Here is a 69,350-nt window from a genome sequence, read left to right as displayed (position 1 = left end):
TATATGTACCAAACGATCGCCAAAAATCGTCTTTTGCAACTACTGAAATATTTCAGAAGTTTTTTGTAATTCTGCGCCTATATATTACTGCCGCAATATATTACTGCTTATATATTACTGGCAATAATATTTAGGCAGTAGTATATTGCGGCAGTGGTACGAAATAAGTACAAGCATTCTGTGTAATTGCCAGTAATATTCTCAGTGATACCCTGTAATACTTCCTGTGATATCCAATAATTTTTTCTGTAATACCTAATAATATTCTTGTGTAATTGCCAGTAATATTTATAAGTAATCGGCAATAGTTCTTTTTCGTAAGAGTGTAAACTGAAGATAAGTTTGTAGAGTAACTATTTTCAAATCACTCACAAATTGAGAGAAATATAGTGCTTAATACATAAACTTACTACTTTACTGCCATAAATCCTAAATAAAAGTTACATTACAAACTTACTTTTACATTGCAAACTTTGACTTGAATTGTTATCTTCACAAAAATATCTTGCAACATCTTTTTTAATTTCTAGAAGAATCAAAAAACTGTTCGAATATAAACGCAATGAAATTGGAAATTTACTACTTTAATAGTGCTTACAATACTGTAAAAAAATTCTGGCAGATTACGAAAAATGTTAAACTACCTCTAGGATAACAAAGCCGTGCGACAACGTTCTTTCACTTATCGATAAAAAAAAAACTACCAGTTTTGCGTAAATCAGTTTTCATACATATAAATGTATGAAAAGCAATGCGTAAAGCAATTTTCATACATATAAATACTATATGCATATACCCACATAATGCGGTAGTATGATAAACCAAAAAAGATAAAAACTGCAACAAATGGCATGAATAGAATTTAGAGTAATTTTTTTGTAACTAACAACACAAATTATTCTACCATAATAAAGCTAATAATAATAAAGTTAATACATTTAAGCCTTATATTTCTAAGCGACAGAACAGAAAGCAAAAAAACTGTTCTATCATCTATATGCATATAAATAATTCCACGTAGATTTACTTTAAAATATTGAGTAGAAGCTGAGGAATCGTCGAAAAGTTACAAACAATTTTAGTTTACAAACATTTTTATTATAAATAAAACTTTTGATTTATACATATCTTTTTGTAATACGAACATAATAAATTGTAACTGGCTTATCATTTACCGTTTTCTAAATAAATAAAAAAATTTTACCATTGAGTAACATTCGTTATAAGTGATCCGTAATGATTAGTAAACCTTGGAGGGAATAACAAAAGGTAAAATTTTAAACCAAAACAATTTTTTTCACTTTTGGCTTAGACCATTATTTAAAGAAATTCTTGATTCCAAATTTCACTCTCTTTCATTTCTTTCAAGATTTACTAATCATCACCTTGTATAAAACTGTTTAATATAGAGTTTTCTTTTTCTTACATTTTATATTTTAATACCTATTACATATTGTGTTTTTCATATAGCGTATTTTATATATTCATTTATGCACAATTGGTTACTTAAATGTATACATAGTAGCAATCGTGTAAAATACACACAATACAGTACATTAGAATTATTTTATCTTATTAAAGACTTGACTTTATTTTATGATTACTTAGCGAATTATTAAATGTATTAAAATCCGTATATACCTATACCTTCGATTTTAAACATAATTAATAATCATAATTAATATTTGTTACTGAGAATAACAAATATGATCAAAACAAAAATATGATCATAACAGACTAAAACTGTAATCATAAAATAAGTTAGAGGCTACATATACAAAAGTAATTCCAATATTAAATGCAATACATGAATAATATTTTCTATTTAAATTAAATAGAAAAAATTACACTTATACGAAAAAACTCTTAAAGAGCGTAACATATATATTAGGGTTATTTAGTAATTTAGTAAATAATGAGGTACATCGCGAATGTTCATTTTTATGTCATTTACAAACATACGACGATTCTCAACTTTTTTCATAATGACGTTATTTATAACTTTTGCCTAAAAAAAATTACAAAATATAGTTACTATACCATCTTGTATTATATACCTTTGCACAAGTTTAAGATTGCTAGAGAATATATTTTTGTAAACCAACGAAAGTAATGCCAAAACAACACCAGTTTAAAAATTATAACTAAAATTTTGATTTAAACAAATAAAAACCAATGCAAAACTACAAGAAAAATATTTACAGAAATACTCTTTCTATATTTATAGAAAAAACTTTTACCTTCTCTATATTATATTTGTCGATCAGTTTTCCAAAAAGTGATACTACAGTCTTACGAATCTAAAAACATCGTGTGATAATAATGAATGTAATATTACTTGTAAAAAACACTTATTATTATGCATATTAGTTTATTATGCTAAACAAAGACTATATACAGAGTGTCCGTAAAATTTTGANACAGCCGAAGTATGAAGATAGATTGAGTCAAACTGAATAGAAAAGTTATTTGCCATTTTGCAAAATTTGCAATAGTTACTGAGATATAAAATAATAAATGTGCGCCAATGAGCGCGTGGAAAGCGTTAATTCAGACTGTGTAGGCGTGTGTGATTGTCACCTGATCGCGGAGAGCAGTAGCATCTTATCTTTATCCCTCGAGCGCTGATCGCTCCTTTGCGTACCGCCGAATATCGGCTGACCGCGAAACAGCCGAGTCAAACGCCGCGCTCGTTTGTTCACTCCGCCTCCGCCTCTCGTTGCTCTGAGGGCGATGTCCCATTGAGCGGAAATATATAGCGGAACGGAATGTGCGGAACCAGCTCGACCAATCATAGCCATTCCGTTTTCTTTCCTTCGCTTTTTCTGTGGTTACGATTGGTCGAGCNGGTTCCGCACATTCCGTTCCGCTATAGATTTCCGCTCAATGGGACATCGCCCTGACAGTCACACATCTACGCCAGAGTCAGGAACATCGCTTCTCACGCGCTCATTGGCACACATTTATTACTTTGTATCTCATTAACTATTGCAAATTTTGCACAAGGGCAAATAACTTTTCTATTCAGTTTGACTCAATTTATCTCCATACTTCGGCTATGTCAAAATTTTACAAACACCCTGTATATTACTAATAAAACTGTAATACATGCATGCATATTAATACATATTCATACAAAAACAATATGTGTTACATTTATAGTTATTACACGATTAAGTTTACACAATGTACCTTTTCAAAATCTTCTTCTAAATATATGTGATTAATACTAAAATTCACAACAGCAAGTAGGCTCATATATCTTTCAAATAAAACATACATACCAGATAATTAGTACAAAAACTTTCATAGTATGTGCAATAAATTTTTATACGACATGCTAAACACAATGTATATTAATTGAATAAACTTAATATAAATATATATCGACCATGTAAAATATATATGTACATAAAATATAGATTATATATAGTAATAATGTGTATAAAGTATAAAGATAAACAAGTGTATAAAAAAATCTGTTTACCTTGGTGAATATTTATGTTCTATTTCGTTTATTATAATATTCAGTGAAGAAACATCTTCTATATGTCTTGCAAGAATATCAAAAAGAATGGTAAAAGAATCACTTTTTGTTACATGCTTATATGTTGCAAAACACAAAGATTCCAAACTATAATTCAATCCGAGATTAAAACAAGGAAGAAGTTGAAAGAATTGTTCTAATTTCTCTTGTAACAAGTAAATATTATGTATTTTATGCCACAATATAAATTTAGTTGCAATTTTTAACTTCAGTCCTTGGCAATATATCCATCTCTGCCAACTTGGCAACAATCTGCAAATATTTACAAAAATATATAATTTTATTTACTCAATTACTCGAGCGTTTTACTTTTAGTATGATATTGTAATGATGTATTATCACTAATGTCACAGTTGCAATTACGTTTATAAGCGTACAAGCAAAACGTCTTTTGACGTCATATTCAAACAGCTGTATATGTAACTGTCTGTAATTATAATGTACAAATTTTTATATTTTATAGAAATAACTAACATTCTATTTAAAAACTAACTTACTCTTATTTTTTAGTATCCGTACAATATCATATTACTGCATCAAGATTCAGGTAACAGTTCTGTAACATTATTATACAATACATTAAAAGCAAAGTGACGTTATATCGACGTCACTTCGCTTTTAAAAACATAAAAAAACATACCTGTGTTGTATAGGATGTTCAAAATGCCACAGTAATATAGCATTAACATGATCTTTGCACTTTAAGCCACCAAGAATGCATGTCCATTTTAAAACTTCGTGATATACTTGATTACTGACAGTATTCTCGGAAACATTTTTATGTGATAAATCTTCCAGAAAACTATTCAATATTTCTAGGACTTTATCCTGTAAAAAAAGTGCAATATATATTAATTATTGTTTTATAAAGTTACTTTACTAGTTACTTTTGTAAATTACTTTATACTGTTTTTTTTGTCAGGTGATCAAAGACAACTGCAGAAGGAAACGTAACTTATAAACAGTATATTATAAAACTAGTTCAGTGAAAGTTTCTTTTATTTAATTGCTGATTAAGATTTTTTACTTTTGTTCCTTCTTAGTGCACTGGAAAAATATGTACCTTAATCTTTGCGCTTTCTGGTAATGGAAAAATCTTTGATATGTATTGAAGAGTTGTAAATATGGAATGCCACACTATGTACGAATTCTTTACGCGAACTACATTGCTTGCAAGATTGAAAAATATGTCTAAATTTTTACTATTTGCAGCAGGAGGTACAATATACTTTGTATTTTGTATTAAAAAATAAAACGCATCGTCAAGAATTTGTGCTAAAGTGACGTCAGATAAATTAGATGCATCCCCAATCTCAGATTTTTCACTTTTTAGGAAGAGAGCAATATTTTCCCAAGATTTACGATCATAGTTGACGCGATATCCTACAAATAAATGTTTGAATAAAAAAATTACAACTACAAAAAATTACGAAAAAGAAAAACAAGCAAAATAAAGCAAAAAAAGCATAAATGTTACGATGTTAAAAATTTCAAATATACTTTAGAGACTAAATACAACATTACAGTCATACTTTATATTGTATTACCATTTGGCTCCGTAATTATGATAAAATCATCTTCTTCAATATTCGCAAGAAATTTGCTTTTTCCGTCTGGTTTTAGGTACACATAATTAGTACTAAACGTTTTTCTTGATATTTTTACGTAGATTATAGGTATCCACCACTTGTATGCACACATGTTCTTTTGTTTAACCGTAACACAATCTTGAATCATAATTTCTAGAAATTGTGTATCATTTTCCCGTTTTACTTGTACTACAGGATAACCATATTGTGTTATCCATAAAGTTATCGCATTTGTTATATTTATATTCTTCAAATACATGTTGTTATATATGGTTGGCACAAACGTTATATTGTTCCATATACTATCAAGAGTAAACTGTTCCTTATATGTCTGACTTGATGTACTACTATTGATAACAACAAATACCAAACCAAAAATTTCACATCGATTTTAGTTGTCTTAAACGTAATGAATAATTGAAAAAATTTTCACGTTACGTAAAAAATCATGCTTGAACGCACAATTTTTTATCTCAATGAGTAATTTATAATATAACTCTAATACTCACGTGTTATACAAATGTATCGCTTTCTCAAAAATAAGGTCGTTTAGAACATTTTTGATACTGAATAAATTATTCACCATATAGAAAATAATAAATCCTATAACGTAAATACGATGTGTGAAAATTATCAAATTATAATCACAAAATTAATTCTTGTTAATGTTTATAAATGCATACAATGATACCTGGATAATTGTATTTGAGTTTTAAATAACAATTTTTCTTACCTCTCTGTTTCCACATTTTATCAAAAGTTTCGGTTTTGAGAAATGGATTATCTTGTATTAAATAATAATATTCAGTAAATGCTTGTGTATATTCAAAAACCATTCGTCGTGTCTGAACCACAATCGACATCAGTAAAGTCTCACTGTAAATCTACCAACAGTTTATATGATTACGCATATGTATAGTTTACCTTCGTTATTTCTTTTAAGGTGAACTTAGTAATACAAAGTTGTATTACTAAATTTTTGGTATCAAGTATAGAAATCCTTCTAGTATAAGCAAATTATTATTACTAACATTAGTCAAGAAGATTTGTGTATAATATAAACATTAAAAAAGCAATGTGACAATAACATCTTTCACCAAAATGTCTTATATCACTACATAATACATACTATTATTCTTCTCTCTCGGTTTGCAGTAAATATCTATGTGAAAATTATGTGATCATATAAGATTATATGTGAATCGGATACAATCTTGTATGATCGTGTGAACTTTTATATAAGTCAAATATGATTTTACATAAGGTGGATATGATTTTATGTAATCGTGTAAAATGAGATCCAAAGTTTGGCGCGATCTGATTTTATATGATCATATATAAATATAAGAAATCATATACTATCATACATAATTTTATGTATTTATATGATCATATAAAATCAGATCGCGCCAAATTTTGGTTCTGATTTTATGCGATCGCATAAAATCATATTTTACTTAAAAAAAAGAGTATACGATCATACAAAATTATATCCACTTTACATATAATCCTACATGTGATTACATGATTTTTCCTTTTTTTCTTGAGGTGTAAAAGCTACAAATTTACAAATGCAAGTATTACCTGATCGACTAGATAAACTCCGTAAAATGTCAAAAATCCTTCGATAAACCAAGAATCAGACTGTTTAAGTGTAAGTAACCAATTACTGAATGCTTCTTGTATCACACTGCGTGCAACCAAACATGTTACTTCTATTTTTTTTCTAAACGAATCACTTTCTTTATTGTATGCAATATCGGCGTCTCTAAAAATAGTAGTGTTTTTAATGCACTTCTGTCGTTCACACCATGTGGATATATTTGTTGTAAGCTAATTTTTTGAGTAATATATCTTACCTGAAAAGGACAAGTCCAGTAGTTACTATAGTTTCGTAGCTGTAGTTTGTTGAAAGTGCTATATACTGCACGTGTGAGATTGGTGTAACATCTCTTTTCTTGAGTTTACTAAAACTCGTAATATGACGCATAAGACGTCGTGCGTATGAAATGTCGTTTTCCACTTGAAATCTGCTGTGTATGGTAAGTGTATCTGACATGAAGGTAAAGTTGGTACATTCAGAAGGTACGACTACTGTTGCTACGGCACGAGTGGATATTAAAGGTGTACGGAATAAAGTATATGTATAAACTTGAGATTTTTCCACTTGTTTATCACGTATATTTGAAAGAGCTGTTTCACTACTGGTATGCTTGATTCGAATAGTAAATGTGGCCTTAGTTGCGAGATTTTCCCAACATGGAAATATCCATTCAGCGGAAATACGCGGTAATATCAAATGTCTATATAATGTAAAACGGTGATCTTAGTAATTTGTTCCTTAAAAACTTTATAACTCTTATTGCAACAGTACAAAAAAAGAAATAATTTCTGTATTAATGCACTTACTGTTTTCTTTGTTTTTTAGGTTCATCTATAAATGGATAAATTCTCATAACTTTATCTAAACTGCAAGTATATTTTGCAGATATCCACATTCCACGTTCTACATTTACTATTTGTTGTTGTATTTTAAAGTGTTCGATATTATGTTTAATGAAGCTGATGTTCAAGCTTTTGTATCGATTGTCCGACAAAAATGGCAAAACTGTTGTTTTCCAAAAAGATGGATAATTAGAAGAAATATCAGTCATGATGTTAATTTTCGGTTCTTCACAGTAACGTCCGAAATAAACTTTTATGTTTTGCAGTGGACACTGAACGTTCAATTTAACAAGAGAATCAACAATCAGAGAATTTTTTTGTACTTCCGCAGAAATATTCAGAATATATTCCCTCGGTTTTATGCAGTGCGGAGAAAAATTCTCATCAGCAGAAGAAGTAATTCCGTTGATACATAAGAGGCATATAGTTCCGAGAACTGTAAGCATCTGTGTAGTTAGTATCTATAAAATAATTTTGTACAATTATCTTATAAAGTTATTTTAAACAAGAAATACACATGTTATTAAAATCACAATTATAACACAAAAAGTATTATATAACAGAAAATTACTGATTGCTGTTTTAAATACATAAATGTCAAATATGATTGTATATAATTGTGTATTTTTCTTTTTGCGTATGTTTTTTAATACCAATTTTTAGAGTTCATAAAATATTACTTAAGCATAAAGGAGTGTGTTTATCAAAAGATATTCTACACCGTCTTTAGTTCTATTACATACACGAAATTATTTGTTATTGTTGTATGTTTTATCCGCCATAAGTAATTAAAAACAAGAGTATAGATTGTATTTTCGACAAATTCGATATTCTCCTAATAAAATCAATTTCGAGAAAATTGCTTGATTTTTTTGTAATGCATTTTAAATGAGATAAGGTAAATATTACGACACTGAAAAAAAATTATTACTACATCGTATATATCGATATATAACAAATATTATATGCTAATAACCAATTACTTTATACCAATTCCTGTATATATGCTAAAGAATGAACTGAATTAAAATTTCTCCTATATGCTAAAGATTTCTATATGCTAAAGTGATTTAAATTAAAATTTTTTAAATGTAATCTTTGTTTTAAATTACATGAACTATATAGATAAACTAAAGATTTCGAAATTTGTAGTCCACCGGTGATGTTTGGTGAAATGAAGATTTCATTCGTTTGTTGTCGCATACTCATGTTTGTATTGTTTGTGTGACTTTCCTTGACATGGCTGTTGACATGTACTCACTGTCTTTTGAGATTGTAATGTACGTTACATATTTCTATAACTGTTATCATATTTTTTGTGATTACTTTTATCTTTACTTTGTAAAGGTGGCTTTGCTTCATTTTGTTTATGTTTTAAAATTTTTAATATATTTGTATGCGTATTTTTCTCATGTTTTTTTTAAACGTTTGTAGATTTAGACACTGTTAACTTATATATTTCCTACTTTGCACATTATAGAATTGTCTGATGATGATAGCAAAAATAAAATTGATCGAAAAGTTCATATCGTTAATTTATAAGCACAAATCTTTCTTGTATCCACTACCATCTGTAAACTGCAGGCTTCGAAGTTCTTTCTCTTTCTCTCTTTTTCTTTTTCTTTCTCGTATTTTATCTATTACATTTACCTTTAAGCTTTTTTAACCACTTAATCATTAACAGTATAATATGCTTTGTTGAGATGATAGGTCTATGTTATTTCATTTTTTATGTCCTGGTTTGTGTTTGGTTAAATACAAAATTTATATTTTTCCTTAAAATATAAGTAGCAATTTTAATCCTACAAGAAATAGCATAATGACTTACCATCTTCTATATAGTGGTATTCAATGCATTGAAATAGAAATCTTGCAAAAGAAAGTGCAAACTGATAATCAAACAAGATTGAAAGCGTATCTCGTGAGCGTCTCTGTGCGTTCTCGCCTCTTCGAGAAATTCTGGATAACTAAAGAGCAGTCCTTTTTGTGAAATAATGAATACACACCACGATAGGTAAAGGTCACTGCACGTGAAAAAATTTTAACCATAACCGTAAGGTCGTAAGCAGTTCAAGCAAGTACGGACTGTTATTATCTTACATTAGATGAAATCCTGACCAGCAATTGGTCGATTTACTTACGATTTTCCGACTATGTTTAAACTTTTGCCACGTGCAATGCCTTAAGTTCTACGTGTCGTTCGCAACGCTCGTGAGCATTATGTATCTTTGTTTACTTTTTGATGAGAAATAAGGATAAAATGATTTCATGAGAGTTGCGAACGGCAAGTGGAATTTACTCGATGTAAACGTATGTGTGAAGATAGAGGCAGATGACTTTACGACTGTGTATCCTACATATATGGATGATAATAAACATATTGTATTTGACATATATCTTTTCACTGTTTTATGCACAACTATACTTTTATATACTGTGTAGTGTATATAAGATATTTCTTTTATATAGTAAATCTATGTTTCACACAGATCTGTGAAAAAAATCGGAAAAATTGTTTGAACTTTTAAGTGCGATATTGTTACTCCTGTGTAGATTTAAAAGATTTATTGGTAAGACAATGCGACGGAATAAACTACATTCGGAATCTTTGTCAAATTGTATTACAAACATATTCTTTTAGCTATAATCTAACTTTTTGGTCTATTTTCATTTAAAGAGAAAATTTTATCTTTTTGGTTAAATAAAACATGGGTGACTTTTCGTGAGTGGTCGATCGCGTGATTTTCGGTTTCACGGTAAAGGCAATGTTGATTATTGTGTTTTTTCGGCCGGCACGTGCATGCCATAGACTTCTATGATAAACGGTACATTTGTGTAAGAAGAGCTGAAGCTTCGGTAAAAAAGACAGAAATAGTCGTAGAGTAGTTCTCTTCTTTTTTAGCAGTGAGTTGATTGGTGGCCGCGGCAGGCCGAGTGAGTGATCGAGAGCATTGAAGATAGCCGTCCGAGAATCAGTTGAGAGAGAGTAATAGTGAGAAGTGTGTGATAGCATGCATGTAGCATGTAAAGACTTGGTGAGAGACTTGGCAGGCGCTAACAATTAACACTAACAATTCGTAAATTTTTTTATAATTTAATTTACTTCATACTTCTATAGAGTTTAATTTAATATATGTTTTAACTTAAATGTTCTCTAAAGTAAGTTATTTTTAAGTAACATCAATTGTTTATGCTTTAGTGTAACCAATTGTTGTTGTTTCTTTTTAAGAACATAAATAAACTAATAAGAAAAGTATATCCATACAAAACTCGAACCCTTTATAACCCCTCGAGCACACAAGTCAAAAGTAATGGTTTTTTAAGGGCCTTCTGCAATAAGATATTAGTAATAAATCAGAAGTGAAAAGCAAGAAATTGACTAATCAAAATCGATTATTCTTCTATGATGTGACTGTGATTGGTCAATTTCTTGCTTTTGACTTCTGATTTAGTACTAATATCTTATTGTAAAAGGCCCTTTACGTTTAAGCATAGACTTATATGTCTATGAAAGGTGATTGGTTTCCCCCCACTCTTATTGTAAAAGAGAAAGACAACTACTCCAGCAATGTTTTTGTCCTTTAATGTTGTCTTCAACTTCGTTATATAAATGTTCCGTCTATTATATATGTTACGTCCTGGGGACTCCACGGGCTTCTTTTTCTTGCAACGTGACTTCCTTTTTTTAAGAAACAATAAATGATACGAACGGACTCGGACTTCGACGCGATAGGCGCGCAAATAGAAATCGTGTCGTCGCCCGAAAACAATAAACCGAGCCTAGCAAAAAGCTGTCGCAGAAACTCTTATGGTCGTGGCGGCTCTCAGGCTTCTCTTTGATATAAATTTATGGCTCTGCCGCGCGCGCGTCGATTTGATATTTAAAGTATATCACGCGTTTCGATACACTCGAATTAGCGAGCAATCACGAAATAAGAGTAGGGAGATCGAACTTGAGAGCGCGCGAATGGAAAAACGATTGTGCGTGTTTAAGAAACAGAAACGTAAAACAAATAATGATGTAAAAACTATATGTATTGAAAACTGAAAAACACGATTGAAACAACAAGCAGCATCAGATGAAGTTTTTACTTTACAAATTAAAATGACCGATCTCAAGAAGGAGAATAGAACAGGATGGAGAATAAAAATTTGCAACTTTCCTCTGATAAGAAAACATTTACAAAATTATGTGACAAAATCTTGCACTAAAATTGTAATGTGCAATTATACAGATATAGTTTAGAAAATAGACGTAAATACATTGATCTTTTATAAAATACTTGTAGTTGTTTGCAAAATTACTCTTCAAATACTATTTTGGCAAAAGAATAACTATATGGCGAATCATCTTAGCAGTATATTTGCAAAATAATTTAAAAAAAAAAATTGTCCAATAAATGAGCAAAAATTTTACCTATGTGATCTTTACAATATGTGGAGAGAAATATAATTGCATATGAAGAAATCAACTTAATTCATGTACATACTTATGGAAATGCATAATGACTTTTTCGCAATTTTTGACAAATATTATTTACCAAATTTTATTTTGACAAAACTGTTGCGTTATTGCGAATTATCTTGCAATCATTGTCCTTATTCATGATGCCATTTTTGTGCAATATTTTTACAATTTGCCTATTAGGGCACACATCATACATGTGATTGATAAAAAAAACATTTTAGCAAGCAGCATCAGAATTTAAGGAGTATAGTCAAGTGTCATCTCTTTTTATATCATTATTTAATATTTTATGCGAGGGACAATTGTTTAAAAATAAAAAGTATTATTTTAGATATATTTTGGTAAATCTTTACAAAAACGGCCTTGATGACTTTGGCTTTGCCATATGTTGTTAAGGACATGTCCCTGAGTAACAATCGAAAAGTGTTAGTCCTCGCTCATTGTTCAAGGACATGTTCTTGACAACATATGTCACGCTCATTCAAATCGGAGGATGGTGATCTTTTGTAAATATTTACGTCCGTTATCCTTGAAAATACATATTCTTGACTAAATTCTAAGACAACGTTTTATTTGGCAAAAGGTTGTCTGACTTTTACTTTTCGAGTTATTAATAAAAATAGTTAACTTACCACAAGTTGGATACAAGAAATAGACAGGGCCAGCGCAACTCACCATCAGATGCGGACGATTACGTGTGGTGCCTGACGCGATCAGCTGATCGCTACACACTGTTTCTGTATGTTTCTCTGTGTTTCTCTCTTCCTCACTTTTTCTCTCACTTATTTATTTACTCATTCGTAATTTGTATCACTTGATTCGTGCATCACACGAATCACTGTTAATTCATTTCACGGTAAATTGCGCCGCCTATCTCTTGTATCCGACTCGTGGTAAGTCACCTATTTTTGTTAATAAAAACAATCAAAAAGTAAGCTTTCGACAACATTTTGTCAAATAAAAAGTTGTCTTAGTATTTATTCAAAAATATGCATTTTCAAGAATAACGGGTTGTTTTGAATCATGTATAGTAACAATAGCAAAATTAAGATAATATTTTTATTTCTGAGCACTAAATTATGAGCACCAGACAACTAGCAAAAAACATTTTACCTATATATAGTATTTGTTTTTTTGAATACTAATTTTTTACTTACATAGAAGAAAATAATCATATTTTGCATACACATATATATACATATATGCCAACGCACGTCAGTGAATCACGCGTTGATTGGCTTGATTTATTCACTAATTATTCTTTTATATATAATGGACAAAATTAATTCAGGACTTTTCGACTCAGGTTTCCTCCTTCTACCTGCCTACGAGAGATTTTGTCAGACACCCTGTATATATATGTATATATATGTATACAATGTATGTATATATGTTTTAATGTTATTGCTTTTAGAGATATTGCGCCTAATAAAAGAAATATGAACTTGATAAAAAGTAACAAAAGAATTTTATTTTGTAAATGCTCGTTTTATTATAGATAATAATTCTGTAATAATAATATTGTTTATCTTATAATACAACTCGATATAGTTTTATTTCTACATACAGTTTTAAATTACATATATTTTTTTATTGTGTTTTTTTGTATTTACCGAATGCTCTATTCAAGTACGTGCAGGTTGCTATACTTTAATATATCGTAATATCGTTATGTAATAGAAACTATTGTATTGAAAACTTGATTTTATTTTATGAACATATTGCTCGCATTATTAAATATATTAAAATCAGTACATTATTTGCGATTTTAATTATAATTAATAAGAATTTTTGTGTCATAAAATAAAATTACACTTTTTATATAAAAGTAACTCTAGTTTTAAACGCACTAAAATACTCTGTTTGTTTAAATAAAATTGCACTGTATTGTACAAAGTAATCTTAGTTTTCCTTGCTTTTGTACTTTAGTATATCGTAAACTTTTCGAAAACTGTTATGATGCTACATTGTACTTAAGAATTTCCGACGAGATTGAGCTTTTTTTATAATGACGTCCAGCAAGAATATTGCCTAAAAACAATTACAAAATTTATTTATCATGCTACATTTTGTATATTTTTGCATAAATGTTTAGAACATAAATTATATAAAGTAACAAACAAAACCAAAGTAACAGTTTTGTATAAACATATTTTAAATTTAAACAAAAAAACGACAAGCGTAAATACAAAACTAAATACTATTAAAATCATGAATAAACAAATCAAAATACTATTTCGCATATTTTACAAAATCAAAATATACCATGTCTTTAGTGTAATCGTGGTTTAGCAGATGTACAAGGAGCAATATGTTGTCGGTAATCTAAAAACATCGTATGATATTAATATTGAATGTAATGTGGAAAACTCATTATTACGCGTGATATTCTTTAAGTATATTACGCTATATGGATTACTAATATAATTATACTAATATCTCCATGCATATTACTACATATTCATAAAAAAGAGAAATATTTTATATTTATAGCAAAAGTAAACGATTATGTTCACACAACGTTACCTTTTCAAGACCTTCATCTGAATATATGTGATTAATACGAAAACTCATAACTGCAAGTATGCTTATGTTTCTTTCAAATGATGCATACATACTAAATAATTAGTACAAAAATATGTTAGTAAAATGACAATATTCTTACAAGATGACATGAAAAATAATGTATCAATTAAATACATGTAATATTGGAATGCTGATTATGTACAATAGATTATATGTAAATATACAACTCTAATTGGGAAATTGTAAAAATATTGCACAAAAATGGCATCATGAATAAGGACAATGATTGCAAGATAATTTGCAATAACGCAACAGTTTTGTCAAAATACAATTTTGTAACTAATTTTGTCAAAAATCAGAAAAAAGTCGTTATGCATTTTCATAAGTATATACAAGAATTAATTTGATTTCTTCATATGCAATTATATTTCTCTACATGACTTAAACATGACATAACTGAAATTTTTTTCTCAACGATTGGACAATTTCTTTTTGAAATTAATTTTGCAAATATACTGTTAAGATGATTCGCCATATCGTTATTGTTTTGCCCGAAACGTATTTAGAAATTAATTTTGCATACAGTTACAAATATTTTATACAAAATCAATATCTTTACATTTCTTTCTCACGATATATCTATATAACTGCAAATCAAAAGTTTCATGCAAAAGATTTTGTCACATAATAAATGTTTTCTTATCGGAGAATATGTATATATAAAACAAAAATATACAATTTTATATAGATAACTCTGTTTACCTTGAAAATTTATCTTGTGTTTTGCTTATTATAATATTAGGTAAACAACAATCTTCTACATGTCTTGCAACAATATCGAAAAATATGGTAACGGAATCACTTTCTTTTATTAAATTATGTTTTAGTGCAAAACGCAAAGATTCCAAACTATGATTGAGTCCAGAACAAGAGAAAAGATGAAAGAAGTGTTGGTGTTTCTCTTGTGACAAATAAATGTCCTGTATTTTATGCCACAACATCTTATCAGTTATAAGTTTTACCATCAATCCTTGGCAATACATCCAGTTCTGCCAACTTGGCAAAAGTCTGCAAATACTTACAAAAATGTATAATTCTACTCACACAATTGTCATTCAAGTTGTGTTACTTTTCTTATGATATCGTAACGACGTATCAACACTCATATCACAGTTGCAATATCGTACATTATATTCGTAGAAGCAAGACGTCCTTTCGACGTCTTATTCAAACATCTTTATATAAAAATATATGTAAGTTTAATGTATACATCTATATATTTTATATAAACAAATGTAACAATGATTAGAAAATAATTTACTCGCGAGTATCTAGTGTTGGTACACTATCATAATACTGTATCAAGTCTCAAGTAACAGTTCGGTAATATTATGTATAATATATTAACAGCAAAGTAACGTTATACACACGAGAAATAGAAAATCGTACCTGTATTGTACAGGATTTTCTAAATGCCACTGTGTACTATAGCATTAATATGTTCTTTGCACCGTAAGCCACCAAGAATGCATGTCCATTTTAAAACTTCGTAATATACTTGATTACTGACAGTATTCTCGGAAACATTTTTATGTGATATATCTTCCAGAAAACTATTCAATATTTCCAGAACTTTACTCTATAACAAAAAGTGTAAGGTGTATTAATGTATTTTGATAATTCCGTAACTCGTAAGTGTACTCAAAAGATGTGTATTTAAGAATCATTGCATATTAATTATTGTTTTATAAAGTTACTTTACTAGTTACTTTTGTAAATTACTTTATACTGTTTTTTCTGTCACGTGATCAAAGACAACTGCAGAAGGAAACGTAACTTATAAACTGTATATTATAAAACTAGTTGAATGAAAGTTTCTTTTATTTAGTTGCTGAGTAGGGGATTTTTTACTTTTGTTCTTTTTTAATGCACTGGAAAAATACGTACCTTGATCTTTGCGCTTTCCGGTATGGGAAAAATCTTTGATATGTATTGAAGAGTTGTAAATATGGAATGCCACACTATGTATGAATTCTTTCCGCGAACTACATTGCTTGCAAGATTGAAAAATATGTCTAACTTTTCACTATTTGCAGCAGGAGGTAAAGTATACTTTGTATTTTGTATTAAAAAATAAAACGCATCGTCAAGAAGTTGTGCTAAAGTGACGTCAGTTAAATTAGATGCATTCCAAATGTCAGATTTTTCACTTTTTAGAAAGAGAGCAATATTTTCCAAAGATTTACGATCATAGTTGACACGATATCCTAAAAATAAATGTTGGAATAAAAAAATTACAAATAAAAAAAATTAAGAAAAAGAAAAAAAAGAAAAATAAAGCAAAAAAAGCATAAATGTTACGATGTTAAAAATTTCAAATATACTTTAGAGACTAAATACAACATTACAGTCATACTTTCTTTATATTGTATTACCATTTGGCTCCGTGATTATGATAAAATCATCTTCTTCAATATTCGCAAGAAAAATACTTTTTCCGTCTGGTTTTACGTACGCATAATTAGTACTAAACGTTTTTCTTGATATTTTTACGTAGATTATAGGTATCCACCACTTGTATGCACACATGTTCTTTTGTGTAAGCGTAACACAATCTTGAATCATAATTTCTAGAAGTTGTGTATCCTTCCGTTTTACTTGTACTATAGGATAACCATATTGTGTTATCCATGAAGTTATCACATTTGTTATATTTATATTCTTCAAATAGATAGTGTTATATATGGTTGGCACAAACATTATATTGTTCCATATATTATCAAGAGTAAAATGTTCCTTATATGTCTGACTTGATGTACTACTATTGGTAACAACAGATACCAAACCAAAAATTTCACATTGATTTTAGTTGTCTTAAACGTATTGAATATTTGAAAAAGTTTTCACGTTACGTAAAAAATCATGCTTAAACGCACAATTTTTTATCTTAATGATCAATTTATAATATAATTCTAATACTCACGTGTTATACAAATTTATCGCTTTCTCAAAAATAAGGTCGTTTAGAACATTTTTAAAACTGAATAAATTATTCATCATATAGAAAATAATAAATCCTATAACGTAAATACGATGTGTGAAAATTATCAAATTATAATCACAAGATTAATTCTTGTTAATGTTTATAAATGCATACAATGATACCTGGATAATTGTATTTGAGTTTTAAATAACAATTTTTCTTACCTCTTTGTTTCCACATTTTATCAAAAGTTTCGGTTTTGAGAAATGGATTATCTTGTATTAAATAATAAAATTCAGTAAATGCTTGTGTATATTCAAAAATTATTCGTCGTGTCTGAACCACAAGTGACATTAGTAAAGTCTCATTGTAAATCTACCAAAAACTTATATGATTATACATATATCTAGTTTAGCTTTGTTAATTCTTTTTAGGTGAACTTAGTAATACAATTTGTATTACTAAATGTTTGGTATCAAGTATAAAAATCCTTCTACTGTAAGCAAATTATTATTACTAACAGTAATCAAGAAGTTTTGTGTATAAACTGTATGAAAGCAATTATTATTAAACTGAGAATCATCTCGGCCTCTTTAATTCTATTAAACTTAGTTGATGAATATATGTGAATACGGCCAATAAGAGCCATTCGCTGGATGTTTTCACGGAAATATTCGCGTATATATATGTACAAATATTGTATATACGCGTACACGTGTAAATCTTACACGTGAGTTTTGGATTGAAATTTCAATCCTAAAAATCATATAGGATGCTACTTTTGCATCTCATATATGAGAGACCCCGTATACCCCCCGATTAAATTTTAAATATTACGAAAAACACTTGTAAAAAAATTAAAAAAGCAATATGACAATCACATCTTTCACCAAAATATTTGAAAAATCACTACAAAATAAATACTATTATTCTTCTCTCTCGGTTTGCATTAAATATGTATGTTATATATATATCTCATATTAAAATACATTTTAGTACAAAACATATTTTAGTGTACCGAGAAAAAAAGAAAAATTTTGTGATCATATAGGATTATATGTAGATCGAATGCAATTTTGTATGATCGTGTAAACTTTTATATACTTAAGTCAATTATGATTTCACATAAGTTGGATATGATTTTATGTGGTCGTGTAAAATAAGATCCGAAGTTTGGCACAATCTGAGTTTATATGATCATATAAAAATATAAGAAATCATATACTTTTTCTTGTGATCGTACCTACTTTTATGTATTTATTTGTGATCATATAAAATTAGATCGCGCCAAATTTTGGATCTGATTTTACGCAATCACATAAAATCATATTTGACTTATTCTTAGATAAAAAATTATACAATCATACAAAATTACATCCGATTTACATATAATCCTACATGATAACATGATTTTTTCATTTTTTCTCGGTGTGTAAAAGTTTCAGACTTACAAACGCAAGTATTACCTGATCGACTACATAAACTCCGTAAAATGTCAAAAATCCTTCAATGAACCAAGAATCAGACTGTTTAATTGTAATTAACCAATTACTGAACGCTTCTTGTATCACACTGCGTGCAACCAAACATGTTACTTCTATTTTTTTTCTAAACGAATCACTTTCTTTATTGTATGCAATATCGGCGTCTCTAAAAATAGTAGTGTCTTTAATGCACTTCTGTCGTTCACAGCATGTGGATATATTTGTTGTAAGCTAATTGTTTGAGTAATATATCTTACCTGAAAAGAACAAGTCCAGTAGTTATTATAGTTTCGTAGCTGTAGTTTGTTGGAAGAGCTATATACTGCACATGTGAGATTGGTGTAACGTCCCTTTTCTTGAGTCTAAGAAAGATCGTAATATGACGTATAAGAAGTCGTGCGTATAAAATGTCGTTTTCCACTTGTAATCTGCTCTGTATGATAAGTGTATCTGATTTGAGAGTAAAGTTGGTACATTCAGAAGGTACGACTACTGTTGCTACAGCAAAAGTGGATATTAAAGGTGTACGGAATAAAGTATAAACTTGAGAATTTTCCACTGAGTTATTACGTATATTTGAAAAAGCTGTTTCACTACTGGTATGCTTGATTCGAATAGTAAATGCAGCCTTAGTTGCGAGATTTTTCCAACATAAGAATATCCATTCAGCGGGAATACGCGGTAATATCAAATATCTATAGAATGTAAAACGTTGTTGTTCTTAGTAATTTGTCCCTTAAAAACTTTATAACTTCTATTGCAACAGTACAAAAGAAGAAATAATTTCTGCATTAGTATTTAATGCACTTACTTTTCTATTTCAGTTTCATCAATAAATGGATAAATTCTCATAACTTTATCTAAACTGCAATTATATTTTGCAGATATCCACAGTCCACGTTGTACATTTACTATTCGTTGTTGTATTCTAAAGAGTTCCTTATTATGGTTAATGAAGCTGATGTTCAAGGTTTTAAATCGATCGTCCGGAAAAAATGGCAAAACTTTTGTTTCCCAAAATAAAGATGGATAATTAGAAGAAACATTAGTCATGATGTTAATTTTCGGTTCTTCACAGTAACGTCCAAAATAAACGTTTATGTTTTGCAGTGGACACTGAACGTTCAGTTTAACAAGAGAATCAACAATCAGAGAATTGTTTTGTACTTCCGCAGAAATATTTATAATATATTTCATCGGTTCTATGCAGTGCGGAGAAAACTTCTCATCAGCAAACGAAGTACTACCATTGACACATAAGAGGCATATAGTTCCGAGAACTGTAAGCATCTGTGTAGTTTGTATCTATAAAATAATTTTGTACAATTATCGTATAAAGTTATTTTAAACAAGAAATACACATGGTATTAAAATCACAAGTATAACACAAAAAATATTATATAAAAAAGAATTACTAATTGCTTTTTTAAATACAAAAATGTCAAATATGATTGTATGCAAGTATGTATCTTTCTTTTTGCGAATAGTTTTTACTGACAATTTTTGAAGTTTATAAAATATTAAGCATAAAAGTATGTGTTTCTCTAAAAATAGTCTACATCGTCTTTATTTCTATCACACACACGACATTATTTGTTACTGTGGTATGTTTTATCGAACATACATAATTAAAAACACAGGAGTACAGATTGTGTTTACGACAAATTCGATATTCACCTAATAAAATTAATTTCGAGAAAACTGTTTACTTTTATTATACTCCATTGTAAATGAGATAAGTTGAATATTACAACACTGAAGAAAAATTATTACTGCATCGTAACAATATATATCAAGTATTATATGCTAATAAGTAATTACTATATACAACTTACTATATGCTAAAGATATTTAAAATTGTTTAAGTATATATTTAGTTTTACTTTACATTAACTATATAGATAAATTAAAGATTTCGAATTCAATAGTCCACTGGTGATGCTTGGTGAAAGAAAGATTTCATTTGTTTGTTTTCGCACACTCATGTTTGTGTTTTTTGTGTGACTTTTCTTGACATGACTGTTGACATGTAATCAGTGTCTTTTAAAAATGTAATGTACGTTACACATTTCTATAAATGTTATCATATTTTTCGTGATTTTTTCGATCTTTACTTTGTAAAGTAGATTTTGCTTCACTTTGTTTATGGTTTAATAGGTTTAATATATTTATATGCGTACTTTTTTCATGTTTATTTTAAACGTTTAGAGATTTAGGCAAAGTAAACTTATATATTTCTTACTTTGCACATTGTAGAATTAGCTGATAATGATTGCAAAAATAAAATTGATCGAAAAGTTCATATCGTTAATTTTTTAACACAAAGTTTTCTTTTATTTACTACCACCTGTAGACTGCATCTTTGAAGTTCTTTCTTTTTTTCTTTCTGTTTATTTCCCGTATTTTATTTATTACATTTACCTTTAAGCTTTTTCAACCACTTAATCATTAACAGTATAATATGCTTTGTTGAGATAATAGATCTATGTTAATTCATTTTTTATGTTCTGTTTTGTATTTGGTTAAATACAAAATTTATAGTATTCTTTAAAATATAAGAAGCAATTTTTACTCTACAAAAAATAGCTTAATAACTTACCATCTTCTGTATAGTGATATTCAATGCAATGAAGTAAAAATCTTGCAAAAAAGTGCAAACTGGTAATCAAACAAGATCGAAAGCGTATCTCGTGATCGTATCTGTGCGTTCTCCGCTCTTCGAGAAATTTTGGATAACTAAAGAGCAGTCCGTTCTGTGGAATAATGAATACACACCATGATGGGTAAGTTCCACGTGCCGTTCGCAACGCTCGTGAGCGTTATCTATCTTTGTTTACTTTTCGATGAGAAATAAGGATAAAATGATTTCATGAGAGTTGCGAACGGCATGTGGAATTTGATGTAAATGTATGTGTGGAGATAGAGCATAGACTTATATAATAGACGGTTCATTTGTGTAAGAGGAGCTGAAGCTTCGTTAAAAGAGACAGAAATAGTCGTGGATAAGTTCTCTTCTTTTCTAGCAGTGAATTGATTGGTGACCGCGGCAGGCGGCCGAGGGAGGGGCCGAGAGCAACGAAGATAGACGTCTGACTGAGAGTGAGTTGAGAGAGGGAGTGATAGTGAGTGGTGATAGCATGCATGTAGCATGTGTAGACTTGTTGAGAGATTTGGCAGGCGCTAACAATTAACAGTAACAATTCATAGATTTTTTTATAATTTAATTTACTTTATACTTCTATAGAATGTAATTTAACATATTTTGTAATTTAAATTTTCTATAAATTAAGGTATTTTTTCTTAACAACAGTTGTTTATGCTTTAGTGTAACCAACTCTGTTGTTGTTTTTCTTTAAAAACATAAATAAAATAATAAAAATATTATATCCATACAAGACTCAAACCTTTATAACCACTCGAGCACACAAGTCAAATGTAATGGCCTTTTACGTCGAAGCATAGACTTATATGTCCTATGCGCTTAAGGTGATTGGTCCCTTACCGCTCTTATAGTGTAAGAAAGGGAGACAACTACTTCAGCACTATCTCTGTCCTTTAATGTCTTCAACTTCGTCATGTAAATGTTCCGTCTATTATATAAGTTTATGGAGGAGAGGCAGACGACTTTACGACTGAATTCTACATATACAGGGTGTCCCAGAATTGGTGTAACATCTCTCGTAGAAGAAGTAAAACTAAGTCGATAAGTCTTATACCATTTTGCTAGATTCGCAATAGTTACCGAACTTTTAATTAACAAAGATTCGCGAATAAGCGTGCATCGGGCTGTCTTACGCGCGTAGGACAGCCCGGCGAGCTTCGCACAATTACATTTTAATGTGTATATGTTATAGAGTATATACTATTATATTGGCTTCTTCTATATGCTGCTACGAGTAACACTGTAAACGCGCGAAGCGCATTGGGCTGTCTTCAGCGCGTAAGACGACCTGATACATGCTTATTCGCTGACATTTGTTAAGTAAGATCTCGGTAACTATTGCAAATCTAGCAAAATGGTATAAAACTTTTTGACTCAGGTTTACTCCTTCTATTTGTTTACGAGAAATGTTACACCAATTCTAGGACACCCTGTATAAATGATGATAGACATATTGTATTTGACATACAGGGTAATTCAGAACAACCTGTTATCCTTGAAAATACATATTCTTGACTAAATTTTAAGACAACTTTTTATTTGGCAAAATTTCATCAAGGATAACGGGTTGTTCTGAATCACCCTGTATGACTTTTCATTGTTTTATGTACAATAATGTTTTATGTACTATACTTTTATATACAGTGTATATAAGATATTTCTATTATGTAGTAAATCTATGTTTCAGATCTGTGAAAAAAATCGGAAACATAGTTTGAACTTTTAAGTGCGATATTGTTACTCCTGTGTAGATTTAAAAGATTTGTTGGTAAGAAAATGCGATAAAATAAACTACATTCGGAATCTTTGCAAAATGTATTACAAACACACTCTTTTAGCTGTAATTTAAATTTTTTTGTATTCTTTTTTAAAGAGAAAATTTTATCGTTTTGAGTAAATAAAACATGGGTGCCTTTACGTGATTGGTCGATCGCGTTACTTTCGGTTTCACGGTAAAGGCAATGTTGATTATTGTGTTCTTTCGGACGGCACGTGCATGCTCACTTCTTCGGGCTCGCTCGATATTCATAACTTGTTGATCACGCATCGGCGCGCGGTATACCATAATAAATCAAGAGGCACGGTAGTGCCTCGCGCCAAGTATATGCACAAACGAAGTGCGCGCGCGCTGCGCGAGGTACCCCGTGCCTCTTATACGCGAGATTTAGCTGAGAGGAGACTTTTCGAGATTTTCCGATCTCAACAACGGCTAAACCGATCGAGTTCGTAGTAGACTCAATCGAAAGTTGAGATCGAGGCACGAAAAAACTTAGTTCGCGGTTTTTTTTCCGTGCTTTTCCAACGGAGATATCTCGATACAAAGTCCGAAATGTCTAAAAACTAGGTTCTACGAATTCGTCCACGTCTTGGGACGATGCTTGAGCGTACTTCGCCTCTTGTCGCCGCCAGGTGACAACACTTTCGTGTAGATATAGACTACGTTCCGAGTTACACATATGCGCGCATTTATCTATAGTACACGTTACATATAGTATAGAGAAATACGTGATATGCGTAACTCGGAACGCATCCATAGTCTCGCGCTAAGTATAGCGGTAGAAAAAATATTAAACATTTTTTGTGTTTTATAAGAATATAATATAATAATATATAATAATACAATATAATAAAAAAAAATATATATTTTTTTTACTTTATTTTAATATTCTATATTTAACGATGCGTAATCTTTTTTTGTGTTTTATTATAATAATACAATATAATACAATAATATATATATAATACAAATATAAAAAAAATTAAAAAATATCGAGCGTACTCTCTTGTTATTAAATTTGTTAAATAAAAAATAAAAAATACTAAATATAAAACAGATATACCATCCTATGTTAATTCGGTGATTGGAGAGTTTCCGAAAACGCGGGGTTTTACAATAAAGTTTATGAATAACAAATATACACATTTGATTTATTCTACATTTAACGATACATAGTCTTTTTCGCAAATCGCGGATATCTCGAGAACCAGAACAGATAGCTTGAAACTAATTTTGCAGGTACCTTAAATCGGCTACTCTGCGATTTATGACAAAGAGTGAAAGTTAACAAATTGAATACTTCGAGAACGGTAAAAATTAGAGCAAAATGGTTTTTATATCTCAGTTCCTATTGGTTAGTTGCAAAATACCTTACGGTAAAAATTTAATAATTTCTATTATTTAAACAATTGATTGTTAATAACTAAAGTTAGAAAGTTCGAACTAGGCTGGTATTTTGCAGTTTGTTGCGCTAAGGATTATGACGCAAACTGTTTTCCTTTATCTCTTTTAGTTTAAAAGTTATTAATTTTGCAACTAACTGTGATGTTGCGTGGTAGCGACTTAATGGTGATAACTTATCGATCTTTGTGTAAGGTTTAATAATAAGCTTCAACAGGTTAAGCTTTAACAGTAAATTTTAATACGTGATATGTAAAAATGCATTTGGACTGCCGAGATGTTTCTTGTTAGACGTCAATCGAGAAAACATGTTCATGCGTAACAAGGATGGCCGTAATTTATTTGTTCTACACATTTAAGATTCGTTACATTGTCAAAGTAATAGTATTTCTCTAAGTTCTGTAATTTTATTGGAATCGTAGTTTTGTTTAGCCGCGAGCATGATGTTTGCGAAAAATTTTATTCTCGATTATGTGGAAAAAGAAAAATAGAATACACATTTAATAAATGTTAAAATTTCTTCAATGTGTAAAGTATGCGTGTGTTGTTATTCAAGAGATGTTTTTCTTATTTTGATATATATATATATATATGAATATATGAAAAGAATAATTAATCCTCAACGGATGGCGTGTTTTTTTTCGGTACCTTAATTCGCCGAACATGGGTCGTTTTCGTTATGGGCTTTTTAAAAATATTAAATATTTCTAAAAAAATCTGAAATAATGTGTATATATTCTTTAAACTGTCTTATTTAAGACACCATCATTAAATTTAGTGAAAAAAAAAGTTTTAATTCATAAGTTTTAGCAAATATGACAACAAAAAACTTACTTTTTTCAGAAAGTAATTTTGCTCCAGACGAAACCGACCCATGTCCGTCCGTTGAGGGTTAAAATTAAAATAAAAACAATTAAAAGTTATATATAATGCAGTAAAAACAGTGTTTGTCAAAACCATATTCTACAAAAATGTGTGATATCCGAACAAAATACCTTTTCAAAAAAAGATAAAAAAAAGCGCCAAGTACATGCGCACCTCGTATCTCTAGAAAAAGTATTACAATCAAAATAGAAAATATTCTACATCAATAAAAATTGAATCTGTAAAATAAAAATCTGTAAAATAAAAAATATTCTACATCAATAAAAAGTTTCAAATATTGTATGACCACTGCACTTTTTATATAAAACACTCATTGATGTAAGAAATGACTTAGCCTTGCGTGGAAAATTTTAAACTATGTCAAATCATACATATAGATTTCGATTTGTGTGAAATGTCAAAAACTCATGTGGAATGTTTCGAAATAAAAAATATTTAATGTAAAAAAACTTGGCGCGTCTGCAATTTGTCTTTAGTTTTTGGTGCAGCCGCGCCAAGTTTTTTTACATTAAATATTTTTTATTTCGAAACATTCCACATGAGTTTTTGACATTTCACACAAATCAAAATCTATATGTATAATTCGACATAGTTTAAAATTTCCACGCAAGGCGAAGTCATTCTTTACATCAATGAGTGCTTTATATAAAACGTGCAGTGGTCATACAATATTTGAAACTTTTTATTGATTTAGAATATTCTCTCTTATATTCTCTCTTATATTCTCTTATATTCTCTCTTTTACAATGTATAAACAACATACAAAATTTTATATATTTTATATATTATTAATCATCTTATTAAAAACTCGAATTTATTTTATGACCACTTTGCAAATTATTAAACTCCGTATCTTATAGATCTGAATTTTAACATAATTCATAAATACCTATTAGTGTCATAAAATACATTGAGGTTTCTTATACAAAAAAATAACTGTAGTCTTCAACGTAACACATGAATACTCTTTTGTAAATAATTAAAACAGTGGATACCTATACTAATAAATTTTATGTAGTCACAACTAACTAATTCGTGCGGTTAGTGGTAAGTGTTTATCAATTTCATTAAAACATTTTCAATTTATTTAGCATCTTACGACGACTCTTAACTTTCTCTCTAATTTTGATAAATATTGCCTACAAAAAACAAAATACAGTTACAATAACATTTAAAATCAAACTTTTGCATACGTCTGAGAACGTTAAAAAATACACTTTTGTAAAAGAAACAAAAATATAGTCAAAAAATCCAGTATATATATATAAGATAAACATAAATTTTAATTTACCCAAGTAGAAAGCAATGCACAAAGAAAAATTATTTAAACATTTATATTTCTATATTAAAAAAAAATCTTTTACCTTTTCCACATTAGATATGTTAGGCAGTTCTTCAAAATACAGGTCTATAATCTGAAAAACCTTAAGTTAGTAACATTGAATTTGATAACTGATATTACGCAAAATTCTTATACATTATATATATTTTTTTAATATGCTAAACACAATTAAAGGTATATAAAGAATTATTATACTTTTAATACACACGCATGCTTATACATATGTATACCTATATGATTTATGTTTTACATTTACAAATAACAACAAACAATTAAGTTCATATATCTTAAGTTCATATACCTTTTCAAGATTTTCTTCTGAATAAGTGTTGTTAATAATAAAAATGATCAATGCAAATAGATTGTCTGTGATAGATAGTCTACAAAAAAAGAACAAATAATAGATACTTAGTGAATGAAATTTTTATGTACATACAACATATTCTTACACATGATAATAAAACAATATATATCATGTGAATAATGATAAATAAATATGCAGACTACATAATATATATTTTATATTATTTATTTGTACAGAATAAATATAAACACTTTTATATACAGAACATTCTTTACCTTGCAACACGTCTTATTTTGTGTATTATACTTTTCAATAATGTAACATCTTTTGAATATTTTGCTATACTACTGAGTAGAATATTAATAGACGTCCTTTTGTTTTGTAGATTAACCAATCGTAAAGATTGCAAAATATTATGCCCAGAACAAGGTGACAATTCAAACATTTCTCCTAAGGTTTGCTGGGTTACATATATTTTCTCTATGTTTTGCCACAAATCAGACGTATAAGTACCATTTTCTAAAAGTAAACCTTGACAGTATATCCATTTCTGCCAACTTGGCAAAAGTCTGGAAATATTAACGAACATATATAATTCTACTCTTACACAAGTATCACTCGGATGATTTTAGTTTTTTTTTCTGATATCGTAATGATGTATTACAACTCATGTTACATTTTAAATTATGTTTATTAGAACCGTAGAAGCAAGGTGTCTTTTGACGTCATATTCAATTAAATTTTTATATAATTATATACTTATAATTTACAAATTTATGTGATTTCTAATATGTATTTACTATAAATTTATAGAATTTTAGTTAAAGAATACTTCATTTGCGAATGTTTATTGTCATTACAATATTATAATATCACCATTCAATTTACAGTTCTAACATACTATGTGCGATGCATAAAAAACACAGTAACGTTATAGTGACGTCACTTTGAAAGAATTATAAAAACATACCTGTAATGTACAGGATTTTTTAAATGCCACTGTAATATAGCAGTAACATGATCTTTGCACTTTAAGCCACCAAGAGTGCATGTCCATTTTACAACTTCGTAATATACTTGATTACTGACAGTATTTTCAAAATTATTTGTATGTGATGTAGTTACAAAAAAACTATATAATATTTCTAGGACTTTAGTCTATAGAAAAAGTGTACCGTGTATTAATATATTTTGATTAATTTGTAAATCCTTAGTAAATTGAAAAAATATTTATTTAAGAATCATCGCATATTAATTATTGTTTTGTAACGTTACTTTACTAGGTACTTTTGTAAATTATTTTATAGTATTTTTTCTGTTGTCAGTTGATCAAAGACGAATGCAGAAGAAAACGTAACTTATAAACTGTATATTATAAAACTAGTTCACTGAAAGTTTCTTTCATTTATTTGCTGATTAGAATTTTTTACTTTTGTTCTTTCGTAGTGCACTGAAAAAATATGTACCTTGATCTTTGCGTTTTCCGGTAATGGAAAACTCTTTGATATGTATTGAAGAGTTGTAAATATGGAATGCCACACTATGTACGAATTCTTTACGCGAACTACATTGCTTGCAAGATTGAAAAATATGTCTAAAGTTTCACTTTTTGCAGCACGAGGTACAGTATACTTTGTATTTTGTATTAAAAAATAAAACGCATCATCAAGAAGTTGTGCTAAAGTGACGTCAGTTAAATTAAATGCAACCCAAGTCTCAGATTTTTCACTTTTTAGGAAGAGAGCAATATTTTCCCAAGATTTACGATCATAGTTGACGCGATATCCTACAAATAAATGTTTGGATAAAAAAATTACAATTACAAAAAATTACGAAAAAGAAAAACAAGCGAAATAAAGCAAAAAAAGCATAAATGTTACAATGTTAAAAATTTCAAATATACTTTAGAGACTAAATACAACATTACAGTCATACTTTATATTGTATTACCATTTGGCTCCGTGATTATGATAAAATCATCTTCTTTCATATTCGCAAGAAATTTGCTTTTTCCGTATGGTTTTAGGTACAGATATGTAGTACTAAACGTTTTCCTTGATATTTTTACAAAGGTTATAGGTATCCACCACTTGTATGCACACATGTTCTTTTGTTTAACCGTAACACAATCTTGAATCATAATTTCTACAAGTTGTGTATTATTGTCCCGTTTTACTCGTACTACAGGATAACCATATTGTGTTATCCATGAAGTTATCACATGTTTTATATGTATATTCTTGAAATACATGTTGTTATATATGGTTGGCACAAGCATTATTTTGATCCATATATTATCAAGACTAAAATGTTTTTTATATGTCTGCTTTGATGTACTACTATTGATAACAACAAATAACAAACCAAAAAGTACATTGATTTTAGTAGTTTTAAACGTACTGAATATTTAAAGAAGTCTTCACGTTACGTCGAAAATCATGCTTAAATCCACAAACAATTTTTTATTTTAATGATCAATTTATAATAACTCTAATACTCACGTGTTATACACATTTATCGCTTTCTCAAAAATAAAGTCGTGCAGAACATTTTTGATACTGAATAAATTATTCATCATATAGAAAATATTAAATCCTATAACATAAATACGATGTGTGAAAATTATCAAATTATAATCACAAGATGTAGTTTTATTAATGATTTTAAATGCATACAATGATACCTGGATAATTGTATTTGAGGTTTAAATGACAATGTTTCTTACCTCTCTCTTTCCACATTTTATCAAAAGTTTCGTTTTTGAGAAATGGATTATTTTCTATTAAATAATAATAATCAATAAATGCCTGTGTATATTCAAACACCATTCGCCGTGTCTGAACCACAATCGACATCAAGAAAGTCTCACTGTAAATCTACCAAAAGTTTATATGATTACGCCTATGTATATTTTAGCTTCGTTATTTCTTCTAAGGTGAACTTAGTAATACAAAGTTGTATTACTAAAATTTTGGTATCAAGTATACAAATTCGTCTAGTATAGTCAAGAAGTTTTGAGTATAATATAAACATTAAAAAAACATTAAAAAAGCAATGTGACAATAACATCTTCCACCAAAATGTCTGAAATCACTACATAATACATACTATTATTTTTCTTTCTTGGTTTGCATTAAATATCTATGTGAAAAGTATGTAATTATATAAAAATATATGTGAATCGGATACAATCTTGTGTGATCGTGTGAACTTTTATATAAGCCAAATATGATTTTACCTAAGGTGGATATGATTTTATGTAATCGTGTAAAATGAGATCCGAAGTTTGGCACGATCTGATTTTACATGATCATATATAAATATAAGAAATCATATACTATCATACATAATTGTTTGTATTTATATGATCATAAAAAATCAAATTTCGCCAAATTTTGGATCTGATTTTACACGATTACATAAAATCATATCCAACTTATGTAAAATCATATTTGACTTAGATAAAAGATTATACGATCATACACAATTACATCCAATTTACATATAATCCTACATGTGATTACATGATTTTTTCTTTTTTCTCGGGATGTAAAAGCTACAGATTTACAAACGCAAGTATTACCTGATCGACTACATAAACTCCGTAAAATGTCAAAAATCCTTCGATGAACCAAGAATCAGACTGTTTAATTGTAATTACCCAATTACTGAACGCTTCTTGTATCACACTGCGTGCAACCAAACATGTTACTTCTATTTTTCTTCTAAACGAATCAATTTCTTCATTGTATGCAAGATCAGCGTCTCTAAAAATAGTAGTGTCTTGAATGCACTTCTGTCGTTCGCAGCATGTGGATATATTTATTGTAAGCTAATTTTTTGAGTAATATATCTTACCTGAAAAGGACAAGTCCACTAGTTACTATAGTTTCGTAGCTGTAGTTTGTTGAAAGTGCTATATACTGCACGTGTGAAATTGGTGTAACATCTCTTCTCTTGAGTTTAATAAAATTCGTAATATGACGTATAAGACGTCGTGCGTATGAAATGTCGTTTTCCACTTGTAATCTGCTGTGTATGATAAGTGTATCTGATTCGAAAGTAAAGTTGGTACATTCAGAAGGTACGACTACTGTTGCTACGGCACGAGTGGATATTAAAGGTGTACGGAATAAAGTATATGTATAAACTTGAGAGTTTTCCACTAGTTTATCACGTATATTTGAAAGAGCTGTTTCACTACTGATATGCTTGATTCGAATAGTAAATGTGGCCTTACTTGCGAGATTTTCCCAACATGGAAATATCCATTCAGCGGGAATACGCGGTAATATCAAATTTCTATAGAATGTAAAACGTTGTTCTTAGTAATTTGTTCTTTAAAATCTTTATACCTCCTATTGTAACAGTACAAAAGAAGAAATAATTTCTGTATTAGTATTTTATGCACTTACTTTTCTATTTTAGTTTCATCAATAAATGGATAAATTCTCATAACTTTATCTAAACTGCAATTATATTTTGCAGATATCCACAATCTACGTTTATTTACTATTTGTTGTTGTATTCTAAAGTGTTCTCTATTATGGTTAATGAAGCTGATGTTCAAGGTTTTGAATCGATCGTCCGAAAAAAATGGCAAAACTTTTGTTTCCCAAGATAAAGTTGGAAAAGTAGAAGAAACATTAGTTATGATGTTAATTTTTGGTTGTTCGCAGTAACGTCCGAAATACAATTTTATGTTTTGCAGTGGACACTTAACGTGCAGTTTAACAAGAGAATCAACAATAAGAGAATTTTTTTGTACTTCCGCAGAAATATTCGTACTATATTTCATCGGTTCTATGCAGTGCGGAGAAAAATGTACATCAGCAAAAGAAGTAATTCCATTGACACATAAGAAGCATATAGTTCCGAGAACTGTAAGCATCTGTGTAGTTAGTATCTATAAAATAAATTTGTACAATTATCTTATAAAGGTATTTTAAACAAGAAGTACACATGTTATTAAAATCACAAGTATAACACAAAATGTATTATATAAAAAGGAATTATTAATTGCTGTTTTAAATACATAAATGTCAAATATAATTGTATGTAATTGTATCTTCCTTTTTGAGAATAGTTTTCACTAACACTTTTTAAAGTTCATAAAATATTAAGCATAGAGGTATGTGTTTCTCAAAAAATATTCTACAGCGTCTTTATTTTTATCGCACACACGACATTATTTGTTATTGTTGTATGTTTTATCCGACATACATAATTAAAAAAGACAGAAGTACAGATTATGGTTACAACAAATTCCATAATCACCTAATAAAGTCACTTACGAGAAAACTGTTTAATTTTTTTATAATCCATTTTAAATGAGATAAGTTGAATATTACGACACTGAAGAAAAATTGATACTGCATTGTAACAATATATACCACTTATTATATGCTAAAGATATACAAAATTATTTAATTATATACCTAATTTTAATGTACATTAACTATATAGAAAAAGTAACGATTTCGAAGTCTGTAGTCCATCGGTAATGATTGGTGAAAGAAAGCTTTCATTTGTATGTTTTCGCATACTCATGTTTGTGTTGTTTGTGTGACTTTTCTTAACATGGCTGTTGACATGTACTCTGTGTCTTTTGAGATTGTAATGTATCTTACACATTTCCATAATTGTTATCATATATTTTGTGATTACTTCTATTTTAACTTTGGAAACTTAGCTTTGCTTCATTTTGTTTATGTTTTAATAGTTTTTATATATTTATATGCGTATTTTTTTCATGTTTCTTTGAAACGTTTGTAGATTCTAAACAAACTTATATATTTCCTACTTTGCACATTATAGAATTGGCTGATGATGATTGCAAAAATAAAATTGATCAAAAAGGTCTTATCGTTAATTAATAAACACAAATTTTTCTTTTATCTACTATCACCTGTAGACTGCAGGTTTAAAGATTTTTTTTCTCTGTTTCTCTATGTTTCTCGTATTTTATCTATTACATTTACCTTTAAGCTTTTTCACCCACTTAATCATTAACAGTATAATATGCTTTGTTGAGATAATAGGTCTATGTTATTTCATTTTCTATGTTCTGTTTTGTGTTTGGTTAAATACAAAATTTATAGTATTCTGTAAACTATAAGAAGCAATTTTTATTCAACAAAAAATAGTTTAATGACTTACCATTTTCTGTATAGTGATATTCAATGCATTGAAGTATAAATCTTGCAAAAAAATTGCCAACTGGTAATCAAACAAGATCGAAAGCTTATCTCGTGATAGTATCTGTGCGTTCTTGCCTCTTCGAGAATTTTTGGGTAACTAAAGAGCAGTCCTTTCTGTGAAATAATGAATACACACCACGATGGGTAAGTTCTACCTGCCGTTCGCAACGCTCGTGAGCGTTATCTATCTTTGTTTACTTTTCGATGAGAAATAAGGATAAATTGTTTTCATGAGAGTTGCAAACGGCAAGTGGAATTTACTTGATGTAAACGTATGTGTAGAAATAAAGCATAGACTTATACAAGGTGTCCGACAATCACTTTAACATTTTTCGTAGGCAGATAGAAGTAAAAGTAAGTCGAAAAGTCCTGAACCATTTGTTTCTATTACATATACTAAAAGAGTAATTATTGAATACATCAAGCCAATCAGCGCCGACCTTTAGCCGAACGCACGTCAGTGAACCACACGTATGGTGTGCGTGAGCGCTCGCGTGGCTCACTGACGTGAGCCCAGCTAAAGGTCGGCGCTGATTGGCTTGATTTATTCAATAATTACTCTTTTAGTATATGTAATAGAAAAAAATGGTTCAGGACTTTTCGACTCAGTTTTCCTCCTTCTACCTGCCTACAAGAGATGTTAAAGTAATTGTCGGACACCTTGTATACTAAACGGTACATTTGAGTAAGGGAAACTGAAGCTTCGTTAAAAGAGACAGAAATAGTCGTGGAGTCGTTCTCTTCTTTTCTAGCAGTGAGTTGATTGGTGGCCGCGACAGACCGAGAAAGTGGCCGAGAGCAACGAAGATAGACGTCTGACTGAGAGTGAGTTGAGAGAGAGGGATAGTGAGAGGTGATAGCATGCATGTAGCAGGTATAGACTTGTTGAGAGACTTGGCAGCGCTAACAATTAACACTAACAATTCATAGATTTTTTATAATTTAATTTACTTTATACTTCTATAGAATTTAATTTAACATATTTTTTAACGTAAATTTTCTATAAATTAAGCTATCTTTAAATAACAACAGTTGTTTATGCTTTAGTGTAACCAACTGTTGTTTCTCTTTAAAAACATAAATAAAATAATACAAAAATTATATCCATACAAGACTCGAACCTTTATAACCACTCGAGCAAACAAGTCAAAAGTAATGGCCTTTTATGTCTAAAGCCTGGTTTATGCGGATAATAACTGTTAACTTATGCCGGAACTGATAGAGTTTAACTATAGGATTTCAATGCTTCTGTTAATACAAAAAATTGCCGAATCCGTATAAATATAAGTATTGAAATCCTATAGTTAAACTCTATCAGTTCCGGCATAAGTTAACAGTTATTGCTCGCATAAACCAGGCCTAACTACTCTATGGTTAAATAAAACATGTGTGACTATTTCTGATTGGTCGATCGCGATTGACTTTCGGTTTCACTGTAAAAGCAATGTTGATTATTGTGTCCTTTTGGACGACTCGTGCATGCTCACGTCTACGGGCTCGTTCGGTCTTCATAACTTGTTGATTACGCATCGGCGCGCAATATACACTAATTATTATTTACTTTAGATTCGACAAGTGTCAATGGAACAAAAGAGTAAAATGTACGTGCTCGTAAGAATATTCTTCACCAGATAGATCCGACTTTTATATTGCTGAAATTACTTGGATGTGTAACATCAATACTAAAAGCTATGTAAATTAGAATAAAATTATGACTTTCTGAGAAAACATAGAAATTATGATCATAGACGATTATATGTAAAAGATCAAATAGCCCAAAATTTTGGATCTAATTTTATATGATCATACACGATTTTCTCTATTTATAAACGATCATATAAAATCAGATCAAGCCAAATTTTGAATCTGATTTTTCACGATCACACAAAATCATATCCAACTTATATAAAATCATATTCGAATTATATAGAAGTGTATACAATCATACAAAATTGCATCTGATCCACATATAATTCTATATGATTACATGAGGTTCCATTTTTTCTATAGTTTGTATCTATAAATATATGAAGTATTTTAAACAAAAAATTTAAGTGCAAATTAAGCCGCAAGTATAACAAGAAGTTATTATACAAAAAGTAAACACTTTTTGCTTATTTTAATATATAAATGGCAATCATAAATGTATGTGATCGGTATGCGTATATTTTTTTATATAACAATTGAAAAAGCTCTTGATATATACCTCAGCATATGGATGCATGTTTATGTCATTAATCTACAATGTCTGTATTTTTACGATACATATTCTGTGTCGATTTATTTAGATTTAAGCAAATCTATACAGATTTGAAATAATCTACTTGTCCGTATATCTATAGTAGATCTAAGTAAATTTAAAGTAGATCTACTAATAAATAAAAGTGTAAATTTACATACATTTAGTTATATTTATATAAATCTAATTTATATCTATTTAGATGTACTTTGTATCTATTTAGATGTAAGTTATATTTAGTTGGATTTAATTTGGATTTAATCTAAACAATTTAGATCTAATTCAATTTTTCACGAGTAAGATTGTAAGCAATTCTTCTTCAAATTTTACGATTCCGACTAAAATTGTGTCACGTGCAATGGCCTTAGATGCAAAAGCATACATTGAGTAGTATTTACTCTTTTATCGCAAATCTCTATTATTTAAAATGTTATTGCAAATAGTTTGGTTAGTCGGAAAAAAAATATATTGCATACAAATCTTTCTTATAGCTTTACTTGAAAATATTGCGTATTCCTACAAAGTACGACATTTTTAAAAACTAACAAACAAACTTTGGTTTGCAAATACAATTTTTATTATAAGTAAATATGTAAATAATATTTCTTTGGAAACACACATATCAATTAATAAAAAGAAAAAAATAAATTATTACATTAAATTAAAACTAAATTATCATTTACAGTTCTTTAAATACATAAAAAAAATACTAATTGTTTGACTAAGTAACATCCCGAAAAAAATTGGAAAATCATGTGATCATAGAGAATTATATGTGGATCAAATGTAATTTTGTATGATCGTAAATATTTATATAAGTCAAATATGATTTTACATAAGTTAAATATGATTATATGTGATTGTGTAAAATCAGATCCGAAATTTGACGCAATCTGATATCATTTATATAATCATCAAGAGGCACTGTAGTGCCTCGCGCCAAGTTTACGCGAAACGACGTTGCACACTAACTGCACGAGCACGCTGGTATATAAATATATAAAATTATGTACGATAGTATATGATTTTTTATATTTATATATGACTATATAAAATCAGATCGCGCCAGACTTCAGATCTCATTTTTCATCACACTATCACATAAAATCATATCCAACTTATATAAAATCATATTCGACTTATATAAAAGTTTACACGATTATACAAAAGTGCATTCGATCCACATATAATCTTATATGATCACATGATTTTCTATTTTTTCTCGGGATAACTCGATATACTACCATGATCAAAAAATATCCGGAATTTATTCATAAAAAGAAAAGTACATGTTTATTCTTCAAAATTCAAGTTGTCCCCTTCAAAGTAGTCCCCGTCGGCTGCGATGCACTTGTGCCAGCGTTTGATCCACCCCTCGAAGCTTTTCTGGAAGTCGGTTTTTGGTATAGCCATTAGTGCCTGCAGCGATTTTAGCTTTATTGCCTCCACACTCTCAAAACGAGTTTCTCGTAGTGGTTTTTTGAGTCGATCGAATAGAAAGAAGTCACATGGTGCCAGATCAGGTGAATTGGGCGGTTGTTGAATGGTATTGGTGTTGTTTTTGACGAGAAATTCACGAGAATTATTGCACGAAATTCACTTCTTTTGGCACCAATCTCGCAGTGACTCGCCTCAGACCCAAATCCTCACGCAAAATGCTCTGAACGGATCCGAATAATATGTTGGTGGTCTCAGCTATCTGCCTTATCGTCAATTTGCGATTTTCGATCAACAATTGTCGGATTTCATCGACGTTTTCATCAGTTTTCGATGGCCTCCCAGGACGAGCATCGTCCTCAACAGCCTCACGATTACTTTTAAAGCGTTCATACCACTGGTACACCTGTGTTTTCGATAGAGTATCGTCACCATAACACTTTTGTAACATTTAATTTCATTTTTATAGCAAAATTTAATGCAAGAACGTTGTTCAAGTTTTGAATCAATTGTAAAAATCGTCGCGACGTAAAAACTTTATGTAAAGAAATCACTGTCATAAAGGTAAATGAACAGCTGATAAGCAGAAGCTTGGCATGGGTGCAGAGATGCCAGATTCTGAACACTTGGTAGCATGCGGTAGCAGCGGTAGCATGGAGGGGATGCGCACACAATCTCAGATCGTGTACGTGTGCGATCGCGCCCGAAGCTCGAGCGCACACGTACACGATCTGAGATTGTGTGCGCATCCCCTCCATGCTACCGCATGCTACCAAGTGTTCAGAATCTGGCATCTCTGCATGGGTGTCCGTAACAGTGCTGCTAACGTGACACAAACAACGGAATTCTAAACCGATAAGCCCGCGAGGTTTAAATTAAAAATTTTGGTTATTTTTTGATCATGGTAGTACATACATAACACTGTTTGATACAGAGTATTGTCTTCTTTCCTTTCCATTTTACAGTTTTATACCTTAATATCGTGTTTTTCATAAAGCGTATGCTAAGTATTCATGTCTGCGCAGGTGGTTATATTTAAAGTTATACATAGTAACAATTGTGTAAGATAAATATCAGTATATTATTATTCATCTTATTAAAGACTCGAATTTATTTTATGACCACTTTGCAAATTATTAAAATCCGTATTTTATAGATCTGATTTTTAACATAATTCACAAATACCTATTAGAGTCATAAAATAAATTGACGTTTCTTATACAAAACACACACACACACTAACTCTAGTATTCAACGTAACACATGAATACTCTTTTGTATTTAATTAAAACAGTAGACTATTATACTAAAAAATTTTATGTAGTCATAGAACTAAATAATTCGTGCGGTTAGTGGTAAATGTTTATCAGTTTCTTTACAACATTTTCATTCTATTTAACATCCTACGACGACTCTTAACTTTCTCTCTAATTTTGACGAGTATTGTCTACAAAAAAACAAAAATACAGTTACAATAACATCTTGTATCATACTGTTGCGAAAGTCTGAGAACGTTACAAAATACACTTTTGTAAACCAAACAAAAATATAGCCAAAAGACCCAGTTTATATATAAGTTAAACAAAAATTTTGATTTAAACAAGTAGAAAGCAATGCACGAAGAAAAATTATTTAAAAATTTATATTTCTATATTTAAAAAAAACCTTTTACCTTTTCCATAATGATAAACATGTTACTCAGTTCTTCAAAATACAGGTCTATAATCTGAAAAAACTTAAGTTAGTAACATTGAATTTGATAACTGATATTATGATAGAAAATTCTTATACACTACATATATTTTTTATAAATGCTAAACAAAATTACAGATATATAAAGTACTATAATACTTTTAATACGCACGCATGCTTAGACATATGTATACATATATGATTTATGTTTTACATTTATAATAACAAAAAACAATTACGTTCATATATCATACCTTTTCAAGATTTTCTTCTGAATAAGTGTTGTTAATAATAAAAGTGATCAATGCAAATAGATTGTCTATGATAGATTGTCTACAAAAAAAGAACAAATAATAGATACTTAGTGAATGAAATTTTTATGTACATACAACATATTCTTACACATGATAATAAAACAATATATATCATGTGAATAATGATAAATAAATATACAGACTACATAAAATATATTTTATATTATTTATTTGTACAGTATAAATATAAACATTTTTATATACAGAATATTCTTTACCTTGCAATACGTCTTATTTTGTGTATTATACTTTTCAATAATGTAACATCTTTTGAATATTTTGCTATACTATCGAGTAAAATATTAATAGACGTCCTTTTGTTTTGTAAATTAACCAAACGTAAAGATTGCAAAATATTATGCCCAGAACAAGATGACAATTCAAACATTTCTCCTAAGTTTCGCTGGGTCACATATATTTTCTCTATGTTTTGCCATAAATCAGACGTATAAGTACCATTTTCTAAAATTAAACCTTGACAGTATATCCATTTCTGCCAACTTGGCAAAAGTCTGGAAATATTAACAAACATATATAATTCTACTCTTACACAAGTATCACTAGATTGATTTTAGTTTTTTCTTCTTATATCGTAATGATGTATTACAACTCATGTCACATTTTAAATTATGTTTATTATACCCGTAGAAGCAAGGTGTCTTTTGACGTCATATTCATTTAAATTTTTATATAATTATATACTTATAATTTACAAATCTATGTATTTTCTAATATGTATTTACTATAAATTTATGGAATTATAGTTACAGAATAATTCATTCGCGAATGTCTATTGTCATTACAATATTATATTATCAACACTCAATTTACAGTTCTATAATAGTATGTGCGATGTATAAAAAACACAGTAACGTTATAGTGACGTCACTTTGAGAGAAAAACATACCTGTGATGTACAGGATTTTCTAAATGCCACTGTAATATAGCATTAACATAATCTTTGCACTTTAAGCCACCAAGAGTGCATGTCCATTTTAAAACTTCGTAATATACTTGATTACTGACAGTATTCTCGGAAACATTTTTATACGATATATCTTCCAGAAAACTATTCAATATTTCTAGAACTTTAGTCTACAAAAAAAGTGTAATGTGTATTAATATATTTTGATTAATCTGTAAATCCTTAAACTATTTAAAAAATGTTTATTTAAGAATCATCGCATATTAATTATTGTTTTGTAAAGTAACTTTATTAGGTACTTTTGTAACTTATTTTATAGTATTGTTTCTGTTGTCAGTTGATCAAAGACGACTGCAGAAGAAAACGTAACGTATAAACTGTAAATACTAAACCCAGTTTAGTGATATTTTCTTTCATTTAGTTATGTGATTTTAATTTTTGTTCTTTCTTAATGCACTGTAATAACATTTACCTTGATCTTTGCGTTTTTCAAAAATGGAAAACTCTTTGATATGTATTGAAGAGTTGTAAATATGGAATGCCACACTATGTACGAATTCTCTACGCGAACTACATTGCTTGCAAGATTGAAAAATATGTCTAAATTTTCACTATTTGCAGCACACGATACAGTATATTTTGTATTTTGTATTAAAAAATAAAACGCATCGTCAAGAATTTGTGCTAAAGTGACGTCAGATAAATTAGATGCATCCCCAATCTCAGATTTTTCACTTTTTAGGAAGAGAGCAATATTTTCCAAAGATTTACGATCATAGTTGACACGATATCCTACAAATAAATGTTTGAATAAAAAAATTACAAATAAAAAAAATTAAGAAAAAGAAAAACAAGAAAAATAAAGCAAAAAAAGCATAAATGTTACAATGTTAAAAATTTCAAATATACTTTAGAGACTAAATACAACATTACAGTCATACTTTCTTTATATTGTATTACCATTTGGCTCCGTGATTATGATATAATCATCTTCTTCAATATTCGCAAGAAAATTGCTTTTTCCGTCTGGTTTTAGGTACAGATATGTAGTACTAAACGTTTTCCTTGATATTTTTACATAGGTTATAGGTATCCACCACTTGTATGCACACATGTTCTTTTGTTTAACCGTAACACAATCTTGAATCATAATTTCTAGAAGTTGTGTATTATTGTCCCGTTTTACTCGTACTACAGGATAACCATATTGTGTTATCCATGAAGTTATCACATGTTTTATATGTATATTCTTGAAATACATGTTGTTATATATAATTGGTACAAACGTTATATTGTTCCATAAACTATCAAGAGTAAAATGTTCCTTATATGTCTGCTTTGATGTACTACTATTGGTACCAACAAATAACAAACCAAAAATTACATTGATTTTAGTTGTTTCAAACGTACTGAATATTTAAAGAAGTCTTCACGTTACGTCGAAACTCTTGCTTAAACCCACAATTTTTTATTTTAATGATCAATTTATAATATAACTCTAATACTCACGTGTTATACAAATGTATCGCTTTCTCAAAAATAAAGTCGTTTAGAACATTTTTGATACTGAATAAATTATTCATCATATAGAAAATATTAAATCCTATAACATAAATACGATGTGTGAAAATTATCAAATTATAATCACAACATTAATTCTTGTTAATGTTTATAAATGTATACTATGATACCTGGATAATTGTATTTGAGTTTTAAATAACAATTTTTCTTACCTCTTTCTTTCCACATTTTATCAAAAGTTTCGATTTTGAAAAATGGATTATCTTGTATTAAATAATAATATTCAGTAAATGCTTGTGTATATTCAAAAACCATTCGTCGTGTCTGAACCACAATCGACATCAGTAAAGTCTCACTGTAAATCTACCAAAAGTGTATATGATTACGCATATGTATATTTTAGCTTTGTTATTTCTTTTTACGTGAACTTAGTAATACAAAGTTGTATTACTAAATTTTTGGTATCAAGTATAGAAATCCTTTTAGTATAGTCAAGAAGTTTTGTGTATAATATAAACATTAAAAAAGCAATGTGACAATAACATCTTCCACCAAAATGTCTGAAATCACTACATAATACACATACTATTATTCTTCTTTTTCGGTTTGCATTAAATATTTATGTGAAAAGTATGTGATCATAAAGAATTATATGTGAATCGGATACAATCTTGTATGATCGTGTGAACTTTTATATAAGTGAAATATGATTTCACGTGTAAAATGAGATCCGAAGTTTGGCACAATCTGATTTTATATGTTCATATATAAATATAAGAAATCATATACTATCATACATAATTTTTTGTATTTATATGATCATATAAAATCAGATCGCGCCAAATTTTGGATCTGATTTTACGCGATCGCATAAAATCATATTTGACTTAGATTAAAGATTATACGATCATACACAATTACATCCAATTTACATATAATCTTACATGTGATTACATGATTTTTTATTCTTTCTGGGGATGTAAAAGCTACAGATTTACCAATGCAAGTATTACCTGATCGACTAAATAAACTCCGTAAAATGTCAAAAATCCTTCGATGAACCAAGAATCAGACTGTTTAAGTGTAAGTAACCAATTACTAAATGCTTCTTGTATCACACTGCGTGCAACCAAACATGTTACTTCTAGTTTTTTTCTAAACGAATCACTTTCTTTATTGTATGCAATATCAGCGTCTCTAAAAATAGTAGTGTCTTTAATGCACTTCTGTCGTTCACAGCATGTGGATATATTTGTTGTAAACTAATTGTTCGAGTAATATATCTTACCTAAAAAGGACAAGTCCAGTAGTTACTATAGTTTCGTAGCTGTAGTTTGTTGAAAGTGCTATATACTGCACGTGTGAGATTGGTGTAACATCCTTTCTTTTGAGTTTAATAAATCTCGTAATATGACTTATAAGACGTCGTGCGTATGAAATTTCGTTTTTCACTTGTAATCTGCTGTGTATGATAAGTGTATCTGATTTGAGAGTAAAGTTGGTACATTCAGAAGGTACGACTACTGTTGCTACGACATGAGTGGATATTAAAGGTGTACGGAATAAAGTATATGTATAAACTTGAGATTTTTCCACTTGTTTATCACGTATATTTGAAAGAGCTGTTTCACTACTGGTATGCTTGATTCGAATAGTAAATGCGGCCTTAATTGCAAGATTGTCCCAACATGGAAATATCCATTCAGCGGGAATACGCGGTAATATCAAATATCTATAATGTAAAACGGTCTTACTAATTTGTTCCTTAAAAACTTTATAACTCCTATTGCAACAATACAAAAGAAGAAATAATTTCTGCATTAGTATCTACTGCACTTACTTTTTTCTTTTTTTTTTAGTTTCTTTAATAAATGGATACATTTTCATAACTTTATTTAAAGTGCAATTATAATTTGCAGATATCCACAATCCACGTTCTACATTTACTATTCGTTGTTGTATTTTAAAGTGTTCGCTATTATGTTTAATGAAGCTGATGTTCAAGCTTTTGAATCGATCTTCCGAAAAAAATGGCAAAACTTTTGTTTCCCAAAATAAAGATGAAAAATGAGAACAAACATTAGTCATGATGTTAATTTTCGGTTCTTCACAGTAACGTCCGAAATAAACTTTTATGGTTTGCAGTGGACACTGAACGTTCAGTTTAACAAGAGAATCAACAATAAGAGAATTTTTTTGTACTTCCGCAGAAATATTCAGAATATATTCTATCGGTTCTATGCAGTTTGGAGAAACATTTTCATCTGCAGAAGAAGTAATTCCATTGACACATAAGAGGCATATAGTTCCGAGAACTGTAAGCATCTGTGTAGTTAGTATCTATAAAATAATTTTGTACAATTATCTTATAAAGTTTTTTGTATCTAAAGAAATACAAATGTTTTTAAAATCACAACTACAACACAAAAAATATTATATAAAAAAGAATTACTGGTTCCTGTTTTAAATACATAAATGTCAAACATGAATGTATGTAATTGTGTATCTTTCTTTTTGCGTATGGTTTTTAATATCAATTTTTAGAGTTCATAAAATATTACTTAAGCATAAAGGAGTGTGTTTATCAAAAGATATTCTACAGCGTCTTTATTTCTATTACACACACGAAATTATTTGTTATTGTTGTATGTTTTATCTGACATACATAATTAAAAACAAGAGTATAGATTGTGTTTTTGACAAATTCTATATTCACCTAATAAAATCAATTTCGAGAGACTTGTTTAATTTTTTTGTACTGCATTTTAAATGAGATAAGTTAAATATTACGACACTAAAGAAAAATTGTTACTACATTGTATATATCAATATATACCAATTATTATATGCTAATAACCAATTACTCTATACCAATTCTTAAATGCTAAAGATTGAACCGAATTACAATTTTTTTTATATGCCAAAGATTTCTATATGCTAAAGAGTGATTTAAATTTAAAGGTTTTAATTCAAAATTTTTTATTTATATTTTTAGTTTTAATTTACATTAAATATATAGATAAACTAAAGATTTCGAAGTCTGTAGTCCATTGGTGATGGTTGGTGAAAGAAAGCTTTCATTTGTTTGTTTTCGCATACTCATGTTTGTGTTGTTTTTGTGTGACTTTTCTTGACATGGCTGTTGACATGTACTCTGTGTCTTTTGAGATTGTAATGTACCTTACACATTTCCATAATTGTTATCATATATTTTGTGATTACTTCTATCTTTACTTTGTAAAGTTGGTTTTGCTTTATTTCGTTTATGTTTAAATATTTTTAATATATTTGTATGCGTATTTTTCTCATGTTTCTTTTAAACGTTTGTAGATTTAGACAACAAAAGCTTATATATTTTTTACTTTGCACATTGTAGAATTAGCTGATGATGATTGCAAAAATAAAAGTGATCGAAAAGTTCAAATCGTTTATTTAGGCTGCGTTCCGAGTTACGCATATGCGCGCATTTATCTATATTATACGTGACGTGTACTATAGATAAATGCGCCTATATGCGTAACTTGGAACGCAGTCTTAGAAGCACAAATCTTTCTTTTATTTACTACCACCTGTGGACTGCAGGCTTTGAAGTTATTTTTTTCTCACTTTCTCTCTTTTTTTCGTATTTTATGTATTACATTTATCTTTAAGCTTTTTCAACCACTTAATCATTAACAATATAATATGCTTTGTTGAGATAATAGGGCTACGTTATTTCATTTTCTATGTTCTGTTTTGTGTTTGGTTAAATACAAAATTTATAGTTTTCTTTAAAATATAAGTAGCAATTTTAATTCTACAAAAAATAGCTTAATGACTTACCATTTTCTGTATAGTTATATTCAATGCATTGAAGTATAAATCTTGCAAAAGAAAGTGCAAACTGGTAATCAAACAATATTGAAAGCGTATGTCGTGAGCGTGTCTGTGTGTTCTCGCCTCTTCGAGAAATTCTGGATAACTAAAGAGCAGTCCTTTCTGTGAAATAATAAATATACACGATGGGTAAGTTCCACGTTTCGTTCGCTACGCTCGCGAGCGTTATCTTTGTTTATTTTTCGATGAGAAATAAGGATAAAATGATTCCATGAGAGTTGCGAACGGCAAGTGGAATTTACTGGATGTAAACGTTTGTGTGGGGGTAAAGGCAGACGACTTTTCGACTGTATCCTACCTGTATATATAGATGATGATAGACACAATATATTTGACATATGTTTTTTCACTGTTTTATGTACAACTATACTTTTATATACAGTGTAGTGTATATAAAATATTTCTTGTATATAGTAAATTTATGTTTCAGATCTGTGAAAAAAATCGGAAAATTTGTTTGTACTTTTAAGTGGGATATTGGGTGCGTTTAGACAACTCATCAGTTAAGAGATCATCACTTATGATAGAACTATTCTTCAAAATCTGATGTGGTTCCAAAAGTACGATCCAATCAAAAGTGATTATCTCTCAACCGTTGTGCAACTGTTGAGTTGTCTGAACGCACTTATTGTTACTCCCGTGTAGATTTAAAAGATTTGTTGGTAAGAAAATGCGACGGAATAAACTACACACGGAATCTTTGTCAAAATGTCTTACAAACACACTCTTTTGGCTATAATGTAGAGTTGTGTTTTATTCTCTTAAAATTTTATCTTCTTGATTAAATAAAACATAGGTGACTCTTTGTGATTGGTCGATCGCGATTGACTTTCCGTTTCACGGTAAAGGCAATGTTGATTATTGTGTCCTTTCGGACGACTCGTGCATGCTCACTTTTTTGGGCTCGTTCGGTATTCATAACTTGTTGATTACGCATCGGCGCGCGGTATACAATAATTATTATTAACTTCAGATTCGACAAGTGTCACAGCGCAATGAAACCAAAAATAAAATGTACGTGCTTGTAAGAATATTTTTCACTAAATAGATTTTTATAGTGCTAAAATTATTTGAATATGTAAAACCAATACTAAAAGTTATGTAAATTATGACTTTTTGAGAAAAAATGGATATTATGATCATATACGATTATATGTAAGTGATAATCAAATTGCGCAAAAGTTCGGATTTAAGTTTATATGATCATACACAATTTTCTATATTTATATAGGATCATATAAAATCAGATTGCGCCAAATTTCGAATTTGAGTTTACACGATCACATAAAATCACATCTGACTTATAAAAACCTATATGATCATATCAAGAAGCACCAGTAGTGCCTTGCGCCAAGTTGACGCGCAATGAAGTGACTCTCGACACTGTGCTTCTTATACGCGAAATTTAGGCAATGAGAAAGATATATCGAAATTTTTGCGGACACTTTTTTTCAGTAACGACTGAACCGAACATTTTCGTGTTTTTTTTGGGTTTAAACTACTACTAAAAGAACGCAAATTACAAAAAAAGACTGTTAAAAACATTTGCAAAGTATGCAGAAATCATTCTCGTCGATGTCAAAAATACATGGTGTAAACGTTATTCCTTACAATGAAGAAACCAAACAACTGACAAGTCGTGACGGTGTGTGACAATAAATATACAAGAAAATAAAGATAGAACAAAACCGTCGTATAAAATATATTATACTGAATTATCAACCAATGGTAAGTAAACTTTGTCTAAGTTTTCTGTATCGCTCTGTAAATTAAGACCTTGGTTTTGGTTCTTGATGTGCAAGGTTTCTAAGATCAAGTGTTTATAGTAAGATCTCTCAGTATCTAAAATCTTAACACACTCTCATTCAAATTCATGTTGCTAATCTTTTCGATGATCAGTAATCTCAGATCTCTAGATTGTATTTCTATTAATATGATTTTTATGTTCTTTAATTCTCACAGGTGTCGGTGGATAAAAATGTTCTTAAGTCATTATTTTTAAAAAAATTGCGTTAGAATATTAATTTTGACATGGGGTTCTTAATATCCTAATTGACAATAATTATCCTCTTGATTTTATTTATAACATTTTTAAACAAAGATTTAAACCCAATTTTTTTTTAAATAATGACTTAAGAACGTTTAAATTTTTAAATAATTGGAGCTTATCTGCACACTTTAAAATTATTTGTTACACAGGTTTTAGAGAGAAAAATAGAAATAGAAGTTTTTGTTGTATTAAATCAATTTTTAATTTATTCGTTTTTAATTTTTTACTTCATAAATTTAAAGTATTTGTAGTTATTTTGTGCCAAGTTTCAAAACAGGTGATTAAGAAACCTTATACCGGAAGTTTTGCCGGCGCGGAAAAAATGTTTTTATCCGTTTTTTAAATTAATTTTTTATCATAAATTGAAAGTTTATAATTTGTAGGTATAGCACTAACATCGAAAATACATCCAAAAATGAACGAGCGCGTAGTGTAAGGACAATATCTCTTCTTTGTTGTGCGTGAACCGAGAGTTTGTCAGGATTTTCTTCCTTCATCTGGAATAACTCGATCGATCACAGTTACTTTTATCGTTGCTGTTTAACACCGTGATTTTTGAATTATTAGTGACTTTTATGATATTTTTCTGTTCAGGCCATTTTTGCGATCTTCATCTTATTGCATAAACGCGTGCGCGTTCAATAGAAAGCTATACAGAAATGTGTAAAAATATGTAAAACTGTTCGAAATTAAATAATAACATGTTCATAATAAAATATTTGTAATTATAAATGTTTCTTCCAAGTTCTGAAGTCCTTCTTTGACTTATCCGCCTATAAAAAGACGTGAAAAAAGAGTTAGAATACAGAGCGTGTAAAATATCCGAACGGAATAAGGAACTTTTTGAGAGTTCTGTGTATTACACGACGCTGCACAGATTTGCATTGGCGTTTGAACGACCTCTCAGGACCTAGCCACTCTACCTTGTCCGAATCAATTTAACATTATTGCAGAAGTAGAAGCCATTTATGAGCTTTTGAACCCACCAGGTTAAAAATTTTGAGCTCGTTTTGCGGAATTCCAAGTTTTTGATGAGGGGCTGAGTTTCTTTGGACTGCGCCTCTCCACCACTTAAAACTGCAGATATTGAACTGCTTTTTGGACCAGAATTATGAGCTATTTATGAGCTCTTAACTAACCTTGCTTTAGATTTTTGAGCTGCAACCCCTAGCACGCAAAACTACCCCGAAAATATTTTTGCAAGAGAGAACTTACTCTTTCTTATACACAAAAGAAAAACTAGCAACGGAAATATAACAAGAACATTAACAAATAAAAACATACACACATTACGACCTATACACATCGACTCCGGAGAAAGTATTCCACTTTTTTTACTTCAAATTACAAGAGAGAAGTACTCTAAAACTAAGACAAACGGATTAGTTCTTTACTAAATGTTGTTCCTTCCTATAGAAGATTCCAAAATATGCAGTTTGCGATTTTTGAAATCTACCCCCGGAGTAGAAATTGCACTTTTCACCCCATTGTACAAGAGAGAAGTACTCGAAAAATAAACCAACCAGCGTAATTCATTAAGAAACCGCATTCTCTGATTTATGAGCTCGCAAAATACGCAGTTTGCGAGTTTCGAGCTCTATGTGGTAAAAGTACATTTTTTACCTCAAATATATAGTACGTAAACTGTCGTTTTAATATATGAAAAGAGGAATTATTATTTGCACAGCTCTCAATAGTTCGATAAAGTTTTAGTATCATTTTACAATAAAAAGCACAGTTTTATAGTGTTGTTTAAATAAGTTTAGAATATGGTTATAATAATTGTTTGTAAAAATGTATATAATAATTCTGTAAATATATATACAATAGTAATACTAATGTAAAATTAATATATTAATATTACATAATATTTAAAAAATTGACTAGTTGTCGTAAAAATAGAGTAGTAATATGTGTTAAGATAGTGAGCTTTGAAAATATAATCTACAAGATTGCTGCTGTTCAGCAGTAAAATCGTATAGAGAACAAATTAGTTTATTGATTGATTTATTTAGTTGTTTATTTTTTTTTAGGTTTATTTATTTATGTGTACAGTTATGTAACAATTATGTGCATTAAATCTGGAATACAAAAATACTATTGTTCTAAAGAAGACAAAGACCGCTTAGTTTTAAAAATCAAATTACGTAATGAATCATAGAGCAAATGAAACATTCACGTATGAGTTGCTACATTTAGTGAACTTACGATTATTATAAGTAATGAAACAAAGAACATCATACTTTTAAAAAAACTTGAAATATGAAAAATTATAACATTAATATCTATCTATCTCCACCACTGTAGGTGAGTTAGACCACTGTATATAAAAAATAGATAGATCTTTACTTAAATACAAGTTACAATTTTTTAACAATTGTTTTAACAAACATATTATTATACTTAATTGTAGGTGTACTTTACGCTGTTTAACAAAAACGCACTGTTTTTTTAGTTGTACTTTACAATTTTCTTCTATTCATTTCTTCTTTTTAAATAACATCTTTCATTGTTCTTTGGTCCGCTTGCTTCTTTCCTATGCATATTTGCGGTTATTTTGTTGGCATACTGAAAACGTCAATAAAATTAGTAGTCCCCTCGATTATCTCCTATTCCTAGTGTCCATCCATCCCTAAAAATAGGATAAATGGACACTACAGTGCAAGTTTTTACACAAGAAAGTATTTGACAATTCTTACACAGAAAGTCTTTAACAATGTTTCAAATTGATAGAATATGTCCAAAAACTTAAGTAAATATGTATCTAATTAAACGTTTTACAAACAAAAATTGGTGAGCTAGAATTTTTCACACCTACCTTTGAAATAAAAGATACAAAATATTCATCTGGTATGCAAATGCGATTTACATAAATACTTTTCTGCTTGTAAGTACACATTTAACAATAACTTCAATAAATACACATCTAACAAATAGTTTAGGAAATGTGCGTGTGGTCCGTCTCATCCACATGGTCTATCTTCTTCCGACTTACTCTATATATTTGAATTTTAATACAAATAAATTTTTTATCTAAAGTTTTTTGAACTACATGTTAGAATAACAGAATTATCTACCTATAGCTTCGGTTTTCTTTATATTGAACATTTTGTACTATAAGTTTATATTTATAATTTATGTAGTAAAGTAAGCAATAAGAAACTACTTTTGTACGCAAAAAAGTTAAAGATATATTTATGTGTGACACAGGTCCAGACAAGGTCCTGAGGGATGTTTGGACACTATCCACGAAGGTTTGCGGTATGTAGTGTATTGTGAAGTAACCTGAGTATTTCGCAGAAAATTGCAAAATACGAAGAGTGACGACATTTGTCGATTCTTCATTCGTCTAAACGCATCCGTTCGATCTGGTGAACATCGCATTCATCTTCAGTCGAGAAAGAGACATTATATAAGAGACATATTTTTTAACATTGTTTTATGTCAGTCTCATGCATATAAATACGTGAATGCGTTGATGAGAGAATGAGAGATACTTATTAAGTAATAAATAAAGCAATGTTGAAGTACAAAGATATATATTTACCACGAGCAGGATCATGCGATAAACGTCTGTTACATGAAATTGGAGAGTTAAAGAGAATCGATATTACAAAAACGTTATAAATTGAATCTCTAGCATACGCAACAATTGGAAATTCCATGTTCGTGTTGATCGGCCTCAGAAGAAGATGGGACTGAAGCTTTGTCTGGAAGTACGCACGACAGGCAGCTTGTTAAGTGAACGCACGTCAGCGAAGAATAAGGAAATGGAAAGAAACGCAAAAATGTATAACTACGCAAAGTTTTAATATTATCCGATGTGACAAATTAACATGTCGTGACATAAAATTGTTATTGATGGGAGCGATATTGTAGACCAGTTTTTCCACCTATGATGTGTATCATGTGTTATAAGTTATAATCTTGCAATTTATACAAACAAAGATCGCGTGGATTAACAACAACACAGAACGCAAATAATCGGGGTAATGAGGTCATCGTTAGAATTACATCTTATTCGAATAATCTTCTATTTCACGCTTCAAATTGGCAATAATACAATCAAATTTTATTAATCCTGGCTGCGAGATAGTTTCGCATGTGTACATGCATATATTGAACATTTAAATGTCTCACATGTACGACTTTCTATCGGTGTGAGTTACGGATTTGTACAGAGAGAAAGAAAAAATGTCTTGCTGCACACACACATACACACGTTTCTAAAGTAATATTTATTACTTTATATAGCAAGAATCAAGAAAAAAAAAAGAACAAATAGGAGAAACTTTAATTTATGACTTGATACAATTATCACATATAGACGCAATAAAGATACACTTACTTTGTTTCTCTGTCGTAAGTTGAAAATGCCGTAGACGATGGGATTCATACTCGAATTGGTGCACGCGAAAAAGAAGAGAGCCCTCTGAATGCGCTCGTCGATTTCTCGAGCTGACGATGGATCGATCCAGTACCTGTTTGCATACGCAAATCGACAATTGTAATGCGACAGTTTAGTTTTGTGCGATTTAGTTGAACTCGGATACGCGGGCTAGTTTGTTTTTTTTTTGTATATCTCGAGTAGAAATTGGATCCGGCAAACCTAACGTATTATATGGTCCTGATCAGGGAGCATTCCGGTATGTCCTATTTAGGAATCCCTGATGCTGGCCTGATCAGAGACAACTCAGGCATACCTTAATAAGATATGCCCGACTTGCGCCTGCTCAGGGAATGCGCAGGCACGCCCTACTAAGGTACGCTTGACTTGTGCCCTACTAAGGAATGTCTGAATTTCGCCTTATTAAGGAAAGTCCGACTTGCATCTGATCAGGGAACGCGCAGGCACGCCCTACTAAGGAATACCTGACTTGTGCCCTACTAAGGAATGCCTGAATTTCACTTAGTATGGAAAGCTCGATTTGTGCCTGAGCAGGGAATGCGCATCACGCAAGCCCTACTAAAGAATGCCAGATTTGCGCCAGATCAGGCTAGATTAAGACTTTATGTGCTTATGATTCATTTGTATTACTCTTTTTTAATAAAATTAAATTAATCAATAAATTGTCTTATTAATTACATTTTTTTCTTTGTGTGATACAAATATGTTACATGCAAAGATAAAAATATTTAATTAAAACATAACCGAAAAACTTACCAAGTGATACGATTCAAGTCAAAATAATGCGCTCGATGTTGTGTAGAATAAATATATGTATATACAAATACATATTTATATATTTGTTTTACAAGTGTACATTTTTTTTACACTTGATTGTTTGAATTAAAATTTCAATTTGTAAATTTATATAGGATATGATATACTTATTGCATCACATATACAAAAATATCTATTTTCCTTTCCCAACTAATTTATTTTTTTTTTCAATAAATTGCGAAAAAAAATTCGGTGGCCGAATTGGAAAGGCGATCGCATAGAAAGCGAAAGAATCCAGGTTCGATTCCTGGCTGAGATGTTTTTTTGCAATATTTCTAAATTAGTTGGGAAAGGAAAAAATTAATATTTTCATATATGTGATGCAAGTATATATAGCATTCTATATAAATTTATAAATTTCTACACTTCTACACTTCTTTTAAAAAGAAATATAAAAATATATATTAATATATATAGGATGTCCGATAATTGGTGTAACATCTCTCGTAGGCAGGTAGAAGGAGTAAAACTGAGTCGAAAAGTTCTGAATCATTTTTTTCTGTTACATATAATAAAGGAGTAATTATTGAGTAAATCAGGCCAATCAGCGCCGATCTTTAGCCAGGCGCACGTCAGTGAGTCGCGCACCTAGTGTGCGTGAGCGCTCCGCGTAAAGGTCGGCGCTGATTGGCCTACGACCGGCCCAGTGGTCTCGCGGCCTGAGTGCAGGGACTGTGAACCCGGAGGTCCCGAGTTCGAATCCGCTCACCACCTGAGGATTTTTTCCGGGCCGGTCCCTTTCAACCAAGTTTATTGGTTGATCGGCGAACTTAATCGGACCTCCAATAATTAATTCGGGTGTATTCCCGAATTAATTCCCCTCCCACAAGGCGATCTCAGTCTTAACATCTAGAGCACGAGCCCGACACAGATGGGCACGCCCACTGTGAGAAGACGGCCGTGTATCGCGTGGTTGTAGTTCCCACTGCACATCCCCCCCCCCTCATATTCGTTCAGAGGAAAATAACCAAAGACTGGCCATGCCTAAAACCCTTATAGGGGGCGAGTGCCATAATGACGAAGAAGAACGTAACTAGTAATAATAATAAATCGGAGACTGGCGTATGCTCCTTTTTCACCGGGGCAAGAGCCATTACAGCAAAGAAGAAGAAGAAGCTGATTGGCCTGATTTATTCATCATCACGGAAGCACTATTCATTTGTTAATTTCTTATTTTGTTCCGCTAAAAACAACGTTTGTTCTCGAACAAAACGAGCAAAACATTTTCAGTCAAGTTTGACTTTCTTCTTGAGAAGATATATATAAGGTTATATACTTTATTAGTGATGGAAAGCAGAAAAAGAAAACAAGAACTGATACGGCGAAGAGTAGATAGACATCGTAAAGTTCGCCGCCAAATTGATGATGAAAAATCTCTTGATACTGCAGGTATGCAATAAAAATGTAATTTTATTCTATTTAAAGTTATTTAAAATCGCGTAAATAAAAATCAGAATTCTTCTATTAATATTCTTTATACAGGGTGTCTCATAACGAACGAATCAGCCGAAGTGTGTAGGTAGATCGGGTCAATCCGAACAGAAAAGTTATTTACCATTTTGCAAAATGTGCAATAGTTATTAAGATATGAATTAATAAATGTGAGCCAATGAGCGCGCGGGGGGCAATGATCGGACTCTAGGGGTACCCCTCGCTCGCCGCTGTTCGCGGCGTACCGCCTAATATCGCCCGATCGCAAGAAGCTGAGTCGCGCCGCGCTTGTTTGTTTCTCCGCCTCTCATTGCTATGACATTGCATGAAAGAAGCCATTTTTCTTTACAGCTGATAATCGTGCACGCCTATAGAGTCCGATCATTGCCCCCCGCGCGCTCATTGGCTCACATTTATTAATTCATATCTTAATAACTATTGCACATTTTGCAAAATGGTAAATAACTTTTCTGTTCGGATTGACCCGATCTACCTACACACTTCGGCTGATTCGTTCGTTATGAGACACCCTGTATACATATATGTATATACATGTATAGATAGATAGATATCATATATCGTCACTCCCTACGTATAATTACATAAGTGTCACATATGGGATTTTCAGTTTATTGCATAATGACACTTAGAAAGTCATGTTCTTTATGGTCACCAAATATTTAAAAAAAATATTCATAAATAAGGTACAAATTTAAAACCGAAAGATCCCTAACTATAGGGAAACATATGAAGCTTTATACTTTTAAACTGCTCTTCTCTAAAATTTGCGTTTTGGAGTTACGGGATTATACGTAGGGAGTGACGATATGTAACGCTACTATGGCTGCGTTCGTTTTTTACTAGCAGTACTGAAAATCTACAGATTCATGTCACGTATAGATTTTTCAGTACTGCCAGTAACAACCGAAGGAAATAACAGGGCCTATATTGATAGCAAAGATGAAACGCCGCCGGAAACATTACGGGACAGATGATATGTATACGAATTCGCATAAGACTTCACAATTCATTCACTTTGACGCAAATACGCATGAGTGTGTTGAGCCAGCTTAATCTAGTAAAATCGTGTACGCATTCATGAAATTTACGTGTAGAATAAAAAGACACATTTGTCAATTTTTCTATTATTTATATATTTTTTCTTATTATAATATTAATTTAGTAAATTTTAATATTAAATCCAAACTTTTTATATTAACCTCTATTGCCTGTCAGTGCGTATGCGCATACGTTCAAAGTATACCTTTTTACATCTACATATACATATATATCGCATTTTCTATCTCGCTTTTTCAGCATTGGAAAGGTACATGATTAGCAATATAGTAGTATTACATATATGATAGATATATTGTTTAGCAAGTTTTAATTATATATTTCTGTTTGAGATTGAAAACCAATTATTTATACGGCAAACACTCATTTATACACAGAGAGAAAGGTTTCTTTAAATTTAATAATCCGATTTGTTTGACTCATATTTGTTGCAATCATTTGGTTTAATTAAGCATTATTTAATAAAACAACATTTTTTAAATATAATAGTATAAGTGTAGGTTAAATATTTCATTTAACTTTAACAAAATACTTTGTTAAAAAAACAAACAATCAACAAACATTTGGATTGTTTGACTTTCAAACAAAATATTTTATTAAGTTAAATAAACTATTGTTAAGTTACGTAATCTACACTATTATATTTAAGAAATTTGTTTTCTTAGATAATATGTTTAATGAAACCAAATAAAATATTATTTCATTGAAATAAATTATTTTAAAAATTTATTTATTTATTTGGTGAGTCACTTTTTGCGTATTACAATTGAATTTATATATGTATATGGTGTACCCGAAAGAACGCCTACTAAGCACATAGCGTTATTCCTTATTAAAAACTGTCGAATCAAAAAGTACTCAACCAGTTTTTTATTACATATAATAAAAGAATAATTATTGAGTAGATCAGGCCACTCAGCGTCAACCTTTAGCCGGGCGCACGTCAGTGAGCCGCGCAAAGCGCTCACGCACACTAGGCGCATGATTCACTGCACCCAGCTAAAGGTCGGCGCTGATTGGCCTGATTTACTCATTAATTACTCTTTTATTACATGTAATAGAACAAACTAGTTTAAAACTTTTCGACTCAGTTTTTAATAAAGAATAACGCTATGTAATTAGTGAGCATCTTTTAGTTACACCCTGTATATTTATATTGTGAGAAATTTTTTTTTACAATATACATATATACAATATATATTTTAATCAAAATAAATTTATGTACAATGTTAACTTAACTTTTGTAAATTCATAAATAATAAATGAATAAATAAGTCTTAAGGAGCCGTTTTGCAGGATGTTGTGCGGAAAATATGTCTTATATGTGTGTACACATTATAAGTAAATTCATTTATAAGTAAATTCACGTTTTCACGTGTGTTTTTCGAATCGAAATTTTAATTCTTAAATTCATATAGGATGCTAGTTTTGCATTTCTCGTCTATATGATAAACCCCGAATACCCTTCCTAATTAATTTAAAATATTGCAAAAAAAACTACTCAGCCAGGAGTCGAACCTGGAATTTCCGGCTTTCCGGGCACTTGGAGTTTGTCTCGCAATACTTCGTACATCTATTAAGATGTTGACTGATACTGTATTAACCGCTTATTTCGACAGCGTAGATTTAGTAGTATTGCGAGACAAACTCCAAGTGCTTCGGTAGCCTAACAGGGAAGGCGACGGCCCAGAAAGCCGGAGATTCCAGGTTCGACTCCTGGCTGAGGAGTTTTTTTCGCAATATTTTAAATTAGAGAGTGCATTCGGGGTCTATCATATATGAGATGCAAAACTAGCATCCTATATGAATTTAAGAATTGAAATTGCATTTCGAAAAACACGTAAAAACGTGAATTTACTTATATATGTGTACACACATATAAGACATATTTTCCGCACAACATCCTGCGAAACGGCTCCTTAAGACTTATTTATTCATTTATTAAGTTTGATAAACTTCATGAGCCAGAGGAAGATTCTCAGTTTAATATTCATAAATAATGTCTAAATAATTTTTATTACTTACTAATGAATTTTCCCTATAACTGGATTTTCACTAACACTAAAAATGTTTTTTTTTAAATGATACAATCAAAGTAAAATTAATTACGTAAAATTAAATAAATAAATAAAAATTAAATAAATAATTAAATAAATTAATTAAATAAATAAAATTAAATAAAAATGTACAATCAAAGTAAAATTAATTACGTAAAATTAAGTAAATAAATAAAAATTAAATAAATAATTAAATAAATTAATTAAATAAATACAATTAAATAAAAATAAATAAATTTTAATTATTTTTAATAAATAATTCATCAATTTTTTACTGCACATAAATATATTACAAAAACTTACGATAAAGCGATAAAAAAGTTAAAAATTTTGGAAACAAAAAGTCACGTTTTTTCGACCGATTGCGACAAACACGCTAAAGAGAGAGCAATGCAAATAAAAAAACATTACGAAGTTAAAAAAATAATAGAAAATCCTTTAAAAATTCAAGAACTCTTAACTGTTCCCGACCTTGAAAATAGTCCTGAAGAATCTGTGGAAAGATACAGTGACTGTAAAACAAAATAATAATAATTGCAATTCGCATTCAGTTATTGATGTTGGAAAATAGTTTTTATATATTTTTGTAAATTGCAGCATCTAGTTCTTCATCGCATTCATCACACAAAATGAGCAGACAACGTAATAAAACACGCCAAAAAACATTAGAAAAGAATAATAATAAATTTACAGTAAATAAAAGATGTAAATACTTCTTGAGTATATAATTTTATTAATGTATGTACAATTTTTATTGCAGATATTAACATTAATTAAATGTTTATTGTTTTAGATATACCTCGCAAAAATAAACTTTTAAATTCCCCAAAACAACAACAGATTGCTTCGTCGGAATGTGAGGAAATTTTAAAAAATAAAACGAGCACATCTGAAGAAACCTGCCAAAATGACACTAATCTCTCAACAACACAAAGTAAGCATAAATACTTTTTCTGGCTATATACATTTCTCAATTCTATTTATATAATTTTTTTATTGCAGATGATATTAATTAAATGTTTGTTTTTTTAGATATACTTAGTGAAAATAAAAATTCTACATATTCTTCAGCTTTAAATTTATTTTTATCAGTGACGACAAAAATACATTCACAACTAAACAAGGCTTTGTTACCAAATCAATTTGATGAAGACGGTAAAAAACATTATTTAAAAATTAAAATAGACTAAGTAAAAATGCTATGCGTCCTGGTAGAAATTGCAGTTAGAAAATGCTCATTTCATGAAGTCATTTCTTGACAATAAAAAATATTTTCTCGAATATCAAAATAAATGATTTTATTTAAAATAGTCAAATTTTAGCCATTATTTAAATTTTTTAAATGGATTCAGTGATTAATCAATAGTAAAAGCTTTTAAATGGCCATTTTTTAACTATTAATTAGCTTGTTTCATTTGCTTTTTTTTCTTTTTTTGTTTTTTTGCTTGTTTTGTATACACTTGGGTTATTTTTATAATATTCTTTTGCACAGAAGAACCCACTAAAATTTCAATGACGCATCCTTTAATTTTACAGTATCAAAATCAAGTCCCAAAATATTATTTGAATGTAAAACTGAATTAACAGATGGTTCAAGATCTTTTGTACATTCAAATATGCAAATTCACCTGATGAATCATGTGCATCTATCATTTTTTCAATTTTGTATTGAGCAGCTCTAGTTTTCAAAAGAGTTGTTGAGCTTTATTTAAATTTTTTAAATGGATTCAGTGATTAATCAATAGTAAAAGCTTTTAAATAGCCATTTTTTAACTATTGATTATCTTGTTTCATTTGCTTTTTTTCTTTTTCTTGTTTTTTTTTTTTTTTTTTTTTTCTTTTTAGCTTGTTTTGTATACACTTGGATTATTTTTATAATATTCTTTGCACAGAAGAACCCACTAGGATTTCAATGACGCATTCTTTATTTTTACAGCATCAAAATTAAGTTCCAAAATATTATTTGAATGTGAAACAGAATTAACACATGGTTTATTTTTGAAAAATAAAATTTTAAAAACAGCAATTTTTTTACTGTTTAGTTCCCTTAAATGTTTCTATTTTTATTGTTTTTATTTTGAATGTAGATGTAAAAGAAACAATAATAAAGGCTTATCAAAGCCAAAGTTTACAATTGACACAAATACATAGTAAACTATTAGAAATAAAAAAGTTGCTAAAAGACTTGTTAAAAATAACACAGAGGGATGAGCAAGCCACAATGTCAATTCCACGAAAACAGAAACTGGAAATTGAACTTATGAAAAATATGAAAGAGTTTGTTATAATAGAAGGAAAACTGAATAATGATCGAACCTTTCGCGAAGAGCTGGTACATTTATATTAAACATTAATAAATTTGTCATATTTATAGTAATATATCTGCTCTAAAAATGATGTGACTGTTTTCCTTATGATTTTTTATATTTATATGATCATATAAAATCAGATCGCGCCAAATTTTAGATCTGATTTTACACGATCACATAAACTCATATCCATCTTATATAAAATCATATTCGACCTTTATAAAAGTTTATATGTGATCGTACACAAAATTATATCCGATCCACGTATAATTCTATATGATCACATGATTTTTTATTTTTTCTCGGGTCTACACATAAAAGCATAAATACGAAACTACCCGAAAAAAATGAAAAATCATGTGATCATATAGGATTATATGTGAATCGGATATAATTCTGTATGATCATATAAACTTTTATACTAGTCAAATATGAGTTTATATAAGTTAAATATGATTTTAATGTCAGAGATACTGATGTATTATAAGGTATAATTCGATAAACGTCGAACCATCAAATGTAATTTTCGCACGTCATTATTATATTCGAGAACTTAACCGTCATAACGGAACATAAGGCAGAAAATTAAAAGTTGTAGACTGAAGATAAGTTTGTAGAGTAACTATTTTCAAATCACTCACAAATTGAGAGAAATATAGTGCTTAATACATAAACTTACTACTTTACTGCCATAAATCCTAAATAAAATTTACATTACAAACTTACTTTTACTTTGCAAACTCTGACTTGAATTGTTACCTTCACAAAAATATCTTGCAACATCTTTTTTAATTTCTAGAAGAATCAAACAACTGTTCAAATATAGACGCAATGAAAGTTGAAATTTACTATTTTAATAGTGCTTACAATACTGTAAAACAATTCTGGCAGATTACGGTGCAACGCAAAATCTTAAACCAACTCTAGGATAACAAAGTCGTGCGACAAAAACGTACCGACAAAAAAACTACCAGGTTTGCGTAAATCATTTTTCATACATTAAAATAGTTTAGTATATGCATATAACCATACACTGTGGTAGTCATAATAAACCAAAAAAATAAAAACTGCAACACACGGCATGAATAAAATTTAGAGTATGTTTTTTTTTCTAAGTAACAACACAAATGATTCTACTATAATAAAGCTAATAATAATAACGCTACCATAATAAATTTAAGCATTATATTTCTAAGCGACAGAACAAAAAGCGAAAAAACTGTTCTATCATCTATATGTATATAATTTCACGCAGATTTACTTTAAAATATTAAGTAGAAGCTGAGTAATTGTCGCAAAATTACAAACAATTTTAGTTTACAAACATTTTTATTATAAATAAAACTTTTGAAATACATATCTTTTTGTAGTACGAACATAATAAATTGTAACTAGCTTATAATTTACCGTATTCTAAATAAATAAAAAAATATTACTATTGAGTAACATTTGTTATAAGTGACCCGTAATGATTAGTAAACCTTGGAGGGAATAAAAGAGGGCAAAAGTTTAAACCAAAAGATTTTTTTCACTTTTGGCTCAGACCATTATTTAAAGAAATTTTTGCTTCCAAGTTTCACTCTCTTTCACTCCTTTCAAGATTTACTAATCATTACGGGACACCCTGTATAAAACTGTTTAATATAGATTTTTCTTTTTCTTACATTTTATAATTTAATGCCTATTACATATTGTTTTTTCATATAGCGTATGCTTTGTATTTTCATTTATGCACAATTGGTTACTTAAATGTATACATAGTAACAGTCGTGTACAATACAATACAGTACATTATTATTATTTTATCTTATTAAAGACTCGCCTTTATTTTATGATTACTTAGCGAATTATTAAATGTATTAAAATCCGTATTATAAACCTATACTTTCGATTTTATACATAATTAATAACTATAATTAATACTTGTTGGTGAGAATAAAAAATATGATCAGAACACAAATATGATCATAAAACCCTAAACCTGTAATCATAAAATAAGTTAAGGCTACTTATACAAAAGTAATTCCACTATTAAATGCAATACATGAATAATATTTTCTATTTAAATTAATTAGAATTAAATAGAAAAAATTACACTTATACGAAAAAACTCTTAAAGACCGTAACATATATATTAGGGTTATTTAGTAATTTAGTAAATAATGAGGTACATCGCGAATGTTCCTTTTCATGTCATTTACAAACATACGACGATTCTCAACTTTTTTCATAATGACGTCAAGTATAACTTTTGCCTAGAAGAAATTACAAAATATATTTACTATACCATCTTGTATTATATACCTTTGCATAAGTTTAAGATCGCTATAGAATATATTTTTGTAAACCACCGAAAGTAAAGCCAAAACAACATCAGTTTAAAAAATATAACTAAAATTTTGATTAAAACAAATAAAAACTAATGCAAAACTACAAGAAAAATATTCACAGAAATTCTCTTTCTATATTTATAGAAAAAACTTTTACCTTCTCTATATTATATATGTCGATCAGTTTTCCATAAAGTGAGACTACAGTCTTACGAATCTAAAAACACCGTGTAATAATAATGAATGTAATATTACTTGTAAAAAACACTTATTATTATGCATGATATTAGTTTATTATGCTAAACAAAGACTATATACAAAGTGTCCGTAAAATTTTGACCACGCCGAAGTATGAAGATAGATTGAGTCAAACTGAATAAAAAAGTTATTTGCCATTTTGCAAAATTTGCAATAGTTACTGAGATATAAAGTAATAAATGTGTGCCAATGAGCGCGTGAAAAGCGTTGGTTCTGACTGTGTAAACGTGTGTGATTTAGTTCTTATCCTTATCCCTCGAGCGCTGTCAGCTGATCGCTCCTTGCGCCAAATATCGGCTGACCGCGAAATCAGCCGAGTCACTCGCCGCGCTCGTTTGTTCACTTCGCCTCTCGTTGCTCTGACAGTCACACACCTACGCCAGAGTCAGGACCATCGCTTCTCACGCGCTCATTGGCACACATTTACTACTTTTGTATCTCATTAACTATTGCGAATTTTCCAAAATGGCAAATAACTTTTCTATTCAGTTTGACTCAATTTATCTCTATACTTCGGCTGTGTCAAAATTTTACGGACACCTTGTATATTACTAATAAAACTGTAATACATGCATGCATATTAATACATATTCATAAAAAAAGATAAGTTTCACATTTATAGTTACATTAAACGATTAAGTTTACACAATGTACCTTTTCAAAACCTTCTTCTAAATATATGTGATTAATACTAAAATTCACAACAGCAAGTAGACTCATGTATCTTGCAAATAAAACATACATACCAAATAATTAATACAAAAACTTTCATAGTATATACAATATACTTTTATACGACATGCTAAACGCAATGTATAAATTGAATAAACTTAATATAAATATATATAGACTATGTAAAATATATGTACATAAAATATAAATTATATGTACTGATAATGTGTATAAAGTATAAAGATAAACAAATGTATAGAAAAATTTGTTTACCTTGGTGAATATTTATGTTCTATTTCGTTTATTATAATATTCAGTGAAGAAACATTTTGTATATGTCTTGCAACAATATCAAAAAGAATGGTAACAGAATCACTTTTTGTTACATACTTATATGTCGCAGAACGCAAAGATTCCAAACTATAATTCAATCCAAAGTTGAAACAAGGAAGAAGTTGAAAAAAGTGTTCTAATTTCTCTTGTAACAAGTAATTATTATGTATTTTATGCCACAACATAAAATTAGTTACAATTTTTAACTTCAATCCTTGGCAATATATCCATCTCTGCCAACTTGGCAACAATCTGTAAGTATTTACAAAAATATATAACTTTACTTACATAATTATCACTCGAGCGTTTTACTTTTAGTATGATATTGTAATGATGTATTACCACTAATGTCACAGTTGCAATTACGTTTCTAATCATAGAAGCAAAACGTCTTTTGACGTCACATTCAAACAACTGTATATATAACTGTATGTAATTGTAAAGTACAAATTTTTATATTTTATGAATTATAAATCAACTTTTATTTAAAACCTAAATCACTCTTAGTTTTTAGTGTCCGTACAATATCATATTACTGTATCAAGATTCAGGTAACAGTTCTGTAACATTATCATACAATACATCAAAAACAAAGTCACATTATACAGACGTCACTTCGCTTTTAGAGACATAAAAAAACATACCTGTGTTGTATACGATGTTCAAAATGCCATCTTAATATAGCATTAATATGTTCTTTGCACTTTAAGCCACCAAGAATGCATGTCCATTTTAAAACTTCGTGATATACTTGATTACTGACAGTATTCTCGGAAACATATTTATGTGATATATCTTCCAGAAAACTATTTAATATTTCTAGGACTTTACTCTGTAAAAAAAGTTCAAGGTGTATTAATGTATTTTGATAATTCCGTAACTTGTAAATGTACTCAAAAGATGTTTATTTAAAAATCACTGCATATTATGTATTTTGTAAGTTAATTAATAGTGTTTTTTCTGTTGTCAGATGACGAAAGATAACTGCAGAAAGAAACGTACCGTACACAGTGTATATTATAAAACTATATATCTCAACGAGATTATTTTTTATTTAGTTGGTCTTTTAGATTATTCACTTTTGTTCTTTCTTAGTGCACTGTGGTAATATTTACCTTAATAGTTGCACTTTCTGGATACGGAAAAATCTTAGATATATAATGAAGAACAGTAAGTACAGGATACCAAGTTATGTATGTCTTTCGTATGTAAACTATATTGCTTGCAAGATTGAAAAAAATGTCTAAGTTCTTCCTTTTTGCAGCATATACGTTATACTTTGTATTTTGTATTAAAAAATAAAAAGCATCGTCGAGAATTTGTGCTAAAGTGACGTCAGATAATTTATATGCATCCGAANTCTTAGATTTTTCACTTTTCAAAAAAAGAGCAATATTTTCCCAAGATTTGCGATCATAATTGACGCGATATCCTACAACAATTAAATTATAAATAAATATTTATATAAGATAAACAAATACATCGAAAACGAAAACAATAGAGAAAATTAGGTAAACTAAAAAACTTAGTGAAAACAGTAAATATACTATTTACAGAATACATAGAATATAACAAAGTTTTTTTTATTGTATTACCATTGTGCGCCGTAATTATGATAACATCATTTTCTTTAATATACGGGACAAAGATATTTATTCCGTTTGGTTGTATATATTTATAATGCTTAGTAGTAGACACATTATTTGATATTGTTACATAGGTTACAGGTATCCACCATTTATATGCACACAGATCCTTTTGTTTAACTGCAACACAATCTTGAACTATAATTTTTAGAGATTGTGTATCATTGTCCCGGTTTACTTGTACCAGGGGATACCCAGTTTGTGTTATCCATGTAGTTATCACATCTTTTATATCTTTATTCTTTAATTGGATGTTTTCATTTATGGTCGGCACAAACATTAAATTGCTCCATACATTCTCGAGAATAGACTGGACATTATATGTTTCACTTGATGTACTACTATAAGTGACAACAGATAGCAAAACAAAAAATATATCGGTTTTCCTTGTCTTAAACGTAATAAATATTTGAAGATTTGTATACCTTACGTACAAAATCATTCTTAAACCCACACTTTCTCCCTTTAATCAGTGCTTTATATAAATTTATAATACTTACATGTTATATACTTTTATTGCGTTCTCAAAAATAAAGTTGTATAGTACATCTTGATTACGGAATAAGCTATTAATCATATAGAAAATATTGAATGCTAAAACATAATTCCGAATGTGTGAACGTTATTCAATTATGATCAAAAGACTTTGTAAATAATTGTTGATAAATGCATACAATGAAAACTGGATGACTCTAATTTATAATTTTATGATATATTCGCAAACATTATAATGTATATTTTTATTTTTCGTATATCTATGAGATATATAAACGTAGGTTTTATATTGTTATTCAAATTTTTAAGCACAGAATTAAAAGTTGTAAATACCGTTTTTCCTTACTTTTTTCTCTCCACATTTTACTAAAAGTTACGTTGTAAAAAAGTCGATTTTTTTGTAGTGGTAAATCATATTCAATAAAAGCTTGTGTATATTCAAAATCTTGGCGTCGTGTCTGGACCACAATCGACTTAAGTAAAGTGTCATTGTAAATCTACCAACAGTTTGTATTACACAAATGTTTATTTTTACTTAAAGTACTATAGGTTTATTTGATAGTATTCGACGACGTTCATAGCGAAATATATAGTAAAAACAAGTAATTAGATAACTTTCTAGAGACACGAGTTTTGTTTAACAAGCATATTACTTTTAAAAATTATTTAAAATCATCAAAACTAAACATCAAAACTAAATGCAAAAAATAAAACATAAATATTACTGTAGCGTGTAGAAATAGAAGGGTTATCATTACGTAAAATTTGGACAGACTTAACAATCAAAAAATGTAAACCAATTGAGACAATTGACTTTTATACACAAAAAGTGAAATATAGCGTGAGATCCCAACCGACGCATTACAGCGCTATTGGGGATCACTGGTGATCCTTAGTAAAATAAATGCATAAATCATGATAATCTAGTTTACCTTATAATATTGTAAATAATATTTTACAATCATATGCATTGCATAGCAAAACCTTTATTTTGGCGTCGCGGGCAAGTCATAAAACGTCTGACATTGAACGTGTTAATATAAAATTTATATGATGTATAATATTTTTCGAAAAAATAAAAATAGAAAATTAAAAAAGCTTACCTTTAGATAGTAAACATTACTTTAATATATATAAATTTTACTGCACAATACAGGTTATTTAAAACCGCAACTAACGTACAAATGCAAGTAATACCTGATCAATTAGATAAACTCCGTAAAATGTTGAAAATCCCTCGATAAACCAAGGATCAGATTGCTTAAATCTAACTAACCAATTACTGAACATTTCTTGTATCACACTGCGTACAACCAAACATGTTACTTCTGTTTTTCTTATAATTGAATCTACTTCTCTATTGTAGTAAACGATGTCAGCCTCTCTAAACATTTACATGTTTTTAATGGAATATTGTTATTGTAGACATGTGTAAATTTGTTCACAAACTCATTTTTGGGTATTGAGATATGTATCTTACTTAAATAGAACAAGTCCAGTAGTTACTACAGTTTCATAATAGCTAGAGTTCACTGGAAGTACTACGTACTGCACATATGGTGTTTCTATGATATCTTTCCATTTGTTTCTGATAAAATTCGTAATGTCATTAATTCGAGATCGTGCATATGTAGTGTCATTTATTACTTGTAATCTGCTTTTTACAGAAATTGTCTTTAACAATACAATGACACTTTCATAAGGTAGAATTGCTGTTGCTACCAATTGAGTGGACATTGCAGGTGTAATAGGAAATGAAGTGTAGTATGAAGTATAGAACTTATTTCTTTCAAAAATTCGATCACCAGGCATATGTGAGAGAACTGTTTCATCAATGTAGTCATGGTTAATTCGAATAGTAAAAGTGGCCTTAGTTGCAAAATTTTCCCAACATGGAAATATCCATTCAGCGGGAATACGCGGTAATATCAAATATCTATATAATGTAAAAAAAATGTAAACGTTGTTGTTTTTAGAAATTTGTTAATTCACAACTTTACAACTCCTATTGCAACAAAATAAAAAAAGAAATACTTATTTCATTAGTATTTACTGTACTTACTTTTTTATTTTACTTTTATCAATAAATGGATAAATCGTCATAACTTTATCTAAACTGCATTTATATTGTGCAGATATCCACAGTTCACGTTCTACATTTACTCTTCGTTGTTGTATTCTAAAGTATTCGCTATTATTAATGAAGCTGATTTTCAAGCTTTTGAATTGATCTTCCAAAAAAAATGGCAACACTTTTGTTTCCCAAAATAAAGATGGAAAATTAGAAGAAACATTAGTCATGATTTTAAGTTTTGGTTGTTCGCAGTAACGTCCGAAATAAACTTTTATGTTTTGCAGTGGACACTGAACGTTCAGTTTAACAAGAGAATCAACAATCAGAAAATTTTTTTGTACTTTTGCAGAAATATTTATAATATATTCCATCGGTTCTATGCAGTGCGGAGAAACATTGTCATCAGCAGAAAAAGTAATTCCGTTGACACATAAGAGGCATATAGTTCCGAGAACTGTAAGCATCTGTGTAGTTAGTATCTATAAAATAATTTTGTACAATTATCTTATAAAGTTATTTGAATCAAGAAATACACATGTTATTAAAATCACAACTACAACACAAAAAGTATTATATAAAAAAGAATTACTGGTTGCTGTTTTAAATACATAAATATCAAACATGATTGTATGTAATTGTGTATCTTTCTTTTTGCGTATGTTTTTTAATATCAATTTTTAGAGTTCATAAAATATTACTTAACCATAAAGGAGTGTGTTTATCAAAAGATATTCTACAGCGTCTTTATTTCTACCACACACACGAAATTATTTATTATTGTTGTATGTTTTATCTGACATACATAATTAAAAACAAGAGTATAGATTGTGTTTTCGACAATTTCGATATTCACCTACTAAAATCAATTTCGAGAGAACTGTTTAATTTTTTTGTGCATTTTAAATGAGATAAGTTGAATATTACGACACTAAAGAAAAATTATTACTACATTGTATATACCAATATATACCAATTCTTATATGCTAAAAATTGAACTAAATTACAATTTTTCCTATATGCTAAAGATTTCTATATGCTAAAGAGATTTAAATTTGAAGTTTTTAATTCAAAATTTTTTAATTATATTCTTAGTTTAAATTTACGTTAACTATATAGATAAACTAAAGATTTCGAAGTCTGTAGTCTATCGGTGATGGTCGGTGAAAGAAAGCTTTCATTCGTTTGTTTTCGCATACTCATGTTTGTGTTGTTTGTGTGACTTTTCTTGACATGGCTGTTGACATGTAATCAGTGTCTTTTGAGATTGTAATGTATCTTACATTTCTATAATTGTTATCATATTTTTTGTGATTTCTTCTATCTTTATTTTGTAAAGTTGGCTTTGCTTCATTTTGTTTGGTTTACTATTTTTAATATATTTGTATGCGTATTTTTCTCATGTTTCTTTTAAACGTTTGTAGATTTAGACAAAGTAAACTTATATATTTTTTACTTTGCACATTATAGAATTGGCTGATGATGATTGCAAAAATAAAATTGATCAAAAAGTTCATATCGTTACTTTATAAACACAAATTTTTTTTTTACCTAGAGGAGACCGGGGCACAAAGTAACATCCAAAATAGATTGTAAAAAAAAAAAAAATGTACGCAATATTATATAATATTAGGTACATTATATAATAGTCACATCTTTTAGCTTTAAGAAAAAACAAATATTATTCTTATATATCTTTACACAAAAGAGTATTTTAATGTTAAGTACAATCGCGCAGATTTGTCAACCTGCCCCATACCCAGGGTTAATTGTCACATGT

At 29.4% G+C, this 69,350-nt stretch overlaps 5 protein-coding genes and 2 long non-coding RNA genes across 12 annotated transcripts; 1 reads left to right on the top strand and 6 right to left on the bottom strand.

Annotated features, from left to right (window-relative positions):
- Window positions 1-2,258: 2,258 nt before the first annotated feature.
- On the bottom strand, window positions 2,259-3,539 carry LOC109860207. The gene is made up of 3 exons (XR_002250797.1): window positions 3,488-3,539; window positions 3,193-3,262; window positions 2,259-2,300 (listed from the first exon to the last, which is right to left on the bottom strand). It is a non-coding gene; the product is annotated as an uncharacterized LOC109860207 (long non-coding RNA).
- A 197-nt stretch (window positions 3,540-3,736) lies between these two features.
- On the bottom strand, window positions 3,737-7,182 carry LOC109860196. Its single transcript, XM_020439118.1, has 8 exons — window positions 6,996-7,182; window positions 6,721-6,904; window positions 5,870-6,020; window positions 5,095-5,325; window positions 4,611-4,930; window positions 4,188-4,375; window positions 3,911-3,974; window positions 3,737-3,799 (listed from the first exon to the last, which is right to left on the bottom strand). Exons 1-8 carry the CDS (start codon window positions 7,124-7,126, stop codon window positions 3,737-3,739), a joined length of 1,332 nt encoding a protein of 443 aa, XP_020294707.1. The 5' UTR covers window positions 7,127-7,182.
- Window positions 7,183-16,043: 8,861 nt separating this feature from the next.
- On the bottom strand, window positions 16,044-21,749 carry LOC109860195 (aminopeptidase N-like). The gene is made up of 9 exons (XM_020439117.1): window positions 21,642-21,749; window positions 19,854-20,347; window positions 19,300-19,737; window positions 19,025-19,208; window positions 17,783-17,933; window positions 17,559-17,652; window positions 17,011-17,396; window positions 16,523-16,842; window positions 16,044-16,214 (listed from the first exon to the last, which is right to left on the bottom strand). Exons 1-9 carry the CDS (start codon window positions 21,642-21,644, stop codon window positions 16,044-16,046), a joined length of 2,241 nt encoding a protein of 746 aa, XP_020294706.1. The 5' UTR covers window positions 21,645-21,749.
- A 4,857-nt stretch (window positions 21,750-26,606) lies between these two features.
- On the bottom strand, window positions 26,607-33,726 carry LOC109860200 (aminopeptidase N-like). Of its 5 annotated transcripts, none has more exons than XM_020439122.1 (13): window positions 33,573-33,726; window positions 31,829-32,319; window positions 31,272-31,715; window positions 30,997-31,180; window positions 30,139-30,289; window positions 29,915-30,008; window positions 29,364-29,752; window positions 28,880-29,199; window positions 28,384-28,571; window positions 27,689-27,982; window positions 27,411-27,489; window positions 27,132-27,191; window positions 26,607-26,906 (listed from the first exon to the last, which is right to left on the bottom strand). In XM_020439122.1, the coding sequence occupies exons 1-13, from the start codon at window positions 33,573-33,575 to the stop codon at window positions 26,835-26,837; spliced, it is 2,769 nt and encodes a 922-aa protein (XP_020294711.1). In that variant the 5' UTR covers window positions 33,576-33,726; the 3' UTR covers window positions 26,607-26,834. The 5 variants fall into 5 exon arrangements, with proteins under 5 accessions (XP_020294711.1, XP_020294712.1, XP_020294714.1 ...); XM_020439123.1 differs by having other exon boundaries at window positions 27,132-27,182; XM_020439125.1 differs by lacking the exon at window positions 31,829-32,319 and having other exon boundaries at window positions 31,272-31,445; window positions 31,654-31,771.
- Window positions 33,727-38,496: 4,770 nt separating this feature from the next.
- LOC109860199 (aminopeptidase N-like) lies at window positions 38,497-52,063 on the bottom strand. The gene is made up of 14 exons (XM_020439121.1): window positions 52,016-52,063; window positions 45,564-45,719; window positions 43,582-44,081; window positions 43,030-43,473; window positions 42,755-42,938; window positions 41,954-42,104; window positions 41,730-41,823; window positions 41,181-41,569; window positions 40,693-41,012; window positions 40,203-40,390; window positions 39,514-39,807; window positions 39,236-39,314; window positions 38,962-39,015; window positions 38,497-38,736 (listed from the first exon to the last, which is right to left on the bottom strand). Exons 1-14 carry the CDS (start codon window positions 52,061-52,063, stop codon window positions 38,665-38,667), a joined length of 2,973 nt encoding a protein of 990 aa, XP_020294710.1. The 3' UTR covers window positions 38,497-38,664.
- Window positions 52,064-53,965: 1,902 nt separating this feature from the next.
- On the top strand, window positions 53,966-61,033 carry LOC109860204. Of its 2 annotated transcripts, XM_020439133.1 has the most exons (6): window positions 53,966-54,280; window positions 58,054-58,161; window positions 58,250-58,390; window positions 58,489-58,611; window positions 59,544-59,788; window positions 60,565-61,033. In XM_020439133.1, exons 1-6 carry the CDS (start codon window positions 54,178-54,180, stop codon window positions 60,589-60,591), a joined length of 747 nt encoding a protein of 248 aa, XP_020294722.1. In that variant the 5' UTR covers window positions 53,966-54,177; the 3' UTR covers window positions 60,592-61,033. The 2 variants fall into 2 exon arrangements, with proteins under 2 accessions (XP_020294722.1, XP_020294723.1); XM_020439134.1 differs by lacking the exon at window positions 59,544-59,788.
- A 1,980-nt stretch (window positions 61,034-63,013) lies between these two features.
- Window positions 63,014-64,155, bottom strand: LOC109860206. Its single transcript, XR_002250796.1, has 3 exons — window positions 64,003-64,155; window positions 63,299-63,610; window positions 63,014-63,077 (listed from the first exon to the last, which is right to left on the bottom strand). It is a non-coding gene; the product is annotated as an uncharacterized LOC109860206 (long non-coding RNA).
- Window positions 64,156-69,350: the final 5,195 nt, after the last annotated feature.

The sequence above is a fragment of the Pseudomyrmex gracilis genome, unplaced genomic scaffold (genome assembly GCF_002006095.1).
Source record: "Pseudomyrmex gracilis isolate BER0280 unplaced genomic scaffold, ASM200609v1 scaffold_344, whole genome shotgun sequence".
Classification (NCBI taxonomy): Eukaryota; Metazoa; Arthropoda; class Insecta; order Hymenoptera; family Formicidae; genus Pseudomyrmex; species Pseudomyrmex gracilis.
The sequence above is the reverse complement of the archived record's forward strand: the minus strand, read 5'-3'. Positions and strand labels throughout refer to the sequence as shown.

Bases quoted from the DNA above. Each gene is read 5' to 3' on its own strand.
- LOC109860196 (XM_020439118.1), bottom strand. From the start codon at position 7,126: ATGCGTCATATTACGAGTTTTAGTAAACTCAAGAAAAGAGATGTTACA. The intron at 6,905-6,995 runs GTAAGATATATT...TACTATTTTTAG, and splicing joins ACTGGACTTGTCCTTTTCAG to AGACGCCGATATTGCATACA. The intron at 5,326-5,869 runs GTAAGAAAAATT...GTTATCCTGTAG, and splicing joins TAAAATGTGGAAACAGAGAG to TACAAGTAAAACGGGAAAAT.
- LOC109860195 (XM_020439117.1), bottom strand. The intron at 17,653-17,782 runs GTAAGAAAAATT...TTTACGTTATAG, and splicing joins TAAAATGTGGAAACAAAGAG to GATTTATTATTTTCTATATG. The intron at 17,397-17,558 runs GTGAGTATTAGA...TGTTACCAATAG, and splicing joins GCGATAAATTTGTATAACAC to TAGTACATCAAGTCAGACAT.
- LOC109860200 (XM_020439122.1), bottom strand. The intron at 31,716-31,828 runs GTAAGTGCATAA...TACATTCTATAG, and splicing joins GATGAAACTAAAATAGAAAA to AAATTTGATATTACCGCGTA. The intron at 27,983-28,383 runs GTATGTTTTTAT...TAATATTTCCAG, and splicing joins AAAAATCCTGTACATTACAG to ACTTTTGCCAAGTTGGCAGA.
- LOC109860199 (XM_020439121.1), bottom strand. From the start codon at position 52,063: ATGAATCCCATCGTCTACGGCATTTTCAACTTACGACAGAGAAACAAA. The intron at 42,939-43,029 runs GTAAGATATATT...TACTATTTTTAG, and splicing joins ACTGGACTTGTCCTTTTTAG to AGACGCTGATATTGCATACA. The intron at 39,016-39,235 runs GTATGATATATG...AAGTTTTTTCAG, and splicing joins CAGAAGAAAATCTTGAAAAG to ATTATAGACCTGTATTTTGA.
- LOC109860204 (XM_020439133.1), top strand. From the start codon at position 54,178: ATGGAAAGCAGAAAAAGAAAACAAGAACTGATACGGCGAAGAGTAGAT. The intron at 58,391-58,488 runs GTAAGCATAAAT...TTGTTTTTTTAG, and splicing joins TAATCTCTCAACAACACAAA to ATATACTTAGTGAAAATAAA. The intron at 59,789-60,564 runs GTACATTTATAT...TTTAATTTCTAG, and splicing joins GAACCTTTCGCGAAGAGCTG to AAGAATCAAACAACTGTTCA.